This window comes from Balaenoptera physalus, assembly GCF_965194825.1.
Source record: "Balaenoptera physalus genome assembly, chromosome: 3".
NCBI lineage: Eukaryota > Metazoa > Chordata > Mammalia > Artiodactyla > Balaenopteridae > Balaenoptera > Balaenoptera physalus.
The window spans coordinates 132,219,673-132,291,761 of record NC_138890.1 but is presented as its reverse complement, the minus strand read 5'-3'; the positions used below and the strand labels follow the sequence as shown (position 1 = coordinate 132,291,761).

The 72,089-nt window shown below is 37.3% G+C and overlaps 1 long non-coding RNA gene across 1 annotated transcript; it reads right to left on the bottom strand.

Annotated features, from left to right (window-relative positions):
* Positions 1-32,796: 32,796 nt before the first annotated feature.
* Positions 32,797-52,909, bottom strand: LOC309658606. Its single transcript, XR_014262311.1, has 3 exons — positions 52,363-52,909; positions 51,566-52,085; positions 32,797-46,117 (listed from the first exon to the last, which is right to left on the bottom strand). It is a non-coding gene; the product is annotated as an uncharacterized lncRNA (long non-coding RNA).
* Positions 52,910-72,089: the final 19,180 nt, after the last annotated feature.

The following is a 72,089-nucleotide window of genomic DNA, read 5'->3' as shown; positions in this document are numbered from 1 at the left end:
AAAAGGTAGTGGTAACTTAAAAGTCCACAAGTTTTGTCATTTTACACAATTTTTAAATGCTCTGCCATAAAACTTTCAAGGCTTTGGAATACCAAATAAAATGTTTATTGAACTAGACAGACCCTGGCTTTTTTGAAATTTTTAAGGACAAATCTTTTTTAGCTTTTTTTCAAACTATTCTGTGGAACTGAGTGGCCCATAGCGTTGAAAACAAATGTAAATCACTTCTCTAACTGTGCACATGGCCCAATGAGCCTGATCTTAAATGGCTTCTGAAAAAATGAGAGATTGCAGAAACAATAGGTAATAAGCTAAGGAACAATGTAAATTAAAATCATTCAAAATATTTTTCCAAAATCAAGAAAATTATTAGGCAAGATGAACAAATTGGAAGAGAGTCAATTAACAATTCTTCTTTTGTTCTCGTTTCCTTGAACAATATCAGGATAATTTTTCAAATTACTAGTTTATATTACTTATTGTTAAATGGGGACAGTTCATTTGAGAAATGGAAGCAAAATCAACTTAATTATGTTGCTTTTTTTAGTGATAAGAGAATAAATTAGGTGGAATTGCTGAAAATACTTTGAGGCTCCAGATGCTGGTATTGGAACAGTTCATTTAGTTTTCCTGGGTCCAGGTTACGCAGTAAAGTAGAGGGAAACAGGGCTTGATCAAATGCTTTCTAGGACTGTTCCAAGTTTGTAAAGGAAAAGAACATATAATAAAAAGTAAAATAGATAGACATATATAATAAAAATGATTTGGAAAACAACTGGTTGAATTTTTTTCTGATTCTTGATCAGCTATTTATTTATATTTGATCCCAAATGTTTATTGCTAAAAAGAATTAATGTTTTGCCATTAGAAGTTAAGGTGGAAACTTATACCAGACCACTGAAATTAATTCTCATTCTTGGTATCAACTAACCAACTTGTCTACTAGTCTATATGATTACTCTTTCATTCCATTAAAATAATTATCATGGAAAAGTTTTAAATATCATAATCATCGTAGTATACTCTTGAAATGAAGCAGCAAATGACAAGGTTGTATTATCAAGATGTTTTTCCCCTTCAATGGCCCTTCCTGTTTTCTGTGGCCTGATAGCCCCTATCCTGCCCTCCTCTTCATCTTAAGAAAAACTTCCAGATGGCTTCAAGATGGAGGAAATGCCCAATGAGAACGCAGCCTTTATTTCATTGCATCGGTGGTAGAGCTGAGGATCATAAACAGGTGCTGCGTTATAGTATCTGAAAGGGCCCAAGTTTTAAAAACAGAAACCAACTCTAAAAACGACATTTATGAAAAAAATATTCGGTTGCTAAAGGATTTCTTGGGGCTGAAGAATTGGTTAGGAGCTACGCTTCAGAAACCGTGCCCAAAACATATTACAGAATTGCCCCAGTGGGGACTTCCCTGGAGGTGCTGTGGTTAAGACTCTGCACCCCCAGTGCAGGGGACACAGGTTCGATCCCTGGTCAGGGAACTAAGATCCCACATGTTGCATGGCCAAAATAAAATAAAATAAAAATAAAAAAAAGAATTGCCACAGTAGAGATTCCCAACTTTTCCCCCCAATTCCATTGCCCTCAATCATTGGATACGATTGCTGTATCACTTGCAATGTCATCTCTGGAACCTAGAGGTATCTGCCACCATGTACGCTAGAGCACATCCCGCAGAACTTCTGCTTCCTAGTGCCTCTAGCTTTCTTTTCAAAGATTGGCTCGGGTTTGTTTGTTTATGGGAACTGAAACTGTAATTAGTCAAATCCATTTCACCTGTCTTCACTAATCAAGGTTGTTTTAAGACTTGCATGTCCTCCAAGCGGCAGGGAGCCTAAACAAGACATTTGCCTGAGTTATTTTCCAGGAACTTGGAGTTAGCTATGTCTAATTTGAGCTGAACTGGTTAAGACTGGATAGGACCACCAATCCTCCAACTGGGCATGTGCACGTGTCCTCTCCGTGACCTTTTGAACTTGCCGGGGACCTGTAGATTAGCTACACCTGCCTAGAAGGATGATTATCACACCTTTCCCCAATCACCTTTCCCCACGCCCCCGATGCTCCCCACGCCTCAGACTGCCCTGCAGTTTTACTCCTTAGTCCATAAATACCCCAGCCCCTCGCCTCCAGGGAGGTGAATTTGAGATTTGTTCTCTCGTCTCCTCCTTTGGCTGCCTTGCGAATAAACCCTCTCTTTTTTCTTTATTGCAAACCTTGGCGTCTCAGCATTTTGGCTGCTACCTTTTGGCAAAATGAACCTGGCTGGGGAACAAGCTTTCTAAAAGGGCATCCTAACCAAATAAATTAAATTTTTTGTCACAGTTTTCAATAGATTTTACTTTATGTAATACTATATTCAAGCATGGGCAGCTCAACTGAAGTCATTTATGATTAAGTCCCACCCTCTACTATCTTCTGTTAGTTTAGCTTTGTTTTCTATCTATAAAAAGTTCAAAATCAGGGACCGCCACAAAACAGAGCTTGAGGCTAAGGAATTCATCTTACTAGCTAGTTTCACAGATCTTTACTAAATGCAGTGATCTCTCTAACTTATAAATTCTAATTTTCCTCCTCTGCTTTCCCTTCCTTGAAAAATACTTCAAGAAGAGGTGGAACCCATCTTGCTTTTTCCCAGTCACCTTTCTCCACGTCTCTGACGCCCCCCCAATGCCTCAAACCGCCCTGCGGCTTTACTCCTTATTCTATAAATACCCCCCAGCTCCTCTCCTCCGGGCAGGCGGTTTGCTCTCCCTCCCCCTTGCTTGGATGCCTTGGGAATGAATAAAACTTCTCTTTGCTGAAACCTCAGTGTCTCAGTGGTTTGGCTGCTGCCGTGGAGCAAAACAAACCTGGTTCAAAACAGAACCTGGATTACGTGCCTTCTCACCAGTTTCAAGAAGAAACGGATATTGTATTTTATGACTCCTATAGCGACGGGCAACGGCTCACAGAGATTTTAAACAGCAAGCAGGGATTCTGCTTTCTTATCATGAATGACTAGACGCTCCAAGGGGTTCTCCTGTTGCAACAACTAGGTTGTGGACACGATAGACTCTGCGATGATTGCTGTCTCGCAGTATATGAGAGAGGTCGCCAGGAAACTCCCCTCTGTCAGGAACAAACAACCTAATGTGAATGGAACCCAGAGCAGCTGAAGACTGTTCCTAGGTGTTAGGAAATAAGACTTTTGGAGGAAGTGAGCCTGAGGTGGAACATCTAGGAGCCAAAGACGGGGCTGGGGGTCGGGGGGCTTAAAGCTAATGATGATCCAGATTTTCCAATAATCACAATAAATATACCTAAAATGACCAGTTAGAGACACATACATAAATACAACATGTATAAACATAGCATATATATAAACATAAAACTATCAAATTAAAAGATTACCAGATAGGATGATTTTTAATCCAGTTGTATGTTTATAGAAAATATTACTAAAGGATAAGGAAACTAATGGGACAAAGTATAAAGAGTGAAAAGCTAAATCAGGCAAATAATAACCAAAAGTAAGCTGGAGTAGCTATACTATTCATAGACCAAATATCTTTTAAGAAAAAATAGAATCACTGGGATATAGAGGGTGACTGTAAAATGATGATAATAATAAAAGCTTAATTCACTAGGAAGATATAAACAAGTGTAAACAAAAATAGCTATAACAAAATAGCTTTAAAATGTAGGTAGTTGCTTTGTGAACACCTAGAGGGGTGGGATAGGGAGGGTGGGAGGGAGGGAGATGCAAGAGGGAAGAGATATGGGAACATATGTATGTGTGTAACTGATTCACTTTGTTATAAAGCAGAAACTAACACACCATTGTAAAGCAATTATACTCCAATAAAGATGTTAAAAAAAAATGTAGGTAGTAAAAACAATTAAAACCACATGAAATTTTGACCAATCAATTAACAAAATGAGCTCAAAACAGCTCCTCTCAATTATTATTCATAGCAAGCAGACAACAAAATCAATAAAAAGAATAGAACACATCTGACAAGCTTGTAACATGCTTGAACTAAGAGCTCTATACATGCCCTGCTCAAGGACATATGAACCTTCAAGTTGCAAACTTTCAAAGATGTGAATGGGTGTTCACATGTCCAATCACATAAGTTAGGTCATGTGTCTGGTGTACATTGTCACGTGCGTGCATCCTCTACGAGTGGTTGTGCTTTTGTGTACTTTACTGTACAGTACTGTATAGAGTACAGTAGTACAGTATCTTTATTTCAAGCCCAGGATGTCAGGAAGCAAGCATAAAAACAGAGGTGATGTAACTGGTACTAATGTACTTTTCAAGGTACTGTACTGTAAGATTAAAAATGTTTTCTTTATTTTTTGTGTTTTTTTAATGCATTATGTGTGTGAAAGGTATTATAAACCTAGTACAGTACAGTACTATGTAGCCGATTGTGTTTGTTGGGTACCTAAGCTAACTTTGTTGGGCTTGTGAACAAATTAGACTTACCAACGCGCTCCCGGAACAAAACTCGTTCGTATGTAGGGGACTTATGGTATTTTTTAAACTGATTGTGTATGAGCTCATAAAGCAAGTCTCAACTCATTTCAAAGAATAGGTATTACCCAGAACAGCTTCTCTAGTAAGTGTAATTAAGAAGCAATACCAAAAAGGTAAATGAAAAATATTGCCATATATTGAGAATTTAGAGAACACATTTCTATTTAATCCATGGGTCAAAGAAGAAATGTTAGTGGATATTAAAAAATAAAAACAAAAACAAAAAGCCTAGAACTGAAGGGCAACCAAAAATCTACTTTTTAAAACTGTGGGAAAGAGTAAAAGCAGTTTTGAGGTCTGTTTAGCTTTTAAGTGATTATATTACAAAAGAAAAAAAACTGAGAAGTCGTGAGTTTTTTCTAAAACTAAAGGTTATAAAAAAAGTAGCCTAATAAACTCAAAGACAGCAGGAAGATGGATATAATATAGATAAGGGCAAGTATCAATGAGATAGAATATAAAGGTACAATAGGAAGCATCAAAAGAACTAAGTTTGGTTTGAAATAAACCTTATCTGAGATTGATCAAAAAGGAGAGAGATATATAGGGGAAAAAAACATGAATAAATAATACACCAGATATTAAAGGGGATATGGTAAAAGATGAGGCCAAGATCAAAATACATAGCATCAAAAATTTCATGCCAATAAATTATAAAATTTAACCAATATCAAAAGAAATCTGAAAAAATAACTTGCCAAGAGAACCTCAGAAAAATATAAAAATCTGTATATTCATACCACTATTAAAAGCTTGAACCAGTAGTAAAACATATTTACATACAGAAGAAAGAGACCCCAAAATTTTACAAGTTCCACCAAACTTTTAAGGAAGAATCATTCCAAATTTGAGTACATTTTCTGGAGAATAAAAAGTGAGGGAGGAATCCCTGGCTGATTCTATTCTATACAAGGTCAATATAAACTTGATACAAAACGAGATAAGGATAAAATGAGACAAGAAAATTGTAATATCCAGTTTCTCATGAATATAGGTACAAAACTCCTAAACAAGATATTTACAAATAGAACTCAACAATATATAAAAAGATAATACATAATATCCAGATTAGGATTACTCTATGAAAAAAGGATGGTTTTTAGAAAATCTATAAACATTATGTAAACTATTATCAGATTAAAGGAAAATATGATCATCTAAATAGATGAGTAACAAAGGATTTTACAAAACTCAATACCCATTCTTAATTCAAAAAGTCAGTAAGCTAATTTCTTTAACCTGATAATATATATCTACAGAAAACTTAGAATAGATATCATTCTAAATAAGAAAATATCGGAAGCATTCCTTTTAAAATTGGGAACAAAAATGAGAATGCTCACTATTGTCATTTACATTCAACATTTTATAGGAAGTTATAACCAGTCCAATAAGACCAGAAAAATAAACATTATAATTCTCTGTGTATAAATCCAGAGATAAATTAATAGAATATTATTATAAATATTATGAATAATGAGATTGGTAAGGATGCAAGGCATAGAATTCCACTTTTCAAATCTTAAGTCAGTTGCATTTCACAAATAAACTAGAAAATGTAATTTAAAACACACAATTCAGAAAACAAAAATTATAAATATCTTAAAATTATAAAAATTATATCTAAAATATAACAAAAGATATGAAATATCTATATGCAGAAAATTATACATATTTTTTCCTGAATGATATCAAGAAGACCTGAGCAAATGAAACAATAGCTCCTGTTTGTAGATAAAAAGACTTACCTGCATAAAGATTTTAATGTTCTCCAAAGTGATGTAGAGAATAGATGCAATCTAGTTAAAAAAAAATCTCATTTATCTGGTGAAAATTGAAAAGCTGATTTATTTATATTGAAATGCAAAAGATTCAAATTAACTAAGACACTGTTAAAGAAGAAGAAGGGGGAAGAAGGACAAATTGCTATCCTGTTTAAACAAGACTTAATATGAAGCTATAATGATTAAGACTTTTTCTATACCTTCACCAGCCACAAACTGAACAATGGAATAGAACAGACCCACAGAACGACACATACATGTAACTTTGATATGAAAAAATGGCATAATAGATCAGTAGGGAAAGGAGAAACCATTAATAAATGAAGATGGAAGCTGGAACATTTTAGCTTTTTTTTTTTACGTTGATACATTTATATACTGTAATACGATTGCTGATGTAATAATATTTATCTCATTATGTAATTATAGTACAATATTATTGTCTCTATTTATTACACTGTGCATTAGATCTCTATGACTTATTTATTACTTGTTACAAGTTTGTACCCTTAAACTCCATCACTCTTTTCCTCACACCCCCATCCCCTGGTGACCACCATTGTGCTCTTTTCTACAGGTTTAACTTTTTTAGATTCCACAACATGTAAGTAACATCTTATAGTCTTTGTCTTTGTCTAACTTATCTTGCTTAGCATAATATGCTCAAGGTCCATACATGATGTCACAAAGGCGAGGATATCCTCCTTTCTGGTGGCTGAATAATATTCCATTTGTATATGTACCACATCTTTTTTTATCTATTCATTTGTTGATGGGCATTTGGATTGTTTCTGTGTCTTAGCTATTATGAATTATGCTGTGATAAACGTGGAGTAGATAACACCTTATCAAAATCCTGTTTTCATTTTGGGGGTATATATGCAGAAGTGGAATTGCTAAATCATATGGAAGAGTTATTTTTAATTTTTTGAGGAATCTCTGTATCATTTTCCATTGTGATTGGACCAATTTGCAGTCCCACCAACAATGTATAAGGGTTCCCTTTTCACCACATGCTTGCCAGCACCTACTGTTACTTATCTTTATTTTTCTGACAAATACATAGAAATAATTTCCTAGTGGATTATGAATTTAGATATCAAATGCAAACTTTAAAATTTTTAGGAGAAAGTTTTTGGCTGTGGAGTAGGGAATGATTTTTTTAAAACAAGACAAAAATAATAACTATAGAATGATTGGTATGTATGGTTTCATTGAAGTTAAAGACTCTTCATTGAAAAAGTGAAACTAGAGTTAAAATGCAAGTATAAACTGGAAGAGCTATTTTCATTATGCTTATCAAGGGATCAGTATCATGAATATCTTACACGTTTCAATAACAAAAATACTAACTACCCAATACAAGAATAGGCAAAAGACATGAGTAAGTAACAACTATGTAAGGCAACATACATATGTAAAGATATGGTTAACCTCATTATTAACTCATATCAAATACCACAATGACAGACTATTTCACATTCATTCAAATGACAAAAAGTATGAAGTGTGACTCTTTCAAATGTTGGATAGAATGTGAATAAGGGAATCTGATATATTGATACTTTCCCGGTGGGAGTGAAGAGTGGTACAACCACTTTGAAAAACAACTTAATATATCTTACAAAGTCAAAGCGTGGCATATTCTGTAACACGGTGTGTCCACTGCTAAGTACATTCCGAAAAGAAACTGTATGGAATGCACCCCAGCATGGGCATGGAAAAATGAAGTATGGGTTAGTCACGCAATGGAATGTCATGCAGCAATGACAATGACTGAATTCATGGCCTTTTGTACAACATAGTTAAACTTTAATAACATATTGTATAAGAAAAGCACATTCTAGGAGACACTATGATTTCATTTTTATAAAGTTCAAAATAAGTAAAACACAACAAAATATTTTAGGTATGTATATGTGTGCAATGTCTGAGAGTATGTGGCAAGACTGTACACATACACAAACATATAAGTGTACATGGACATATATGTGTGAGTACATACATACCTTTTTTAAGGCAATGTCAAATACAAAATTTAGGGCAATGGATACCTATAATGGGAAGACAGAGGATGAGATAGAGGAGGACGTAAGTAGAAGTATATTATTGGTAATATTTTCATTTCTGGTTTGAGTGGGGGATTTGTGGAAATTCATTAAATTACTAAATAATAAACAAATGAAATAAGTGAAGAAAAGAAAGCCACATCTGGACAGATGATGATAGTGCTTTATGAACTTTATGATTAACCTAATTCTGTTCACCTCCTTAAAACCAAAAAAGTCAAAGACACGGGCACACACACCAAAAACAAGTAGACAAAAGAATGAATATATAGTGGAAGATGTAAACAGAAGGCATTAATTTGGCTAGTGCTTTATGGTAATTAACTGAATCCAGAGAAGATTAACTGAGTAAAATCTATCCCACTGGAATTTCTGAGATATTTCATTCGATTTTGTTTTCTACAATTATTTTACATTGCGTTGTTAAAAAAAATGCATAACATTAGTATTGACAGGGGAAAGGTGCATTTATTAGGGAGGGTGATCTGACTAATAAACCATGTGTTCAAATTGTTTGACAGCATGCACGTTCATTTAGGTGGGAAGGCTAGGTGAGCTGTGAAACGGCCTATTTTAATAATAAGAATAATAAAATAGTTGAACTATCAAATAATTGCAAACTATTTACTTCATATATAATAATTCTACTCTTGCCTGCATTCTAAAATGTGTTTGTAAGAAACAAGGGGGTAGCATTCCAGAAAGGGGGCAAGAAATGGTACATAATACACAGCCTACCTTGTATTACTTGCCTGTTGCTACAAGTTCCATGTTAGCATGAGACACACGGAGTGTCTTGTGTGAGATTTGGAAGGTCATGGAAAGGAGCAGCTACCTTACTCTATCCTCAAGAAGTCCAAGAAGGGCACCCTAGTGTTGCTTCCTGCTGGCTTTTCTGGTTAGGGGACAACGACAGCTGGGCTTACAACTCCTTCGGCTCCTGCCAAGTTTCCTGCTTCAAGGTCAGGGAGGGTGATCTAATAAACCAGGTATGTTCAAATTATTTGACAGTATGCACATTCATTCATGCTCAGCTTTGTGAAGGTCAACCAGCTCTTCCTGCAGCACACCCCCATCATCTAAGTTGGAGGCTTGGAGGTGAAGAGTCTAACTCAGGTTCCAGTTCATCCTTGTGGGTTCAGGCTCAGCTTGACCTCACTTCCCCAACTTCATGTCCCTCTGCCCTTCTCTGCTGCCCACCCTCTGGCCTCTAGGCTTCAGCACCAGGCACAGCTTCACATAGACTGTGAAATAAGCTCCTTCAACTGACTTACGTCAAATCCTTATAATAAACCCCTTATTATATGCAACTCCTAGTTCTTCTCTAATCGAACCCTGAGTGGCACAGAGGACAATCAAGTAGACATGCTTTTCCCCATGTGTTCACTGATCTCAGGTTCTCTTTGGACACCACCTGGTATAGCAGGTTTGTAGTAAAGTTGATCCAGGATCAAATTGCAAGTCCCCTACTTTTACTTGACTTGTACCTTCTTTTCTCTGAGCATCAGTACCTCCATGTGTAAAATTCTGTTAATAATCCCTACTTTCTAAGGTTGATGAGAGAATCAACTTAAATCCTACATTTCAAGCCCAGTACCCAGCTCTTAGAGTGTTACTATCCTTTCTTTCCATCCAGAGCTTTGCAGTCCTTAGAAAACAGTTGACTGCCTGAATTCATGCAGCTGATGCTTCTTGGGGTCTTTTACATAATTAATTGACTATTTCATTCCTATGAGTGAGCTCTTCTACATATTCACATGACTAAAGGAAAGAGATTTATTAATTTTTAAATGCAATGGAATATGTTTTAAGTCTAGGTCTTCATAGACTCCAAACTTGCTCCCCATGCTGATTTCTGAATTCATGCAGAAGTTTAACAAGAGTTCCAACCCCATCCCTCACAGGAGTTATGAGTAAGCTAAATTCTAAGAATGCATAAGGCACACACACACGCAAAAGGAAAAGTGGCAAATCTGGTAAAACTCAAGATGCATTTTACACATTCCAGGGAAGCGACTTAAATGATCCTATGTGTGTTTGCGTTTGTTACTCTATTGAAAATCCTTTGGGGATGTATGATGCCTATATCCATAAATTCTCTCTGCTTCAATATTGAAGTTGCTGCTTGGTAAGTTAGGTGCTAAAAGGGACAAGAAAACTCTTTCCAAATATTAGGAGGCCATGCTATGTCCTCTTTGAAAAATCTAATATCCTGCCACTCAGACTTGAAGCCACCTGCCAAATACTGCTTTAAAACAGCACAATACAAGAAGCACAGATAATACAAAAAATGCCCTTCCTCTTTTTCTTTTTTCTGGTCAGTGAATACCTCTCCTGAGGTAAAATAAAAAGTTTTCACAGAATAATGTGAATCTTACTGAGAAGGTGAGTTCCTCTTAGAAATAGCTCGCTGACATGGAGGAATATTTGAACCTGTGGTTTTTGCACTGATTTTGGCTGACCCTCACATACAGATTAAATATTAGGGTAAAGTGTGGTGTGTAAGCAGAGCTCCCCTGGCTGAAGTAGCACCAGCTCTGGCTCCCTGGATTCTCCTCTCTTCTCAGGCCACCTCCACTCAGGAAAGGCTTCAGGACGGAGTTTTGCAGCAACTTCCAGAGGCTTCCAGAAGTACCATATGAAAAGCCCCCTTTAAGATGAAGGTGGCATGGCAAGACCTGGATTGGTATTTTGATTCTGCCTGCTACTTCCTGGAGAACCCTAGGCAAGTCACTTCAGATACCTGGACATTCCTTTCTCAGGGTTAATACCATTTGCCCTCTCAGGGTTATCTTGTTGGTCAAATTAGGAAATGCATGAGGAAGTACTTCTAAAGCTTAAAATGGAATGTAAGCTCTTTGCACCTGCTTTTGCTCAACTCCTCAAATGATAAGCAGTCTCCAAAGTTTTTTCTTCCACCCTTACCTCATTTCTTTTCCTGCACCATATTCTCTTTTCTGGTGATTTCAACAGCACTTCTGGCTTAAAATATCCCCTCGAGGCATATGATTCTCAGGTTGACATCTATAGCTCCAAATCCTTTTTCAAATTTCCCATCAGAACTTCCAACTGTTTCATAGGCAACAAATATTGCCAACCTCTCAGAATCAGCTGGTTTAAAACATCTTCACTATCTCCTCCTTCTCCTCACCTCTTTTCATCATTTCCCTTTTCTTTTTTGTCCATTGTTCCAAGCACAGAGACTAAAATACCCCAGAAATATTTTGGTCTCTTCCTCTCGGTAGACCCAAGGCACCACATGCAGCTTCATGTTTGGTTAATTCTTCTTTAAAACAGTCCACCCTTTCTCATCCCTACGGTTAATTTCATCCATACTGTTTCATTCAGGCACTCATTACCTCATGCCTGGATCACTGCAACAGTTCCCTAATTGATCTCCCCATCCACATTAGCCTCGATCAATAAATCCTACACGCCATTCCAAATAATTACAAAGTGCATAGATCATGTTGCTCCCTTGATCCAAAACAGTTAATAGCTCCCTGTTGCCTAAAGAATACAATATCAAGTTTCTTGGTGTTGCTCCTTTGCCTCTTTGAGGCACCAGTATGTGTATGCTAAAGGAAATAAGTAGTGATTGTCATACACCCCTTACTAATTTCTTTGTTAGAGCTGGCCGCATTTGTTACCACATTTGTTACTGCAAACTGTAGAGAACAGCAGTCAGATCTGTCCATAAGTTTGTCCTAGTTAATCTGAACTTTTCCACTACTTTTCCTCAAATATCTAATGTCCTCTTTGCCTATACTATTATTTCTCAAAAACATTTTTCCATCAACTGTCCATGGGGTTTGTTCTTGCTACTTCTTGTAGCTGCAATGCTCATACTCGTAAATTTCATGGGCAGATGTTCACCCTGTGTTTGGAATGGATTATGCCTCCACACCCACACCTGGAGCTGAAGTACACACTTGCATATGGATCAGCTAATGCAGCACAAGATCTCATTTATACTTGGAAGGGAATTGAACATACATAAAGATTATATCACTGTGATATGTTTTAAGTCATGTAAAATAGCCTAAGCATAACTACTGGCCTGAGGTATTTTAGAATTTACATGAAAAAGACAGCTCACTTTTAAATTCCTTACCAGAAAAAAGAATCTTTATTAGTATATAAAAGTAATTCTTTAAAGATGCTAAAGCAGTCCATTGACATAACATTATAAGCATAGTAATATATAGGAGATGACACAAGACTTATTTAGGAGATAACAGAGAAAATACTCCTCTGAATGAAGCCCCAATTAACATATGTCTGCAGAATGGCAATAAGCATATCTTTGCAGGTTCTTTCATGTTTCAGTGATGGTCAAGTTGTAAGAAATGGAAGTGTCATGGAAGATGGTAGGTGACGAGTTCTCCCCTTTGTGGATAGAAAGCTACAGCATCCATTAACCATTTTCTCCCCCGTTACCTCACCCACACGCCATCCACTGCACCTCCGAATTTTGTGTGTTCTTACATTTTGAAGGAAGCTGTTTCCAGGGGAACGGGTAAGGCAGGGTGCCCCAAGCTGTTGTAGTTGCTACCACTCACATGACTATGCTGGCTGAGACAAAGTTAGAAAGGGGAAATGCACCAGCATCTCCTTCTCTTCTGTGCCCAGGAGGATGCAAAGCCAGTGCTTTGAATAAAAGACAATGTCTGTTGTTTATCAATCTCAGGAGGAAACAGATGGCACACTCTAAAGGTTTATCCAAACGTATTAGTGAAAGGAACATATACAAAGATGTGAGTACGGTTAGGGAACTAGTAATACATGATGAATAACCCAGTAACTAGCACCAGCAGGAAGCCATGACCAGCCCTGGAGCTAAAGCAATTAGATGAGAAAACAGTTACCAAATGCTGTCAGAGATGGAAATGGGGGAGGCGGGTGTGGCTGCATGACAGGAGCTCTGGCTCCTAAAGGAGACACTGATTTCCTGCTGACACCTCCCTTTGGCCAAACCTAAAAGGCAGCAGAGGGCACAGGAGCCACGGGGATCCAATCCACTGTGGGCAGCCTCCAGAGCAGGACAGAGAAGAGTGAAGAATGGCTAGAGCTGGGTCTCAGGGAGGGGCCGAAGAGAGAAAAACTAGCACTCTCACCTTCTGTAAGGAACTTGAAAACTGTATTAAATGGTGGAAAATATTAAGAAGGAGCATATCTGTCACTGTAGCTAATAGTAAATCTTAACCATTGGGTCTTAACTGTAATAGATACTACAATATACTGACTTATAGCAAGGCCAGTAGATTTGGGTACCTTAGCGATTTCTGAGGATACAATGGTACATACAGAGTATCTGTTCAACCAGAATATCTGGTTAAATAACATACCAGGTCAATACATAGAGAGTGGTAGAATCGGAACAAAAGCCCAGGCACCGTGAGTTCAGTCTATGTGCTTAACCACTGGGCTCTACAGAACAGTGCAATCTTGTGCTTCATTAGATGTTAAGCGTAGGGACAAGATGGAAATCCCTGCGGAAGTTTTCCCCTCCACTACATTGTGGATGGGAAATAGTTCATTATTTTCCTAGTCCTGAGGATAAGTAACCACACTCATTCTGTAAACCTGAGAGCAACTGTTACTACCAATACTAGGAGTAAAGTTGATGAGACTTTAAAATCATAAACCAAATGATTGTTTAAAGCTACCTTTACATTATATTTACATATTCTAATATAATAATTTATTACTTAACCTGCATTAGCACATGTAATCCAGATGAAGAAATGAGAGTACTGTAATCCAGAATCACATGGCTAATGAGAGATCAAGCCAAAATCCAAACTGGCTGACGACCAGAATTACTTTCAGATGTCTTTAAAACAGGTCCTCCAAGTCCCGCTCTGGATCTACTGAAGTAGTGTCAAGATCAGGTTGGGAATGGGTAGTGGAGACATAACAACTGATATCTGTACTTCTAAAGGCTTCACGGCAAGACTGATGCATTAGCAGGGTCATAATTGCTAAAGAGGCAAACCAATCAAATGCTACAGCAGCAGATTCTAAGAAGCTTGACTGATTCTCTATCTCCAAGTGGGCCATCAGTGATAACCAGGAATCTTCCTGTCAGGTCAGAATTTTGATAGAAGCTATATTTGGAGTGATGTCATTTGACCTGTTATTGTCAGGTCGTGAGCGGCAGTTTAACAAAATGTTTTCTCTGAGACTTGATGCAAGAGTTTAAAGGCCTTCCTATTTGGACATTTTTGTGCGTTTTTACAGTTTGCATGGAAAATGGGAACTTAGTTAAAAGAAAAAATACTTCCTTGAAGCTCTGGAAATAGCAATTGAGTTCTGCTCATTCTACTTCTCCTTCTAACACTGGGGTTATCCCAGTCTTGCATCTCCAAGTGAAAGCAAACATAAATTCACAAACAAACACTTGAAGGGGGGACAAGAGTGCATTATGGGTTACCGCTCCCCACTCCACAAACAAAAAAAATCATTCGTTTCAAATTAAGACCTCACCGAAGCAAGGCAGGCACAGCCAAAATAATGAGAAAAGTATCAATATAATGAGCAGTAGGTCCTGATAAATTGGGAAATTCCTGCAATTGAGACAAGGTAAATGACACAGAAGCAGCCTCTATTCCTCAGTTTAATGATGTCTCAAGTTACTCTCTGAGGATTTGAAAAACTTCAGCACCTCAATTTTTGGACTCGAAGTTATGTTGAATTAATATTCCTCTTCTGTTCCTTATCGCTTTCAAACAACTTGCTGGACTACTTTGCTGGTGATATAATTGTGTTTAAGGGAAGGAATTTTTAAAAACAACAGTGCATCTTCTTTTGTACTAATCTTTAAACCTGCCAACATTTTCCATCTGACTCTTGTTAACATTTCTGTAGGATAGAATAAGGTCTGAAATCTGGTTACTCTTGAAAAATTAGTCATCACTAATATAGAGTGTACTTTTGTTGAATTGAAGAGTCAGTATACCATTGGCACTCAAGTTAAAAAAAAAAAAAAGAAAACCAACAATAATCCAATTTCCCTTCTAATATTTGGATGGCAGCCTTCTGGAAGATTAGTTGTATTAATTCAAACTTGTATTATGGTAGGATAGATAAAGCACTGTGGTGACTCAAATGGAATCTGACTGCAAGTAAAAAACATAACTTGAGCAAAGCAACTGCCCACACACAACAGATGTATAAGTGAGCATGCAGAACTTTATGGGAAGTTGAGTACATAAGCACATGGTCATTCAGGGTTTGTGCGACTCAAAAGGCTATACTGGTGCCTGGCTGTCTTTCTGACTGTGACCCTTCCATTTCCCCATATTCCTTTCTAAACAGAAGCTGAAGCAGGAATGATGGCCAGACGAGGCAGAGCTCCATCTTCTGATTGCCTGCAGCCTCCTCCCCGCTGTCCCTCTGAGGCTGGAGGACCATTTCCCCTCAAACATGGCCGACTCTGATTACGTCACTGAAGAAGCTCCATTGGCTCAGTCCAGATCTAGCGTCTGCGGAGGCAGCAGAGGGAGGCATTTATCTAAAAGAATTTGTGAATAATTTAGATGATACAGAGGGTCTATTACTGTATATAATAACGCATATAATGTGGAGGAAGCATGGCAGAGTGGAAAGAGAAGACCTATCAGAGTCAGCAAGTCTTAGGTTCAAATCCCTCTCTGATGCTTACTAGGAAGTCATCTTTCTACGCGGTCTCTCGGTTTTCTCATCTGTAAATTGTGATTCCTAATATCTACCTTAGAGATGTATTGGAAGAACAGGAAATGTTACTTATAAAGTTGAAGAAATGGCAGTTATTAATAACTAAGCAATGTTACAAGGCACTCTGGGCTCTCTCCCCCCGCCCCCCAACCCAGCTATATTTTTATTCCATTACCTCATGCAAACCTTGACTACAAGTAGCAGACTTTGTCCTTTAATGTCACTCTGGTGCGTTTCCCATCTGCACTTCAAAGAGGGTTAAACAGATGAAGGTGTATTTGTTGATAAAGCAAGACAACTTTCAGTATCCCAGAAAATACCACACTTGTTTAGGCAGCAAAGTACTATTTTATACCAAAAGAAAATAGCCTCATTCCATACTTCCTTAAATGTATTTCACAAGACTGTTTCTGAAATTTGCTCAATGTAAAGTTTACTTTGAAATAGCTTTTAAAGATTCCTGTCAGATATGGACAAACTAACTTAAATACAATTTTTTTTTCTTTGACAATTAAACAGTTGAGTCAGATCCCTCTGAGAAATGAATCCCAGTTCCTAAAACTCATATTTTTAGCTTATCTTTTTTTTTTTTTTTTTTTGCTTTTCTTACTTAATCAAGTGTAGCCATTTTCTTTTCCATTTTGCTTATTTGAAAATAACTAGTTTGAGTATTTGAACAAAACATATTTTGACTTAAAAATGAATATTTCCATGGATTTCTTAAATCGGCGCATGTGCTCCTCAAGGCACTTTACTTGTGTGTCCTCAAGAAGAGCTTTGGTATAAGAAGCCAAATATCCCAGGGGCTGGCAGCAAAGGAAGCGTGGATCCATTGTTGCAAACACCCACAGCGATAGCACCAAGCTACAGGCAAATTATAATTAGGCAAAGCATGTTCTCTTCTATATTTCTCTTTTAAAAACACTACGAAGATCAGCTTTAAAATACAGAGTCATCTTAAGACTCATTTGTCATATACTGTTTACTGAATCACCTGGAATATTTTTGGTTTGATGCCTCATTGCACAACCAATATGTTTTTCTCTGCCCACCAACTCGTGTTGCTGAGAGGAATGGTTATTTGTGAGAAATATATCTTGGAACCATGAGTCTTAAGGAAGTCAATCTATTCTCAACTGGAGACAACAAGACTTATCAAGACATCAAGACATGGGTGGCTGGGTTGTTCTACGGGCCACCTGGTATTTCAAAGTCAAATTAGGAGCCTTACATTTTTTTCCCACTGAGCTTCCATGTAGAAGGGAAGATAGGTAACAGCAGAACTCATTCTGAACTGGTGAAAATACTGCTCAAATACCGAGGGAGATAAAAATCACACAAAGCTTTGGGAGGAACATGTTAAGTTTTAGAAAAAAAATGAGGAAACAAGTGAATTTCACATTAAAGGACCATACAGCTACTTCTCAGTGAAAGGGGAAATTAGTACAAGCAGTTTGAAAGAAATAGACAATCAGACAATAGACTCCCTTCATCTATGTTAATTTTTAAAAGCTGAAAGGAAGGGAACGACCACAGTTAGCTAATAAAAAGAAAGCATCTGAGGAACGGCTATTAAAGAGGGGGAGTGGAGCTGGGATGAAAAATACCTTTTAGGACTACAAGGGTTATCCAAGTGGACAGGAGAGAATAAGGAAGAAATTTTATAATTATTCCGTATTTACATATATCAGGTACAGTTCTGTGTATCTCCCATTCATTATTCTAACTCAAAAAAAGGGTAAATAATATATAATTTCCAGATTTAATTGATGAGTAACTTGACATTCCGAGAAATCAAGAACTTTCCTAATGTCATACAAATGCTAAGTAGAAAGTCTGCATTTAAAACCAAGGCACCTGCCTACCTAATTTCAAAGCTCATTTTTCTCTCTGTACCAACATTGTCCAAATGCGAAGTATATTGTATGTAACTTTTGGACAACTTTCACAGAAAGAGGAAAGGAACTCTCAAATTATTAGGATTATTGGTAATTTCCAAGGATTTTCAGTAATTGGTGCTATTTCTTCCCACAACCATATGTCCCTACCCCCAGGTCTCTAACACTCCTAAGGTAACAGTGTAAAATATAGTTTGCCCCTAGGCATTCATGATGCAAGAATTCAAAATCAAAATTGAGAGTTGTAAAGTTTCACAAGAGGATAAAGATGAAAAAAGAATGAAATTTGTGAGACCCTGAATTTTTAAAATAAAAATTGTTTTAAAATTAGCAAATGCTTTAATAATAGAGTTCAGGCTCTCAAAGTCAGTAATATAATTTCTGTATATACAAATACAAGAATATCTATAAGCTGAGTATTCTACTAGGCACTTGCATGTATGCATTTGTGAATATATATTAGATAAATATTAGATATTGACCAAAATATCAAAAAAAGGGACAAAAATAACATAGGAAAATCTCTGGTCCAAGCATTAGTCTATGTTAACAAAGTGATGCCGAAAGCTCAGCTTCTCTGTACACTGGTGCCAAATCTAATCTCAGAGATGGTTTTGGGTGAAGTAGAAAAGAATAGCTTTATTGCTTTGCCAGGCAAAGGGGGACACAGCAGGCTCCTGCTTTGAAAAACTATATGTCCCAACCTGGGAGGATTTGATGAGGAGTTTTATAGCAACAGTTCAAGGGTGGGGTTGCTGACAGGATTAGGGTGTGTTCAGGGTCTCAGGTGGTCAGCCTCCTAACCTTGATGAGCTTCTCTGATCCTTTTAATCTTGCCTCAGGTGGTTTCTTGGCTGCACCTCCCTTGATTAGCAACTGTTTGAATCTACCCATTGGAACTCAGGGAAAGTCGTGGAGGCTGGAGACTTGTCTATAAGAAACGGCAGGGTGAGGGGGATGACAAAAAAAGCTTCCATGCCCAGGAACCCCACAGGGTCCTCCTAGGTTTCAATGGCAAAGTTAAGATTTGCTGGTTAAACACTATAATGACAATTTTAAAAATATACTTTCACATTAATCCACAAATGAGAACTATGAAACACACCTTGGCTGATCACAACCTGGCCACAAGGTTTAAAATGTGTTTTCCAAACACATTTCTTCTGTCAATTGCCTGGAATGTAGGAAGGATTTTTTTTTTTCCATTTAAAAATATCCAAAAAATAGAACTTGACTTTTGAGGCTAGCCTGTAAAACAGAAAGTAGAAATAAAGCACTTTGGGCATATATTGTTATCATTTATTTACAGGTGAAGAAATCTTTGTCCAAAAGATAAACTTTAAAACCAAAATTCCATGTCGTGGAAGCCAGTGGTTCTCAACTGGTGGCAATTTCTGGTTTTTAGATACATGTATCCCAATGTGGCTTTAATATGCATTCTAGATGACTAATGATGGATACTTTTTTATTAAATGTATTGTGCTATTCTTGTTGGTATTATAAATTGCAAATACCTGCCCCCACTCAGTAACTTGTGTTTTCACTCTCTTAATGGTGTATTTCAACAAATGATAAGTTCTTACCCCAATTTTCTGATATTTTCTTTCTTCTTGAGTGCTTTTAATTTCCTACTTAAGCCATTTTTGCGTAATGTAAAGCCATGAAGATATTCTATATTTTACTGTATAGAGGATTTCTTGTTTCACCTTTTACATTTAAATCTTCAACTAACCTAGAACTAATTTTTACATAGTGTGTCAGATAGGGGTCAAGAGTTACATTTTCCCACATAGTAATTCCACCTTTGCCACACATCAAGTCTCCATTTAGATACTGGTCTATTTTTAGATTATTTTAGATTATTTTATCCCACTGGTTTATTTATCTATCCTTGTGCCAGTCCCATATCATCACAATTACTGTAGCTTTATTATATGTCTTGACATCTGGTAGAATGAGTCATACGCCATTGTTCTTTTTCTTTAATACAGTCTTGGGCATTTTTTGGCCATTTGCTTTTCCATATAAATTTTAGAATCAACTTGCCAAATTCTACCCTCAAAGTCTACTGGATTTTCATTTGTGATTGCATGTATTCTATAGATCAATTTGGGAAAAAACTGACATATTAACAATATAAGTTCTTTCAATCCATAAACATGATAAGCCTTTAATTTATTTGGTTCTTTAGTTTCTCTTAAGATTTTATGGGATGTTGTATGTGTCTGTGTGTGTGTTGAGATCTTGCACAATTTTCATTAGATGTATTCCTAGGTATTGGATATTTTTGAACTTATAAATTGTTTATTTTAATTTTCTACTTATTGTTGCTAAAATATAGAAATTTAATTGATATTTGTATATTAACCTTGTATCCACCAAAATTATTTAATTCACTGTTCATAATTTTTAATAGATTTTCTATATCAGCTATCACAGAGTGACTAAAGACTTTTTATTTTTTCCTTCTTTTATTTCTTTTCCTAGCTTTACTACACTAGCTAGGACCACTAATACAATGCTGAATAGAAGTGATAATAATGAGTACCTTGTTTTGTCCCCTATCATAGGGTAAAAGATTTTAATAATTCAACATCAAGGATGGTGTTTGCTGCAAGATTTCTAGAGATACTTCTATTCCAAGTATGCTAAGAGTTTTGCTTTCTTTCATTTTTATCATGAACGGCTGTTGGATTTTATCAAATGCTTTTTTTTGACATCTAGTCATGGGTCAACATTCTATGAAACAGATGGCAAAATCTGCTGTAGACCATCAATAACAATATTAGCAACAACTAACATTTTTATGGCTTTTACAATTTGTCCAGAACTTTCATGTTATTTTGGTTAATCACTTAAAGCACTACATAAAAATGTCCAATTTTGTTTATTTATTTCTAACACAAAATTCATAAACTAGTGTCACGTTTGTTCTTCCCAGTGGCAATGCAGAACTTGTAAGAAACCATCAGTGCAGCAATCACTCTGATTGCATAATAACAAAGAAAGATCTATGACTAAATTCTCATACTCAATCAAAGCAAATACTGTCACCATTTAAGACCATTGTTTATTAATTAAAAAGAAAAATCTATAAAAAAACATAAATTTTATTGAAAAGTAATACTCAGAAATGTGTATGAGTATGAAAAACTAGGAAATTCTTGCACCAGATATATATTGGGTGCCTACCATGGGAAAGACACTCTGTCACATATTATGGGAAATGCAAATCTGGAAAATAGAGCACAGGGTGCTTAGAATATGGTGGATTCTCAATGGATATACACTGAATGAACCTCTACAGAAAACAAAAGTGCTTTTCAATGAACATTCTTTCTAGAAGGAAAAAAAGTAGATATAATGCAAAAAAGAAGTAAATAAATGCTGAGTAGAGTCAAAAAGTACCCAGTAGAAGAGAAAAAGGATATTAATAAGACCTAAAATAGCTAATATTTATGGAATGTTGGTCATCGTTCTAAGACTGCACTGTTTAATACCTTAGCCTTTATCCACATGTGGCTACTGAATCCCTGGAAAGTAGTCGATCTAAATTGAAATGTACCAGAAATGTAAAATGCCCACCAGGTTTCAAAGACTTAGTATGAGAGAAAGAATGTGAAATATTTCATTAAAAATTTTATAATGGGAGATGTCAGCGCAGCCATTTCGCACCAGGGACTCTGTGCTGAAGGGCTGGGTGTGAGGTCTCTGCACGAGGCACCCTGTGAGCAAGGGAAACTCGATTAAACACAAAGGCAGAGAAAAAAGGCCCTTTCTTTTCATGGATTCCCCTCTGACAGAACAGCTGAGAAATTCTGCAACCTTAGCCAACAACCTCGTGGCAGCCTAAATGAAAGGTTAAGTTTTTGATTAAGGGAACCCAAAAATGCTGAAACAATTGTGACGCAGCCAAAACGGCCACGTTCTACCTCTCTGAAATATGAAGCCATAACTTGGATTTAGAATATTTTCATGGTTGGCCAACTTACAAAAATGACAATTTAATACACTTTTAACTCACTGTTGACCAGAGACGTATAATACGTCTTTTGTTACCTGAACATTATTGAAAAGAGACATTTCAATATTCACTTGCATAACAAATCACCGGTAACAGGCATTAGTTTCTGAAAAACTCCCCCAGTCAATAATGTGTTAATATGAAAATATGAGGGAGACCTTCAAGATGGCAGAGGAGTAAGACGTGAAGATCACCTTCCTCCCCACATATACATCAAAAATACATCTACATGTGGAACAACTCCTACAGAACACCTACTAAATGCTGGCAGAAGACCTCAGACTTTCCAAAAGGCAAGAAACTCCCCACGTACCTGAGTAGGGCAAAAGAAAAAAGAAAAAACAGAGACAAAAGAATAGGGATGGGGCCTGCACCTCTGGGAGGGAGCTGTGAAAGAGGAAAGGTTTCCACACACTAGGAAGCCCCTTCACTGGCGGAGACAGGGGTGGGTGGGGGGGAAGCTTCAGAGCCACGGAGGAGAGTGCAGCAACAGGGGTGCAGAGGGCAAAGCAGAGAGATTCTCGCACAGAGGATCAGTGCCGACCAGCACTCACCAGCCTGAGAGGCTCGTCTGCTCACCCACCAGGCAGGGTGGGAGCTGGGAGCTGAGGCTAGGGCTTCGGAGGTCAGATCCCAGGGAGATGACTGGGGTTGGCTGCGTGAACACAGCCTGAAGGGGGCTAGTGCGCCACACCTAGCCAGGAGGGAGTCCGGGGAAAGGTCTGGACCTGCCTAAGAGTCAAGAGACCATTGTTTCGGGGTGAGTGAGGAGAGGGGATTCCTTCCCTGTCTGCACACAGAAGGCAGAACACCACCTAAATGAGCTCCAGAGACAGGTGCGAGCCGTGGCTATCAGCTCGGATCCCAGACACAGGCATGAAACGCTGATGCTGCTGCCGCTGCCACCAAGAATACTATGTGCAAGCACAGCTCACTATCCAGCCCCCCACACCACCCCCAGCAGCCTGTGCAGCCCGCCACTGCCAGGGTCCCGAAATCCAGGGAAAAGCTCCCCGGGAGAACATAAGGTGCGCCTCAGGCTGATGCAACATCACGCTGATCTTGGCCATCGCAGGCTCGCCCCGCCTTCCAATTATAATTACCGTACGCCGCCCTCCCCCCTGGCCTGAATGAGCAAGAGCTCCCTAATCAGCCGCTGCTTTAACCCTGTCCTGTCTGAGTGAAGAACAGATGCCTGAGGGCGACCTACATGCAGAGGCAGGTCCAAATCCAAAGCTGAACCCCAGGAGCTGTGCAAACAAAGAAGAGAAAGGGAAATCTCTCCCAGCAGCCTCAGGAGCAGAAGATTAAATCCCCACAATCAACTTGATTTACCCTACAACTGCGGAATACCTGAATAGACAACCAATCATCCCAAAACTGAGGCGGTGGACTTTGGGAGCAACTGTAGACTTGAGGTTTCTGTCTGTGACTGATTTGTTTTTGATTTTTATGTTTATCTTAGTATAGTTTTTAGTGCTTGTTATCATTGGTGGATTTTTTTCTTTTTTTTGGTTTGGTTGCTCTCTTCTTTTTAAATTATTATTATTTTTTTATTTTAATAAATTTTTAAATTTATTATTAAAAAATTTTTCTTTCTTTCTTTTTTTCTCCCTTTTCTTCTGAGCCATGTGGCTGACAGAGTCTTGGTGCTCCAGCCTGGTGTCAGGCCTGAGCCTCTGAGGTGGGAGAGCCAAGTTCAGGACCAGAGACCTCCTGGCCCCATGTAATATCAATTGACGAGAGCGCTCCCAGAGATCCCCGTCTCAACGCTAAGACCCACTCCACCCAACGGCCAGCAAGCTCCAGTGCTGGATACCTCATGCCAAACACCTAGCAAGACAGGAACACAACCCCACCCATTAGCAGAGAGGCTGCCTAAAATCATAATAAGTTCACAGACACCCCAAAACACATCACTGGAGGTGGCCTTGCCCATCAGAAAGACAAGATCCAGCTCCACCCACCAGAACACAGGAACCAATCCCCTCCACCAAGGAGCCTACAAAAACCACTGAACCAACCACACCCACTGGGGGCAGACACCAAAAACAATAGGAACTATGAACCTGCAGCCTGCGAAAAGGAGACCCCAAACACAGTAAGTTAAACAAAATGAGAAGACAGAGAAATATGCAGCAGATGAAGGAGCAGGGTAAAAACTCACCAGACCAAACAAATGAAGAGGAAATTGGCAGTTTACCTGAAAAAGAATTCAGACTAATGATAGTAAAGATGATCCAAAATCTTGGAAATAGAATAGAGAGAATACAAGAAACATTTAACAAGGACCTAGAAGAACTAAAGAGCAAATGAACAATGATGAACAACACAATAAATGAAATTAAAAATTCTCTAGAAGGAATCAATAGCAGAATAACTGAGGCAGAAGAATGGATAAGTGACCTGGAAGATAAAATAGTGGAAATAACTAATGCAGAGCAGAATAAAGAAAAAAGAATGAAAAGAATTGAGGACATTCTCAGAGACCTGTGGGACAATATTAAATGCACCAACATTTGGATTATAGGGGTCCCAGAAGAAGAAGAGAGATAGAAAGGCTCTGAGAAAATATTTGAAGAGATTACAGTTGAAAACTTCCCTACCATGGAAAAGAAAATAGTCAATCAAGTCCAGGAAGCACAGAGAGTCCCATACAGGATAAGTCCAAGGAGAACATACCAAGACACATATTAATCAAACTATCAAAATTAAATACAAAGAAAAAATATTAAAAGCAGGAAGGGAAAAACAACAAATAACATACAAGGGAATCCCAATAAGGTTAACAGCTGATCTTTCAGCAGAAACTCTGCAAGCAAGAAGGGAGTGGCAAGACATACTTAAAGTGATGAATGGGAAGAACCTATAACAAAGATTACTCTACACAGCAAGGATCTCATTCAGGTTCGATGGAGAAATTAAAACCTTTAAAGACAAGCAAAAGTTAAGAGAATTCAGCACCACAAAACCAGCTTTACAACAAATGCTAAAGGAACTTTTCGAGGCAGAAACACAAAAGAAGGAAAAGACCTACAAAAACAAATACAAAACAATTAAGAAAAAGGTAATAGGAATATACATATTGATAATTACCTTAAATGTAAATGGATTAAATGCTCCAACCAAAAGACATAGATTTGCTGAATGGATACAAAAACAAGACCTGGATATATGCTGTCTACAAGAGACCCACTTCAGACCTAGAGACACATACAGACTGAAAGTGAAGGGATGGAAAAAGATATTCCATGCAAATGGAAATCAAAAGAAAGCTGGAGTAGCAATTCTCATATCAGACAAAATAGACTTTAAAAATAAAGGCTATTACAAGAGACAAAGAAAAACACTACATAATGATCAAGGGATCAATCCAAGAAGAAGATATAACCATTGTAAATATTTATGCACCCAACATAGGAGCGCCTCAATACATAAGGCAAATGCTAACGGCCATAAAAGTGGAATTTGACAGTAACACTAATCACAGTAGGGGATTTAGCACCCCACTTTCACCAATGGACAGATCATCCAAAATGAACATAAATAAAGAAACACAAGCTTTAAATGACACATTAAACAAGAGGGACTTGATTGATATTTATAGGACACTCCATCCAAAAACAACAGAATACTCTTTCTTCTCAAGTGCTCAAGGAAAATTCTCCAGGAGAGATCATACCTTGGGTCACAAATCAAGCCTTGGTAAATTTAAAAAAATTGAAGTCGTATCAAATATCTTTTCTGACCACAACACTATGAGACTAGATATCAATTACAGGAAAAAAAAACTGTAAAAAATACAAACACATGGAGGCTAAACAATACACTACTAAATAACCAAGAGATCACTGAAGAAATCAAAGAGGAAATCAAAGATTACCTAGAAACAAATGACAAGGAAAACACAAAGACCCAAAACCTATGGGATGTAGCAAAAGCAGTTCTAAGAGGGAAGTTTATAGCAATACAATCCTACCTCAAGAAAAAAGGAAAAGTCTCAAATAAATATATTTATATATATATATATATATACACACACAATGGAATATTATTCAGCCATAAAAAGAAACAAAATTAAGTTATTTGTAGTGAGGTGGATGGACCTAGAGTCTGTGACAGAGAGTGAAGTAAGTCAGAAAAAAAAAGACAAATACCGTATGCTAACACATATATATGGAAACTAAAAAAAAAAAAAAAAAAAAAAAAAGCGTTCTAAAGAACCTAGGGGCAGGACAGGAATAAAGATGCAGACGTAGAGAATGGACTTGAGGACACAGGGAGGGGGAAGGGTAAGCTGGGATGAAGTGAGAGAGTGGCATTGTCATATATACACTACCAAATGTAAAATAGATAGCTAGTGGGAAGCAACCGCATAGCACAGGGAGATCAGCTCAGTGCTTTGTGACCACCTAGAGGAGTGGGATAGGGAGGGTGGGAGGGAGACGCAAGAGGGAGGAGATATGGGGATATATGTATATGTATAGCTGATTCACTTTGTTATACAGCAGAAACTAACACAACATTGCAAAGCAATTATACTCCAATAAAGATGTTAAAAAAAATTTATAATGATTAAGTGTCAAATTGATAATGTTTTTCGTATACTGGATTAAGGAAAATGTTATTGAAATTATTTTCAGTTGTTCCTTCATACTTTTTAAACTGAACTACAAGAAACTTTGAAATTATATATGCAGCTCACATTTGTGACTAGCATTATATTTGTATTGGACAGCTCTGTGAATCTAAAAGCTTTAGCAACATGCTATCTCATTTAATCTTCCAAACAATCCTAAAAAGTCAGTACTGTATTTGATACAAAGCATATTTTAGATAAACTGTCTAGAATTACCTCAGTGAGTAAAGGGGTGGCTCTATAGCCAATATTCTGAGTAAATGAAGGAATGCTACCTGATGGATGTTGACGATGTCTCAGTTACCAGGTAGTCTCAGTTAATTATATTACCTTAGCCAGAACTGTGCATGAATATGAAGGTGTCAATTCTAAACTCAGTAATTTTTGCAAATTACAATGATGAAGATTTCTAAGGGAAAGAGTAAAGGAATGTTATTGGGAGTTATTTGAGAAACTGAGCTTGTATCTTCTGAGGTATATCTATTGCCATATTCCATAGTAACGCCTTTTGAAGACTGCATAACCACCTGTTTCCATTTCCCCAAAAGTTCATCCAGTAAGACCACATAACTGAAAGTGGCTCAAATCTCTTTCATTCTGAGTGAGAACAAATGAGGTGCTTCTCAGTCTTTGGCCTTCTGGAAGCCACCAAACTTAAGCAAATTTGGATTTCCCTTGAAGAGGAAGTCTTAGTGTAAGTTTCATCATACATCTATCTGCAGGTGATATGAAAATATCAGCACCAGAGGCCTGTGACAGCAACTAGTACAACTTTGTGAAACCAGTCACACTTTGGGCCTGTGATATTTTAATCGCATGACACACACACTTAGGAAATGTCACGAGGAAGCTCTGAGCCCCCAGAGGACCTACTTCAATTGAATACTGTAAATCAAAATCTAGAGAATAAGCTTAAACATGGGTAATACAAAGTCTTGGCTCCTATCCATTCCCTGAGCATGGAAAGAGAGAAATGATGTTTTGCCTGGATTAACGCAATCTCACTTATGGAGAATCATTCACATAAAATGTTTCCATTCCTACTTCACTGCTGGAAGTCGGCACAGGGCTGATTTATCTGAGTGGTAGCAGAGTCTAAGCTGTAGGTCAAGGATCTAAACAATCCTCAGAATACAAGGGAGAAAAGATTCTCTGCAGCACCTAGGGAGGCCTCTGTGAATTGGGCAAGCCATTCACAAAGAGAGGCAAAAAGAGAAACAAAATGAGAATTTCTCCTTGTAATGGGATTAAAAGATTTATATGGCTGTGTAATTTGAAGCAATGTTAGGACTGACCTGCACAAATGTGATTTGTAATCGATCTCTGAGGTTCTACATCTCAGAGTCTAAAATACCTTTCAAGTGACCTCTTCAAGGGTCCATATGAAAAAAAAAACAAAAAAAAACTTTACATAAAATTCTCATTTAAGGCAAATGCTTTACATAAAATTTTCAATTCATAAATTTCAGTAAATCAAAAATTAAAAGAAAACAAATTGCCTATCACTCTTTACATTTCCATACAAGTTCACCTTAGGTTTCCTTTGAATGATAAGCTTTCTCAGAACATTTAAATTTTGATTGAATTCTACAGGTATTTGGAATGTAAATAATAGCCAAAATAAGGTGCACCTGGTGGGAAGGATAAGTATATAACAATAGTCTACTTCACGAATTTGTGATCAATGACAATAACCAAAACTTATTGCAGAATATTCTTGCGCAAAAATGACTAAAGCAGTCTAGTTGAGATTTTGACTTTGACCCAACACTTTAACATCTGGGACTGTATCCTTTAGCTATTAAGCATATGTGAAATACCATATGTTTAAGGATATTTACTGCAGCGTTGTATGTAATAGCAAAAGTTGGGGAAAATATTCTAAATGTTCGTCAAAAGGTGCCTGGTAAAATAAATCACTATATAGCTATAAAATGGGATATTACACAGTCGTTTTTAAAAAGAGAAAGCTTGATATGTACTAAAATGGGATTATATTCCTCATAAATATTATTTTTAAAAGCAATTGGCAATACAGTGTTTAAAGTATACTACATTTTGCCTGAAAAATTTCTTGTACTTTTATGAGTGTAACTCATCCATGGAAGGATTCCCATACTAACAGTGTTTCCTCTCCAGGTGAATTGCACAGTGGCTGGACTGGGCACTGGGTACTTACTTTTTCTCCAAATTATCTGCACCTTTTGAATTTTATAAGATGCACTTGCATTACCTGTTCAAAGATATAAATAAAAATTTAGATAAATAGATAAATTTAAATAAATTTAAATAAATAAATAAAAAGATCTGAGGGGAGGGTTAAGGATTTGTGCTTTAAGGAGAGAGTTGGTGGAAGAAAGAAACAAAGGAAATACCTCTTTAAAAATTAACTGTCAAATTAAGTCTTTTGTAAGCAACATAAGATTCTGGACTCTTACTTTGACCAGTTCAGTTACTGATAAAATGTGCTGAGCATGGGAGTACTTAAGAAACACTAGTTGGTAATAAATATGTTTAATTGAAGGTACAGGAAAAAAAGATATGTGACCTGTTGAACAAACTCTCTCCATTGTCCATATTGCATCACATATTCTGGGCAGAGCCGTCCACAAGGAAATCCCTCTAATGGAACAAACACTGCTCTGGGAACACAAGCAGGAAATGGGAGTGATAAATCAGAAAGGCAAAAGGAACATAATAGATGCTGGAAACAGCTAGAGGAAAGCAGGAGGATATCAAAGTGTTCAAAGAAGAACCAGAAAAACAAGGCTGTTAGATGACATCAGTGAAAAGACAATAAAACTTGGGACATACCAACAAAAGAAGTTCTAAGATGCTTTGACAGATCATCAGTACTACGAATAGGGTACCAAACTATCCATATTTATTGCTGGAAGATCTGCTATTATGGCACACATTGTGATCAAGGGTAGATGCTTCCTTCCATATACATTTTGGATTTTAATCTCTCAGCTGGAAAGTATTTGCTGAGCACCTGCTTTGCAAGGTACTATGGGTGATTCAAAGATTCAGAAGATAAAGACCTGCCATCTGGAAGCTTACAGTCTACTTTCAAATGGAAGACCATTTGGTGAAATCCTAAATTCAAAATTATTTTCTAATTATTGAGCCATTTTCTCTTGAACACTTCTTTTAAGGTCTTCAGCTATAAACAAAGATTACTGAAAGGTGCTTTCAGTTTCTTTCAACTATTTATTCCTCTGAGACATAAGCAGTAAATTATTAACAATCTAAAGTTTTCATACAGAGTCAATCTACTTTCCTAAGATGTCTTAGAGTTTACAGTCAGTAATATTTCAGAGGATCTGCGATCTTGAAAAAGTTAGGTTGAGAAAAAGTTTCTATTCCAAGCTATCCAAAACCTAGTATCTGTTGAGTCAAAAATAGATTTCCTTAAGCCTAATTAAAATTCTTCTTGCTGCAAATCTGACTTACTTCTTTGGCTTCCGTGTAATTTATCTCATCCTTTCATCAACAGTATTCTTAACACAAATGGAATCAAACCCTTGATCTAAACAAAACAAAGAGCATCAATTCCCCAAACATCTACCTACCATATGCATAACTTGAGTAGATTTACAAGATAAAATACAGGACACCGAGGTAAATCTGTATTCCAGAGAAAACAACAATTAATCTTTCTTAGTATATGTTTGTACCAAATATTGCATCGGACATAAATATACTAAAAAACTATTTATTGTTTCTCTGACATTCAAATGTAACTGAGTACTCCCATAATTTTATTTGCTAAATCTGACAACCTTAAACTTGAGTAACTACTTAAAAGAAAAGTTAATTATAAAATGAAACTGAAACCTGTGAGTATTACATAATGTTTAACACGTTTGAGATTTAAAAATTTCAAATGACAAGCTGCTATTTAGCAGTCTACCATGTCAAAGATAAAGATTACCTTTTCTAGAATGTATAGAGCCTTTTCACTTATTTAGCTATCTAGAGTCGAGAGACAGAGTACCCTCTGGATGGAAAATTGGTGTAAGTCATTGACTATTAAGAGAATTTCAAAACAATTTACTGCTTTATTTTCCTTTATGTGTGTGCAGGGTGGTGTTTTCCTAGTCATATAATGCACTGATATCAGGGAGTTCCATGTGTGACTGATGGCTTAACTTAGAAGGAAACTCTTACCAGATACTTAGTGACTCACTTTGACACCGCCCCAAGAAGCAGTCCCAATATATTCGAATGTGTACTCTTTCAGACTACCAAAGGATTTTTTTCTAGAGTTATGTGAGATGAACAGTGGAAAAAAATATTTTTAAGTGTGGAAATGTGATAGATGAAATATGAATATACTTTAAGAAATATGCAGAGAAAGTAGAATATGGAAAGTGGTAGATAAAATCCATTAAAAGACACATGTAAAAGGAAGACAAGTGTGAGGGAAGACAGATACAAGCAGTGAAAAAATAACTATAAAAACTTTTAAGGGATTTAAGTCTGATTAGATGCTAGAAGCAAGTATGTCGCATAATAAAATATAGAACAACAAACGTGTTGAATACTCTTTGTTCAATGGGTTAGAGCAGGTATATAAAGACAGTAGAAGATTTGCCACTGTTCATTCAATCATCCATTCATTCATTAATCCAATAGATATTTATTGAGAATATATTATGTACCACACACTTCTTCAGGTTCATGGGATACAGCTATGAATGAGATCTATTAAATTCCTGACATAGAGAACTTACAATCTGTTTGGAAATTGAGGAAGTAAAAACTTAAAAAGAAATCATGGTTTTCCAGTCCAGAATGTAAGGAGCTTAGAAGTCATCACTCCATTTTAACAAGTAAAAATCTGAACAAACTAAAAAATCAACAACTCTTTTTAGGTCCATCAGAGACATAAGGTCACAAGATAAACTGCTGCTCGCAGAATTGGGAAGACAGGTGAATACAAAGAATCACAACTTGCTGGAGCAGAAACCCATGAGCAGAAACCTCCATTGGAAACTAGTGTCAGGGCAGGAAAACCTACCCTGTAATTGACAAATAGCTGGAGGTTCAGTGTAGACAATTCTTAGAGTTAAAAACTCCGGGAGGACTCAGTCACCTTACCAACAGAGGAGCAAAGATAAAAATTACATACAACTTCTCCTCAGAAACCATGTAAGCAAGAAGAGGGTAGAATGAAATATTTAAAGTACTGAGAGAAAAAAACCCCACCAACCTAGAATTCTGCACCCTGTGAAATTATCATTCAAAAGTGAAAGAGAAATAAAGATTTTCTCAGATAAACAAAAATTTGAATTAATTTATTGCTAGTGTAGACCTGTCTTGCAAGAAATGTTTAAAGAAGTTCTTCAGAGAGAAGGAAAATGATATAGGTCAGAAACCCAGAACTACATAAAGGAAGAGTGTCAAAGAAAGAATAAATGAAGGTGACATAAAACTCCTATTTTTCTTATTCTTAATTGATCTAACAGATAAATGTTTGTTCAAAATAATAGCATTACCTGTAAAGTGGTATAGTGTTATTTGAAAGTAGACTTGGAATAGTTGTAAATATATATTGCAAACTCTAGGGTTCTAAAAAAAGTTAAAAAGAAGTATAACTAATACACTAAGAAAAGAAAATAGAATCATATAAAATGCTCACTTAAAACCACCAAAGACAGAAGAAGAGTAGAAGACAAAAATAGGGAAAATAAAGGACAACAAATAGAAAACAGTAACAAAAGGATATTCATCCAACTATATCAATAATCACTTCAAACATTAATGGTCTTTATATACTGATTAAAAGACAGAGATTGTCAGAGTCGATCAAAAATCAAGACACACCTGTATGTGATCTACAAGAAACCCACTTTAGATATAAAGATAAACATAGGTTAAAAATAAATGCATGGAGATAGATATATCATGCTAACAATAATCAAAAGAAAACAGGAGTAACTATACTAATTTCAGACAGAGCAGACTTCAGAGCAAAGAAAGTTATCAGGGATAAAGAGGGATATTACATAATGATAAAGGGTTCAATTCTCCAAGAAGGCATAACAATTTTTATTGTGTCTGTAACTAAAAACAGAGTATCAAAACATGTGAGGCAAAAACTGATAGAACTACAAGAAGAAATAGATGAATCCACTATTATGGTTGGAAATTTCAACACCCTTCTGTCAAAAATGGACAGATTGAGCTGACAGAAAATTAGTAAGGACATTGTTGAACTCAACAACACCATCCATAACTAGGTACAATAGACATCCATTCATACAACAACAGAATACACATTCTTGTCAAGCTCACTTGCAACATTCACCAAGAAAGACCACATTCTGTGCCATAAAATACACCTTAACAAATTTAAAAGAATAGAAAACATACAATGTCTGCTCTCAGACAACAGTGGAATTAAACTAGATCAATAACAGAAAGATAGCTGGGAAATTCCCAAATATTGGAGATTAAAAAACACACTTTAAAATAACAGATCAAAGAAGAATTCTCAAGAGAAATTTTTAAATATTTTGAACTAAATGAAAATAAAATATTATTTATCAAAATTTGTGTGATGCAGTGAAACACTGTATAGAGGGACACTGATAATATTAAATGTATATAATAGAATAACATGTATGCATATATTAGAAAAGAAAAAAAGAAAAGCTGTTTCTTTGAAAAGACCAGTAATTTCACCAGCAATTTTGATAAGATTATAGCCAAACTAACAAAGAAAAAAAAAGCAAACACAAATTACTAGTATCAGAAATGAAAGAGGGAATATCACTACAGATCCCATGGACGTTAAAAGGATAAAAAGGAATTTTGTGAACAATTCTGTGCACAGATTTTATATCCTAGATAAGATTGGACAATTCCTTAAAAGTCAGTCTGCCAAAACTCATGCAAGAAGAAATAGACAATTTGATAGGCCTGTATCTATTAAAGAAATTGAACTGACAATATCCTTCAAAAACCACAAAGTACCAGGCCCAGATTGGTTCACTGGTGAATTCTATCAACATTTAAGGAAGAAATTATACCAGTCCTCTACTATGTCTTCCAGAAGACAGAAGTAAAGGGAATATATCATAACTCATTCTATGAGGCCAACATTACCACATATCAAAACCAGACAATGACATCACAAGAAAGGAAAATAACAGACCAATATGTTTCATGAACATAGATGCAAAAGTCCTCAATAATATATACTAGCAAATCAAATCCAACAATGTATAAAAAAGAATTACACACTTAACAGAAGGAAGTTGAAAACTATATATTTTTGACTTACCTTTTATCTCAAAGATTTATGTGTATCAACTGGACAATCAACAGAAACTGTGTCAATAAAATTAATTGAATCTTATGTTTGTTCTTAGGTCTGTTTCAATGCCCCAAAGTCAGTGACACATTTACAATCGTTAAAAAAAAAAAAAAGACCTGACTTTTTGTTTATTTTCCAATATCAAAATCTCTAGGCAGTGCATTTTTTTAGTATATTCATTCCTTATAATTACAACTTTAATATTAAAAAATGTCCCTATACCTAGACGTTTTAGTTATCATATGTATTGATGGAGAAAATACAAATTGACAAAAATCTTTTATAGATCAGTAACTCTTTTAAATGAAAATTCTTAAAATTCAAAACAAATTTACATGCATCCAAAACTTTTTTTCACTACTTTGCCTTCATCAGTTCTTTCTTAAAATCTAGTCACTATGTTAAGTGTTCACAAGTGTTATCTAATTTATCTAATTAATTTCACAACATTTCTATGAATTGGCATCTTTATTGTTATTCCAAATTTAGTAAAAGTAGAAACTGAGGCCCAGAGAGGCTAAGTAATTTGCCCGAGGTCATAATGCTGGCCTCCCTATTCTAAGCCCATACACTTAATAGTGTGCTCACTGCATTTATGGACTTATGGACTTTTAAAATAACCTATGAGCCCAAACCAAATGGGGTACACATTTTGAAAACCATTGTTTTACGTCTGTGCTATCCAATATGGTAGCCAGTTGCCATATGTGGCTCTCTAAATTTAAATAAAATTAAATAAAATTTAAAATTTATTTCATTTGCATACCTCAGGTGCTCAGTAGTTCTAGGTGGCTAGTGGCTCCTGTAACGCACTGGGCAGATAGAGAACATTTCCATCATTACAGAGAGTCTGTTGGACAGTGTAGCTCTAAGTGATAGAGAACACCCATGTGTCTGGGTGACATATGGTAAGTAAGATTCTTTTCCTGGAATCTCTTACTAACAAAGAGTTTTAAAAATGATTGCTTTCCAATAGCTGATGACAGAATCAAAGGATCATTTTAGTTCATAAAGTCTAGAGATATTTAATGATGATCAAGACAAGGTTTAAAGGATAGTAATTGACTATGTTTCATAAGATTTATTCACATTTGGAGGCATTGAATTTTTGGAAGATGTAGAAGGTATTCATAGAATTTTCCCTTTGCTTCACAATTTGGAGTCACTACCAACCACTGATCCAAGAGGAGCCAGGAAAGATCTAATAAAAATATGTCATTTCAACAGAAGGAAACTAGACCAAAATGATGACATTTTTTACCTGTTTCTGTTTCTTTTTCCTGGTATAGTTTCAAGCTTCAAGAACAATGGTTCATTTTTGTATATGTCCTAAGTCACTGACTATAAAGGCAGGTCAAGGAGTAGATACAAGCTCTTGTGATTTTTTTTTTTTAAGTCTGTTTTGGCTAAGGGCAATAAGAAGTAGATTGGGTTGGGTGATGACATTTGAAAACCATTGAATAACATACAAAATGAGCAATATTAACAGGGAAGTTTTTCTTAATCCAGGAATCTGTTTAGAAATAGAAAATAGTTTCCCTTAAAACCTCCCTTATCTGATGAAATTGGAAAGTTTCACTTGTGGAAAGGGCCACATATGGAGGAAATGCAGGCAGCCTCTAGGAGCTGAGAGTGAACTCCAGATAGATGACAGTCAGCAAGAAAACAGGACCTGAGCTCTGTTGAATTTTGCCGTCAGTCATGTGAGCTTGGAAGAAGACCCCAAGCTCCAGACAGCACAAAGCCCAGGACGTCTTGATTGCACAGGACTTAGTTAAGCTGTGCCCATACTCCTGACTCACGGGAACGATGAGATAATACATGTATGTTAAGCTTCTAAGAAAAAGGAAAGTAGTATCTGCTCATCAAAACAAAAGTGAAAATAGTACGGAAAAAGAAAGGTGCAAAATTCCTCACCCCTAATCTCATTCTTCTACGTGGCCACTCCTAAATTTGTGTGTGTGTGTTTGTGTGTGTCTTAGACAAAGGTTCATGAATTCTTCTTTATTAAGGTGTGCGGTCCATGGGACAGGAATGAGGACAAAGCTGGGAAAGAGGGATTTCTCACAGGAGGGCATTATCTCCTTGGGGGCAGCTAAGTGCTGTTGATTGCTAATCTCTCAGGATCATCCTCTAAAAAGCCTTATAAACTGCATCTCAGGACATCCATCCAGCAGGACCTAGAACAAGAGATGGGTGAGGCTGAGAGGACCTGGATTCTTACAGGAGACATGTCTGATGAGGAATCCTTCTAGACACTATTTATAGATGTTCAAACATGTATATTGTTTTTATTAAAAAGCTGAATTGACACTATGCATACTGTCTGGCTTACTTTTTTCACTTATTAATTATTTATATGAATATTTTTCCGCATACATATCTATTTCATTCTTCTACAGGCTACAGAGAAAAGAGAGAAATTTTAGATTAGAGGATAAATTTTAGAGGTTAGTTTGTATTTTACTTTTTCTTTTCTTTTTTTCTTAGCTTTTTTGACAAGTAATGACACATTTTATTATATCCCCTAGGATATCATTTCACTTAAGCCTAGGGAAACTTGGTGTCATGTCACTTAACTTTTAATATTTATTCAAGTTTTGCATTTAATTATTCAAAATATGATCAGCTGTGTTAGCATATGTTTCTGCTTTACCAGTATCTAATTTGGTGTATTCCTGGGGAAAGAAAATTTAGTTCTTTCAAGTCAGAGGAGGATGGCTATGGTCACCCTGGTGAAGTTAAAATAAGATAACTTTAAAGCTCTATTACAAAATTAATACCCAAGATTCTATCAATCTTGTCTTCTCAACTCTGTGCCAATTTCTCTCATTAGCCATATTCCACCCTGCTCTGACTATTGATTAGAAAGAAGGAGGGAAAGAAGGAAGGGAGGGAAGTAGAAAGACAGTTAGTTCCTTGACCATTATTAGATTAATTAATTTAGTTGTACAATAGCTAGACTTCCCTGTGAATTTAGGTACTCATCTGAATGAGACAGTCAACCAATTCTGTGTTCTCAACTAGAGGGTCAGTCTAATTCACTGGATTTGACAGCTACTTAGCAAAAACTTCCCTGTGTACTTGCTCCAAACAAAGCTGACTCCAAGGAAAACTGAACCTGTTTCAAGTCTTAGGAAGAGCTGTAAAATAGTCCAGTGGTCACTTCACACAGTTGTCTTAATAAAGTAAAGTTGGAAGTGAAGCAAAGGGAAAAGAGGTTTTCCAGACAGATAACATGATTGCCAAGAGATCACACCCTCCTCTGGCCTCTCCCTAAGGACACTGATCCTACCAGGAAGAAGTAAACTGGGAGGCAAGACAGCTTTCATTCTGTGAACATTCCTAAGCAGAAAAACAAATGATGAATCTCTTAATATCATTTTCCCTCTATCCTCACCAGTGATTAGAAAAAACTTCTCTTCTCAACAAAAATGTTAAAATTCATCTCTCAGATGAGCACCGCATTATGTCCTTCATGAAACGTTTTCAGCACATCAGTCATTTCTGCCAGCGTGGTCACTGTTGCATGTCAAGTGTTAGGAAGTTTAAGGAAAAGTTAAGAGAAAGATCTAAGACAAAAAAGATGGGTGAGGCAGTGAAAGGAGCTGAACGTACTTGACTAGAAACCAATCTCCTTCAGAAAATATGTAAGGGTGAGGGAGGGGTTATCTATACTATGTCTTCTTTGTTCTTTTATATAAGTTCATTCCATTTCACAGATAAACTTCTAGAAACAAAATGTGCCTTATGATTTTATGGAACATGTTCATATCTGGATGTTGGATTGGGCTGTGGCTGATTTCTTAAGACAATAGGTCTAAGTGAAGAGCTTTATATTCAGTATCATGGATGTCAGCAATATGCAGTGTGTAAAAGATAAAAACCAAATGTTTGCCTTTATTACTCTGAATTATAGAAAGGGGATCAATTAAATCAGAGTAGCTTAACTGAGAACTGAATTGTGATAAAACTGTCAAAAAGACAACTATTTTATTATTCAAGAATATTTTAAAATGTATTTGATGTCTTTAGTCTAGGCATGATAAAGGGTGTCTCAGAATTTTGGTTGTAAGATATTAAGATCAAGAGCAGAAAAAAAAAATGTACCTTTTTTCCTGACTCTAAAAAATTCTATCTCTCAGAAATGAACAAAACTACACTCTAATAAAAGAGGTATGAAAATAGAATTATTAAGTTCTTCAATTATAGAAGGAAACATTCCATTTGCCTCATTATTTAAGTTTCTTCTGTGTTCTACCGGTGAATATATACATATAAATGCACTAGTACAAATATACGTCTGTAACTTGGACAAGATACTTAACTTTTCTCTGCCTCAATTTCCTCATCAGTAAAATGGGATAAAAATAGTGGCCATTCATAAATTAATGGGGGAATTTAACTTATTTAATATCATACACATTTAGGAGAATGCCTGGGATATAGTAATAACTCAATAACTATTAGTTACATCCACCATCACCTTCATAATCACCATCACCATCACATAAGAGCACATAGCAATGTGCCCGGTATGAAGTAGGCACACGTTAATTTGTTAAAAACCCCATCTGGGTTTTTATTTTAATGAGATATACTTTCCTTTTTCTTTGTTCAGGAATCAATGATATATTTGGGGAAGCAATAGACATGTTATTTTTTCTTTCCATGATCCTTGTTCCTGGCTCTCTTGGTCATCTATTCTCAGTAGAATGCAAACCAAGACAACAGTTCGAAACCAATCTGAGTTAACTAGAAAACCACATCACCCAAATCAATAGAGATTGATGAAATAATCTTTCTTAACCTCTCCTACTTCCTAATGTAGAGTTTTTATTGATTTCTCATTTTCTTAACTTATATGTTGACTTAGGTTTCTGGATTTTCTTTCTTCCTTAAATTAAGTATGTTACAAATTCCACTTGAAGAAGATAGAGGCAGTCTTGAAAAAGGGAAAGACAGCAGGCTGTGGAGTCTTAAAAACACACTTGCCCCACATTCAGATTCAACACAACAAACATCTCAGGACATACCATGCTCCCATTGCTGAGCTTGGCAATTTAATTTAAATTATGTCCTTTAAATTATAGAACATCCTGCATATTTAACAGGGAAATCAAGTGACTTGTCCAGGATCACCCACCTGGTAATTAGCAAAGTTTAGGAACTTTATTTGCTGTGGTCAATTTCTGACTTTCTTCTACTCCATAATAGAAACAAAAATACCTGCCCTTTGAGGCCTTGGGGTTGTTGTGAGACTATTATTATTATTAATTGATAATATTAATCAACATAATAAAAAAGAAATGTTATAGACCACAAGGTACTATAAACAAATAAAGTAATAATATAATAGAGAACTACAAAGACCTGTAAAACATTTTTCTTTGTTGAAAATTTGTTGTAAAAATTATTGGAAATAAACCAGACAGTGACTGAGCTTTGGGAATAATTTTTAATATGGATATTGTTATTAAATCAATATATTTTTCACTACAGAGTATTGGAATACAAATGATTGTAGAAAGAATTTTATTCCCTAAAATCATTCAGCTAATATATTTTCCTTGCATCATATTCTACAGAATCTTTCAGATGGTATGTTTTCCATGCCTGTAAAAAAAAATCAACTTTTGTTTTTATAATTTTACCACAACTGTACTGGAAGAGATTATAAGGAGAGGGAAAAATAATTCATGGTAATAGCTCTCTACGAAAGGTGAACCCATTTATCTCCCAAGTCATAATGAGCTAGTTCGAGAAAGGCCGGTGAACTTGCTTCTGGCAAGTGGAAATATTAATAAGCCCATTTTGAGAAGAGCTTTTGAACTTCTGGCAAGTGGACACATCAGCCCCAACAAATCATCGGGGAAAGCTCAGGTCAAAAGTGCAGCAGCAAAAAAGTATTTCCATTCATGTTTCAGAAAGACCAACCTATCTGCATGAGCTATCATGTTTATGCATATTTTAGCCAAATTTCAAGGAAGCTTCATATCCAGGAATGGATAAAGACGATTCCAGCATTGCTCAGGGCAATATTTTTTAAACTGCAGCTGGCAACCCGTTAGTGGTCACGAAAGCAATTTATGGGTCTCAACCAGAAAGCAATTTATGGTGTCATTTAAAATAATGACACCAAATAGAAAAAATAGAAAATATCAGAAGGCACTCAGTAGTAAAGATAAATATTGTTTGTGAAACTGTTGCTCCAGGTGTGTGCTTTTGCTTGATCCCAATGTAGGAGGTATTTCTTTCTGCGAGCTGTAGTCAAAAAGGCAGAAAACATTGGTCTGGGGCTGTGAGTTCTGACTAGATTCCAGTGAGGATGAAGAGAGAAAGGGCTTTGAGTCTGAAGTCGGAGCCAGAGAAACTTTGCAGAATTTAAGTACATCTAGCTCCTTGTTCTCCAAATCAGGATAACATACTAGGGAAAAGATGGTGAGATGGATCAGTTGTCCTGTGTCACTTGCGTTAGGTAGATGAATTCGAGTAGCTATAAGATCATTTCTTCATTTCCTGACTTTAGCGCTAAAGTAGAGTTTTCTCCTTTAACAAGCCAATGGGGGCTTGAAGTTCACAGTGAGACAGGCATGTATCTACCTGCCACTTTATCTTTCACCTTCAGAACCTACTGCAAGAGATTCAGTATTTTGATAGACAGAGAGGCTTGCATTGTCTTGCAGATTATATATTAAGCTTTCGGGAAAATTCCATGAAAGTTATCAACACTTGCCTTTGCCCTAATTACTTCTCATGAAATGAGAATTGCTTGACATTAATGTTAGTCATGTCAAACACTTGCACTTAAGGTGGAAGAAAGATTGAAATATAGGCTTAAAGAAACCAATTTAAGATAACTCCACAGCCAACTCATGGTGCACATTAGTTTACTTTTAAACTTCTCTAAAGGAAATGGATATTGGCTGGCTGATGACAGCTACCACTTACTGGATTTTATAAAAGACTATAGAATATGCATGGGTTAATTTGTATACAGCTGGCACATGGCAATTTTTATTTTTTTAATTTAAATTTTATTGGCATATAGTTGATTTACAATGTTGTGTTAGTTTTAGGTGTACAGCAAAGTGATTCATTTATACATACACATATAATCATTCTTTTTCTAGATTCTTTTCTCATATAGGCTATCCCAGAATATTGAGTAGAGTTCCCTGTGCTATACAGTAGGTCCTTGTTGGTTATCTATCTTATATACAGTAGTGTGTTTATGTTCATCCCAAGCTCCTGATTTATATCCCCCCGCCTCCCCGCCACAACATTTCCCCTTTGGTAACCATCAGTTTGTTTTCAATATCTGTAAGTCTGTTTCTGTTTTGCAAACAAGTTCATTTGTTTCATCTTTTTTTAAAAATCAGATTCCACATATGAGTGATAGCATATGATATTTGTCTTTCTGTGTCTGACTTACTTCACTTAGTATGATAATCCCTAGGCCTATCCACATTGCTGCAAGTGACATTATTTCATTCTTTTTAATGGCTGAGTAGTATGCCATTGTGTATATGTACCGCATCTTCTTTATCCATTCCTCTGTCGATGGACATTTAGGTTGCTTCCATGTCTTGGTTGTGGTAAATAGTGGCACACGGCAATTTAAATTTTTGCCCAAACATGATTCAAATGCCTCAAAAGATATTACTGTTCTAGAGCAGTGCTGTCCAAAAGAACTTTCTGTGATAATGGAAAAGCTTTATATTTGTATTGTCCAAATGATAGCCACTAGCCACACACAGCTTGCTGGGTATTTGAAATGTGGCCAGTGTGACAAAGAAAATTAATTTTTAATTTTATTTAATTTTGATTAATTTAAATAAAAATTTAAATAGCTACATATGGCTAGTGACTAAGATATTGGATAGCCCAGTTCTGGAACTTTTAATTTCCATGCGAATTCAAACCAAATAAAGAGCCCACTTTTCTATTAATGTCCTAAAAATTAAATCACACAAATATAATAGGATGACTTTTTAATCCTATCTTGTTATGTACTCTTTTCAAGTCTTCTCCCTTAATCTCATCTCTTAATCATGTCTTACACATAATAGGTACTCAATAAATGCTAGCTGTTACGCTATTATTACTCATATACTACCTACCTTTGACCCCAAATTAATCCTTAAAGACTTAAGTTTATTAGAATATTTTGAGGATCTGTTGTGATGAATTCAAATACGTAGGCATTATTTTGGGCAATGTTTTTCAGACTGCAGATTGAAATTCATTAGTGGTTCTTGAAAGCAATTTACATGAATTCTATTTTTGTCAGAAGAATTATAATTAAAACCTGTTTAACTAAATATTTCTGAAGTAACTTATGGTAGGTACCATAAGTGGATAAATTGTTTTTAATTTACTTGGGCAACTCCCTTTACCTCTCTTGCCCAAGTGCATTTATTTATTAAATGGGGATTGGACTAAACCTACCAGTATCACAGGAGTAGTGCCCACAGGATCCTGATGACTACTTAAGGAATGAAGCACACTGAGTAGAAGACAAAAAGGCACAGAGGAAACTGTCAAACTGGAGAATTTATGTCTCATCTAGAAAAAAAAAAAATGAACTCAACTCCAGCCAATACAATTCATTCTTATGCAAATTCAGACCCTGTGTTCCTAAATGCTTTAATTTTCCAACATAAACCAAAAATTTAGATTCTATGAGTGTTGAAACCAAATCCATTAGAAAATAATGTGGGTCAAGTGAATTTTAAGGTATGTAAATCACATTTCAATAAAGCTCTTAAACAAAATAATGTGTGGGCCTGAGGGTCATCAGTTTGCAACTTCTGGACTATTTGATTTTTAAGATTCTTTCTAGTGTTGCTACTCTGGCCTTTCTAATTCTTTTTCATACATATTTCTTGAAATTTTTAGTAGATGGTATCTGGGGAAGAAGTATGCCTTCAGAAGTGACTTCTCTGAGCACAGAAACTTATCTAGCAATGAGCACATGCTTTCAGGCCTAGGCTACAAGACTTTAGGTAAACTAGTTGACAAAGAAATAAGAAAAGTAAGCCCAGCAAAGGAAAAAGACTGAAGTAAGAAGCCCATAACATTTTTTAAAATAAAAGAGTGAAGTGAGAAAAAAAATCCAGATGAACAAGTGGCATAGAGAAGAGGCAAAGATGAAATACTCTGATTACTCTGTAGCCCTTTAGTGTTTTTTAAGGATATTTGCATATTCCGAAAACCTTCTTTTGAAAATACCGAAATGCATGTTAATTTACATTTGTCTGGAAATAGATCGTATTCTACATATTCTAAATCATGAATAGTGGGTAATTACAAACAGAGTTTTAATAATCAATTTCTAAGAAGGTGAGGATAAAAATCAGCTAAAACGGGGTTTTCAACCCAATCCTGAAACACCCATTATTTTAGACTTCCTTCGAGTGCCCCAAACTTATGTGTGGCAATTACATCTGGAGGACAATAAAACAGCACCTTTGAGCTCTAATCAAAGGCAGAAACGGGAGCACAGAATCAAAGCCAAAATTGGGAGTGGAAGGAGACTCTGCCTGCCATCTATGTTCATGCTAGATGTACATTTTTCAGTCCCTTTCATACCAGTTCTAGCCCAATTGATTTACTGAAAAGTATGTAATTCACAAAACAAATGAAAATGAAGTCATCATTTTAAAGAAAATGATCAGAAAATACTATTAAGTAGAGTTGTGGAGAATTCAAGTCATAACCAACACCTGTATGACTAATCTTTATGGAATATTGACTTGTTCATCTGATTGAAACTTAAGTTCAATTCTGATATTATTTTCAGATGTCTCCCCAGCTCGGCTTCATCTTTATGAGCATAAATGGACTATTTGATCTTTGGAAAATTCTAGAAATAAAGTTGTCATTATTTCCCACAGTCTGTAAAAAGTTAAAAGACAGAGAAAAAAAAAGAAAGAAAAGCTATCTTGTTCAAAGACAGAAAACCTTCTTCAGTGTCAGAATCAAAAAATCTTAAAGCTAAATATGCTAAGATTAAATCTTTTAGAAACAGAGCAAAAAAGATGGCTCAAATTTTCTATTTAGCTCTTCAATTTTATTCAATTCAGTTATGTATTTAATTTTCAACTAGATGCCCTGCAAGCTTGTAAGTGTTACTGAACACAATATGGACAAAAACATGACCCTTACCTTCTCGAGTATACTTTTATCTCACTGGGAGTTCAGACTTACACACAAACAAAGAAACACACCAAGTAGGATGGGGATGGACAACGGGAGCTTTAGAAGGCCAAGCAACCCACCTGGGCTTGACCTGGAAAAAGACATAGAGCTCATCTTGCAGACCTCAGGTGGTCCAATTCCTTAGAAGGATGAGGAAGCAGAGAGGCTGCAGGTAGAACTTTGCATAAAGCTGTGAGCCCAGAACCGTAACTCAGGTTCTGGATCTCTGTCCTGTACTCCATATAAGTCCTATGCTGAACCTGTACAAATCATATTCTACTTAATGTTTATCTTGGCCCCAGTTTATATTTGAGAGGCACAAACTATCGTACCCATCTGGTTCACAGGATTTAGTGATTTGAAAGAGTAAACGTCGGGAACAATTACCACATTTTTTTCAAAGAAAGAAAAAGGTTTAAAAAGCATAAATTCCTCTACTTCTTATAAATAGCTATTGTGTGCTCTCTATTTGCCAGACACACGGCACTGGGTGTTAGAGATGGAGCCAGGGACTCAGCTAAGACCCTGCCCCTACACTCAGAAAGCTGACCTTTAGAGGGAAGAAATACCATGTGTCATTGAAATGCACAAAAACAGGAGTTCGAAGATAGAACTTTAATGTAAATATCACTGAAAAAGAAAGCATGGCTTCTAACTAAAGAGTATGGCAGTGCCTTAAAGGAAGGCATGTTCTGCATATAAATCACTGATACGAGCCTATTTTGTTTTTGAATTTTCTTCCTTGTAACCTGAGGGCTTGCAGCCATTTCCCTGCCTTTGGCTGAAGTTTCCAGCATGGCAGAAGGGAGAATTCTCTTCCGTATATCACTACAACAAACGTGACACAGCCTCCTCTCCTCGTGGATATCATCCTAAGAATAGGTCCCGTAAAGCAATGCTTTTCAAAGTTTAATGGGCATATGTAGTTGGGAATCTCTTTAAAATGCAGATTCTGATTCAGGAGGTCTGGGGTGCGGCCTGAGAGTCTGCATTCCTCACAAGCGCTCAGGTGACGATGTGCTGCTGTCTGCAGGCCATACGCTGAAGGAGGAAGGCCATAGAAGCAATCAGTGGTTACTCTGCAAGAACAGAGAAAATTGTGATTATTCCTCAAACAATGAATAAATGTTTCACTAAAACCAAATTATACTCTATGGCTCTGCATGAACAACTTTTGTTTCAATTACGATCATGGTCCTCAGGTCAACAGCAATGACAAGACATCATTGATTTCAAGACACATCAGTGATATTAAAATGTACCTATTAGAACTGAGGAAATACAGTATTTAATAAATCAATCATTGAATTGTCATAAGTGCCAGGACGTGCTGGGGGCAAGTTATCAGACAATTACAGCACAGGTTAGGAAGACCACATCAGACCTGTACGGGGTCTATGAAGGCTCACAGATGGGACAACTAACCTGGTCTTAGGGGTGGGAAGTTGACAATAGAGGGTGGAGAAAATGGCTTTGCTGCAGGAAAAAACACAACAAGCATTATTCACATCTGCTTCCAAGACTGAAGTTGTTAGCTTTTGAGTCATATATGAACCTAACCCTGAGGAATGTTTTTCTCCTCTCTGTCTTTACTGGTTGGCCTAAGTCAAAATCTGGAAGGACATTTTTCAGCAGGTATCCTTATTTTTCCATGAAAGCAGTGCTCACATAATTCAGAACGCTACAAGCAGGTCTAGACATAACAAATCACCATGGTCCAGGAAACTAGGACTTAATTGCTTAAAAATTATATACAGGTTTAAAACTTTTGTCCCTGGGACAAAAGTTTGGCTTGACAAAACATGCAATTAGTGATCAGAGTTACTGATGTTCTACTTACATGCTAATGAACAATTGCTTTGTGGCCTCCAGAAATACCTTGCACTTACGAGTCCAACTTTTTCAAAGAAGCTGAATTTCTACTTTCCATTTGAGAGCTACCTGTGAGTGATAGATTACGAAACTTAAAAAACTGAAGTAGAATTGCAGTAAGAATGCAGCATTGGCTTTGAACCTATGAATTTAAGAGAACATATTCACATAAATAAAGGCAACCTACTTTGAAAACAAATTTTCCTTTTTTGGTCTATAAGTATATAAATGTGCATGTGTATGTATATATTTATACATATATATGTCTATCACCTTTAGTAACTTTGTTTTTAAGACTGTCATAGCATTTTAAACATCACTTTTAGTTATCTTACACACTTTGTAGTGAAAATCATCCATCACAGTTCATTGAAATTTATTTTAATACACCTTACCTTTCCAACAAAAGATAGTTTGCAGAATAATTTCCACCTCTTAAAATACTGACACATTAAAATTACAGCACATGTATTGGCAGCCAAACAAGTTTTTAAAAAGTAAACCAGTAGAGACCAAAAAAAGAAAAAAGATTACTTGCCATTTTTTAAAGTAAGAAGAATGTCCAGGGATTTCCCTGGTGGCGCAGTGGATAAGACTCCACACTCCCAATGCAGGGGGGCTGGGTTCGATCCCTGGTCAAGGAACTAGATCCCACATGCATGCCACAACTAAGAGTTCGCATGCCACAACTAAGGAGCTTGTGAGCTGCAACTAAGGAGCCCTGGAGCCGCAACTAAGGAGCCCACTTGTCTCTACTAAGACCTGGTGCAACCAAATAAATAAATAAAAATAAATATTAAAAAAAAGAAGAATGTCCAAATTTGACTTATTGTGTGCTTTAAAAAGATGAGAGGAATGCCTAAAATGTTGTGATCCTTACAGGTTGTCTATGTGTGCTCATTAATAGCAAATGCCATAACCATGTATATTTCTTTAATAAAAGACAGGGGTAATTAGTGCTGTAGTTACCACTGTTACCTTCTGGTAAGAGGCGTAGCTACCTGCTTTACTTCTCCAGGTAAGGATTACTCATTTCCTCTGACATTTTCAAATGTTCTTCTGAACTTCAGGTGACATAATCTGTTGCTACAGTAACATCTCCAAATGTGTTAAAAGACTATGATTCAAGGGAATTCAGTAGCAACTTCGTTTTGCTATGACCTGGAGCTACTATTCTCCAAGTCTGCCAATGCTCCAGTTTTGAAAGCATCTATGTGAGGTTGCCAACCAGCAATCCTTTAAAATACATTAAATAATCATTCATCTCCCTTAATGGCCCAGTTACAGATCTTTGCTTCCTACTGAGGTTGGAAAGTACTCTAGCTGTAGAAATTGTGAATTATTTTGGAGGGCACAGTTCTTCAACTAAGTGCCCTGTCTTTTCCCAACAAGTTAAATGAGGTGATAAGTAGAAAAGAAGCCTAGAAAATAGTGAATAAAAGGATAGAAAAGCCAAATTGGCTTTTTTATTTGACAGAATCTCTCTTCTTTGTGGTGTTAAATTTCACAAAAATGTCAAATTTGAATTTTGAAAGTACTCAGTATGAGTTTTCCTTCAAATGCACTGCTGAATTCCTATCAGAAAGACATAGTTTTGGAGTTTTGTAATTTTCAGCAAAAAGCCATATAAGGACTGCATGTTAGCCTGAGGGTTTTTTCCTATTATTTTACCGAATTTTCTTTCTATTCTTTTATATCAGTAAATGAATTTGAGGCAGTGATAGGTCTGACTTCAAAGCATAATGATTTCAGAATCAAAATGACACCTCCATGAGATTAAGGACGATGAAATTGTCAGGATCAAGTTTGAAAATAATTGAAATAGGAATAAGTGTATTTTTTTCCATTGGTATTCAGGATTTTTCTTGGAATAGACTTATATTTTGACTCAGTAAACTTTATCCTTGAATAAAATTTGAAATCAACACCTTGGGCTATCCCTGCATGCAGCTAACAGACACATCCATCATATTTCATTGTTAACAGCTTCATAGCCCATTCAGGTGTCAGGCATTATGCTTGATTAGGTATACAAAGTTCAAATGCAGTCTTCCTCCAAGAGCTTACAGTCTACTGGGGAAACAAATATGTAATCAATGTCAATATGGCATCATAGCAATAATTGGCAGGATGCCAAAGGGCCTCAAATAAGCAGCAACAAACCCAGAATGGTCATGGCAAGCAAGGGGTCCAGGGAGATGGATCACCGAGAGGATGGAAGGAAAATAAGGTGAAGAAGGGCATCTCAGCATGGAAGGACAAGCATGTGCAAGGCCACAGGGTAGACAGACTAGATTCCTTTAAGAAACCAACTCTAGATTCTGGTCTGAGTGGTTCATAGTAACTGGGAAGGCTGGGAAAAGAGCAACATGCTAAAACATGAACTTGGAGAGGGAAGCAGGTTCAAGATCATGAAGCATTTTGGGTGCCATATTAGGGACCTGTTCATCAAGAAACTGAACTTTGGCTTCTTTAGCACAAGTTAACAGTCCTAACAGAAATTATCTGATAAAACATATATCTTGTCTGGATTCGACATTCTTGAAGCCTACAAAAACATATACATACGCGATTATACCTGTATTCCTATGCACACTAAGAACATAAAATCCCAAACTTCATGGCCCGGATGAGTCAAATGCCTTCCCACTCCCACCCAAAATAAAAATGACTGCACTTCAGTGGTCAGCCAGTAGTAATGTCAGGAGAAGACACAAGTGGATGCACAGGGAAGAGATACGGTGGTAATTAGAGGACAGATAAACCATTGCCACTTACTCAGCTGTAAAGCCCCAAATTAAAACCTTCAAATTCTGCAGTAGCTCAAAGACAGATTCTCTGAGGATATAATGCACAACATGTGACTATAGTTAACAATGCTGCACCGTATATTTGCAAGGGGTAAAGAGAGTACATCTTAACAATTCTCATTACAAGAAAAAAAATTGTGTAACTATGTGTGGTGATAGACGTTAACGAGACTTATTGTGGTGATCATTTCACAACATAGCCAAATATCGAATCATTATGTTGTACGCCTGAAACTAATGTAATATGAAATGTCGATTATATCTCAATAAGATAAATAATTGTAAGTTAATTAATTAAATAAAAATAAGAGATTCCCAGAGGCTGGGGAGATCTCTAGGTTGAAGGATGATGGGGAAAAAAAGGAAATAAGAAATGGACAAAAGGAAATTCCCTGAGATCCAGGATAAACTGGGAAAAAAGAAAAGAGCAATAATTAAAAAAATAACAAAGGCCAAACTTTTGGTGATAAATACTTATGAACTGGGTGGGACAGATAGAAGAAACTTGCAGAAAAATTTAAACCACGTGGCAAAGGTGTTTGGTCTACAGTTTGAGTATCTTGGACAGTTTTTCCCCCTCCTTCTCTTTACCATTTTCCTCTTTTGCTTTGAAGTAAATGAACATCGTATTTCAATTACTTCCTGGTTTGGTTTTTAACTCCGTGTGATTTTTTTTTTTGTTTAATTACAAGCACTATAAACTTCTCCTTTAGGCAATGTTTCTGTTAAATGTAGAAATTTTAGTGGAAACTTCTGTTTCTACCTCAGTTTACCTTCTACCCTCACTACCACCTTGGGCCCACGTCATCTTTGCCAAGACTAGTACCTAGGAGGACTATATAGTGCAATGGTTAACAGAATGGTTTCCGAAAGCAGACTACATCAGTGTGATTCCCAAGGCTGCTGCTGCACCCTGCATTTTCTGGAGAAAAATATTTAACTGCCCCATGGTATTTTCCAATGTATATTTTAAAAAGATGATAATACTGGCCTTATAAGACTGACCCAAATACCCAGTGAGTGACCTATCACTGAGGAAAAGATGGCAGGAGCTGCAGCATATGCATGGCACCTGTGACGGGCAGGTCACGAGCATCACAGCAGCATTAGCACTGACACATTCGTGGGCTACTGTGCCAGACCTGGATTACCTACCTCCATATTGCTTAATGTGGGAGAGGGAAAAAACTGTCTTATTGACGCTACTTTACTTAAATTTTCTGTTACATGCAGCTAAAATTAAATCATAACCAATAAAATAGTGTATCCAAAGTCAAAGTCCATCTCAAATCCCAAATCTTTTAAAATGTCCTCTCTGCAACTCTTTTTTTCAGTTGGGTCAGGACCTATCTTTCCTTCCTTTGAATTCTTATATTATTCATTTTATACTTACCTCTAATTTGCAAGTTAAACATCGTTTATCCGTTGTTAGATTCATAATTCATTTCTGTGACAGGATTATAAACTATGTGAGGGCAGGGACCACGTCCCATTTGCCTACAGGGTCACAGTATGTTGTGCTAGAGATATTTGTTGACTGCCTGATATAAAGCATGTATTTTGTTTTTAGATTCTGTAGTTTTTTTTTTAATTTTTCTTTTATATTGGAGTATAGTTGATTAACAATGATGTGTTAGTTACAGGTGTACAGCAAAGTGATTCAGTTATACCCATACAAGCATCCATTCTTTTTCAAATTCAAAGCATGTATTTTTTAAACATAAGACATTACTTTTTCTAATAAAAGGTTTCATGGCCTGAAAAATAGATTGGCAAATTAAATTAAGTAATTATTGTAAAGGACAGACATCAAGAGTTTTTAGGCTGAGTTAGTAGGCTGTTTTTGTTGTTTTGTATTTTTTAAAAGACCACATACATAGGCATTTCGTCATTTGCTTGCTAAGAATAAATAATGGCTAAATAGGCCTTTTGTTTCCCAAAGCAGAGCATGGTATATTATTTTACTCCATAGTGACATCAAATAAGTTTGACATAAAATGAACTTGTTACCTGTTATTTGGACATGTTATTTGGATACAGGTAGATTGAATGGATCTTTCCTATTTGATTGGTGGACGCCTATGTCCTTCAACCATAAGAATTTTTATCAAAGCTAGTTTTGAAAACATATTTGAGGGATATGCATGGGCATTTTTTCTCTTGTTTTTTATTTTTATGAAGTCAGCCCCACAGAACTCTGTTGGCATGGAATCTAGAACTTCATCCAATAGGATAATAGATTGCTTAATTATTCCAGAGAGCCTGATGCCATATTTCTCGATGCCATAACAATGTACCCCTTTGTAAACAAGAATGAATTATTTTCCTCCAAGTAGCCATGGTAGATAGACATAGAATAATAAAGCTGTAAGGAATTTCAAGAAATCACCAGATTCATTCACCTGTACTCTGCAAGATGGTGTTTTAAAGCCCTTGGACACTGGCGAGTCTGTAACTTACTATCCAGGCATTGCCTGAACCTTGGCATCTCTAATTTCTAATTCCAAACATTTACTTATGGAAGGGCATTCCTGCTTTCCATGTTTGATGCATTTTTCATCCTAATATCTCTCCAGTACCTTTGTGCATATGGATTGTGATAGGGTAGGCTAGGCTATAATAAATAGATCCACAAGTGTACATAGACTCAAACACGATGAAAGTTTGTTTCTCACTTATTTAATAGACCAAATCAGGTGCTTCTTACCATGTGGTAACTCCATTCCACGTGGTGATTCAGATACCAAAGCTGCTTTCGTACTGTGGCTCCATCATCTTCACCTTGTGGCTCCAAGGGATTCTTTAGGGGAGGGGACAGGGAAGGAAAGTAATGTAGGGAGGTCAGAGATTATTATCAAAATCATTCAAAAGGAGAAAATATCGGGAAGAGAGTGCATGTGGGAGACATTAATAGACCATGCCTGGAAATGACCACCTCCCTTGCTCTCACTCACATGGCCACTTCTATGGGAAAGGGAGCCAGAGATATATAGTTAGTTGTCTCCAGGATAAAAACCAAAATGGATTTTGGTGAAAACTAACAGTTTCTGTTACATGGATTCTCTTTTCCCACAGCACTAAAATATCCATTCGTTAATTCAGTGTGTTTATGGATTCCCTATCCTCTATTGCTTACAGTCTAGTTGGGGAGAGACATACTAATTAAGCAGTCTCACAAGTGCACAGAGGAAAGGGACAGAGTGCTGTGAGAGTACATCACAGGATACCTGACCTAGAGTGAGGGATCAGGTGAAGCATCTCTGAGCAACGGACGCTTAAGCTGTCATCTGAAGAATGAATGCACTTTGAGTATCATATCCTGTTATTTGTCCTGAAACAGCTTTTTCTTTCTTTCTTCAATAGAATTACCAAAGAAAGGGATGATTAATTATCAAAGGAGGGATGATTAATGAAATGAAGTGGCATGTATTTCTATCTCCCATTACACGGATCCCCACTATACGGCTTTATAACAGGTAACCAGTGTGTATACATAACTGGTACCCTGCCTCATGTTTCAACCAACTGCCATTACCAGCAATCCAACAGGTGACTTCAAACTCTTTTGAGTTTAAGAGTTGGGGGTCAGGTTACCTCAAGTGATGACCGTTACTGGCAAAATTCAGAAGAAAGTAAGGGAGCATCGGAAGATCTTATAAGCAGAATAGCCAAGCTTTATAGAAAATGGGAAGATCATTTAGAACACAATAGAATCTCTCATCTGCCTACCCTGTGACTCTTGCCTCCAGTTTGGTTTCTATCTCTGTTTCTACTCAAGCTACCCTCTGCCAGCTCTCTCTCCCCTTTTCTCTGTTCCATGCTTCTTTCTTACCTGTGACTTCTTCTCCCACATGGTTTCTGATTGCCACTTTCTTTGTGTCTCTTGGCTTTTGGGTTATTTCAGTGCCCATGTCTTCTTATCCTTCTGCTACCATGGTCTTTTTGAATGTTTTATATTTATTGTCCCCATAAAGGAAAGTGTAAGAGACATTAGTCATTGTTCCCTAGCCAGCCCATAGGTGCTATCCTAGGCTTGGGAGCAGATCTCAAGTAGAATCAGTTGTGTGTGACCAGGTGCAAAGCAGGTCTGTGGCTCCTGACACTAATATGAGGACTTATTTTTATTCATGGCAGCAATGGACCAGATTTTTTCTCCTGCCTGAAATAATTTTCTTAAATAGGCACAGCACGTGAAATAATAATGTTCAGACATTGAATATCAGTTGGTAAAGGACAGTGAACCCTTATGGAGGGGAAACAAATCAGGGGAGCCCTACAGTTGACCCAGTTAATCATCTGGAGAGAGTTACCAGGGCACAGCTGAGTAAGCAGACCCCAGGCAGAGCTCAATGGACTTTCTTCATTGGGGACGTGGAGCTGGGAGTCTGGAGAATCCAGACTGAAGAGCTGATCATTCTGAGCTTGATGCTTATTTACAGAGGGAACGAGATGATTATCAACAGGAATCTAAGAGACATTGCAAACCAAGCAAAATCAAAAGAAAGTTTAAAAAAAGAGAGAGTTTCATTCCACATCTTTTCTCCTCTCTCCTCACCCTCACCTCTCCCTCCCATGAGCCCCACTTCCACAAGTCTTTACCTGTATTTTATAACTATTCCCAGGTTTCTCTTCTCTAGCAGTGCCCTTGCTCTAAAATAAGTATTTCCCAATTAAAACTCTACTTTCTGCATATCTTAGTTAAGTGGTATGTCAATCGCTCTCCATCCCATTTTCCTATTTTTTTCAAGTACATATAATTATGAAAAATATTTTATGTATTTAATTATGTATATTTTTTAATTGCCCATTAAGTTAAGAACCCTTTCTATCCTGTTCAGCTCTGTTCCTCCGGGGCCTGACACATGTGAACGCAAAAAAAAAAAGTAATAAAATTGTGAATGGAAGGAAGGAAGAAGTTCACTATGGCATAGCAAGTAACTGGCAGTTTAAACCCCCTGGGTGTGTTTCAGCTTTGAAATAATGAGTTAACTTTTAAAAATCTGGACCTGTTAGAATTTGTAGGGAAGATAAAGGTCTGTCCCCATGAGCTCGTGTGCTCACAACCATATAGAGAAGTGCCAGTTATCAGAAATGGTCAATTTCTGAAAGAAATTCTCTCTTCCCAATAGTTCTTATTTTTCCAATACTTAAAATCTCCTCTGGCTAAGGAAATTTGTCTCCTAAGAAAATGAGCATTAGTTGTATTTGTCTTACTGCTCAAACAGTTGTAACAAAGAGAATGACCGATTCAGGTGGCAGGGGTCCATGAAACACTGGAGATCTCGAGGCCTTTACCAAAGATGGAGCAAGAAGTCGGGCAGGAAGGAAGGGAAGGCTGGGGATTTCTAGTTTCAGGAATAAGAGTTAAAGGCTAAAACTCTAAGTTTCTTCAGTTCGTTCAGATGGCAAGCAGACTTAGAGCTTTATAAGACATGCAAGGTCTTTGATAAAATTCAGGATGTTTTTCATTTCCCTGCATCTGTGTCCAGTTTGTTCTCTATAAGAATTTTCAATAAAAGTCTTACAATGGAAAGAATATGTTTGCTTGTCTTGATGGTGCAAGGGGAATTGGGGGTGTCTGTCCCATTCTGCAGAAGTGCTGGGTGTGGAGAAAGGGACAGAGATAAAAATTGCAAGTGCCCGAAGGTTGGAAGTACCAGTCAAGAAATAAGAAAGATCAGGGAGATACATTCTTGAGAGAGGACCTGGACTGAACTTCAGGAAGGCCTGAGAGGGACTTCTTGATTTGTTTTTAGTGATTCTCGCCCCCTCCTCCAACCCAACACAGGGTCTGGGAGAAGGGTGCATCCAGTTTGATCTCTAGCCCCTAGATTGCTTGTGTAAGTGCAGATTCCTGAGCCTTATACAAGACTAAATATCTCATACTCTCTGAGGGGAACGCCTATGAATCTGAACTTTGAATATGTGAACCAGTGATCCTGATGCACACTAGAAAACAAAAGGAATTGAACAATTATCCACAAAACTACATTACTGGCACCCTTAGCTTCTGTGTTATTGATAGCAGGGACAATTTCAGGGAGGTAAATAGAAGCTTAGAACCTAATTTTAAGTGGTGTGAATCCCCCTACTCTACTGGGTCATTGCAGTGGACAAGTGAGAGGATTTTCTCTGCAGGTTCATCCAGAAATTATTCTAGAACTGAACTCCTACCCTGGATAAATCTCACAAAAGAGACTCTAGAAAATGAAGTGAGGAATGGGCCTCCCATCTGGCCCTATCGACTACAGGAAAGAGTGAACAAGAAGCCACATTTCTGGGGGTAAAATGTGAAAACTGCAGCAGGCTCTTTGATGCTATGTAATCCTGTGTGTGTTCATTTGCATCTGGCTTCATACCTGGCCCCTGAGCATTTGCACAGGCTCCAAGAGCAAACATTACTTTCTGCCAGCTAGAGTTCATGGGGCCTAGGACAGCTTGTTGTGCTTTTATTTTTTCTTTTCTAATTAAAGAACTGGAGAGACTACAGGTGAGATTTATTTCCTTTATAACTCACCTAATATATTCCAAGTGCCACTCTCCAGAGGTGGCAGGAACCAGCTTGTCAGTTCCCAGATTTCTCTGTGAGAGTCTCTTTGTTTTTAACTAGCAGAGTGGAGACCTGGGACAGAGGAAGAATCTAGTAACTGCTAAGAGACCAACTAATCTGTTGCTACATGCGTCACCCTTACAGTTTTTTTATACTTCCACAACATTCTTAAAGAAGCTTTTCAAGTTATAATTACTGTACTGTGCTTGCATGCCTGGATTTTAAACAAATTTTTTAAAAGACTTCTTTTTTTTTTTTTGACGAGCCATGATATATTATTTACAGATTTTCTAAAACATGCAGCAATTTTGTTGAGGCCAGTGATGTGAAATTATGTCTTCTTTCAGAGAGAGAGAGAGAGAGAGAGAGAGAGAGAGACCGACCCTATCAAACATTGGCAAGGATATGGAACAAGTTATTTTTTTTTTAAGTTGCATCTCAGTTGTATCTTTAGCTTCAGAGAAAAACAGTGAAATCTTTGTGGAATGTTACCATCTCATTTAGCAAAAGCAGGTAAACCAAAGAAAACAAAACTAACCTAGGATCTCTCTGTGTTTATTACCTTAAGAACTAAAGAAGAATTGGGTATATCATCCAATTAACCCTGGTGTAAGTCTCACAGGTCATAGACTGTGCTTGCTGGAAAAAACTTTAGTGATTATAGACACTGTTCTTATCTGCAGATCACTCATGACTAAAGTGATCATTGAGAACGAAAAAAACTTAAATTTCTTCCCCAGGATCTCACCATCATTTAGTGGCCAAGCTAGGACCAGAGCCCAGATTCTCTGAAGATTTATCCTGTACTCTATTTCCTCAAAATTAAAATGTAAATACAAAGCCCTCCTCCTGGGAGGCTGCACAGTACCAAACAAGGAGGGAGCGCTTTGGAATCTGCTGCACCTGAGCGTGGATCCTGAGTTCATTTGCAAGACCTTGGGAAAGTTACTTGAACTGTCTAAGCCCCAGTCTCCTAAGTTGAAAACGAGGATAACACTTTGTGCACATAGTGGTTTGTTCAACGAATATTTGAGCAGCTACTTGGAGCCCATCACTGTTTTAAGGCACTGGGAATGCAGCAATGAACAAAATGAGAACTCTTGCCATCACGGAGTTTATATTCAAGTGGGCACATAGGGATAATAAACGAATAAACAGGTAAAGTATATAGTATGTCAGGTAGTTGCAAGTACTACAGAGAAAAATGGAGAATGGGAACTAGTATTACCATCTAGAGGAGGTAGAGGCAGATGGGTTTGTGTTTAAATAAGGTAATCTAGGAAAGCATTACTGATAAATGGATAGTTGAAGAGATTTGTGAAGAAAGTGAAGGATAAGAACGTTCCAGAAAAATAGCAAGCCAAACCCCCTTGAGGGAAAACATACTCAGTGTGTAGGAGTACAGCACAGAGGTGGTGTGGCTGGAGTGAAGTAAACCAGAATCAAAGCAGGAGGGTGAGATGGGGCCCAGGCAGAGGCCCAGAGGTGATCCAATAAGATCTGTAGCCACTGTAAACATTTACCTTCTATTTGAAATAAAATGGGAAGCTACGGCAATGCTTTGAGCAGAGGAGGGATATAATGACTTACGTTTTAAAAGGATCATTCTGGCTGCCATGTTGGAATAACGTATAAAGGCAGCAAGGGTGGAAGTTAGAAGACCAGTTAAGATGATTTTGCAATAACCCAGGAGAGAGACAATCATTAAAGACGTCAGATTTTGGATATAATTTGAAGAAATACTCAATGAGTTTTGCTGAGAGATCAGATATAGACTCTGAGAGAAAGAAAGTAATCAAACATGAATCCAAATTGTTTGCTCACATTATTAGAAGGATAGAAAAAAAACTTGAGAGGCATGGGTATAGAGGGAAGATGGATTTTAGACGCTAATTTTGAGATGCCGATTGACCATCCAGATGAGATAGTGAGCAGCAGGTACGTGGAGGTGGAGTTCAGGGTAGAGGGTCTACATCGGAGAGTCATCAGCTGATAGATGGTATTGAAGGCCATGAGACTAGATGAACCCTTTCTGGGAGCGAGTGTAACTAGGCTGAGTCAGTGCCAGTAGGAGGGAGTGGTCAGCTGTGTCCAGCATTGCCGAGAGCTCAAATGAGATGAGGTCTAGGAAATAACCACCGATTTTAGCTCAATGAAGGCAATAGTTACTTTTGAGTGGTGGAATGATGGAAACAAAGGGCTACATGGTGTGTGCTCAAAAGATAATGGTAGGGCTTCCCTGGTGGCGCAGTGGTTGAGAATCTGCCTGCCAATGCAGGGGACACGGGTTCGAGCCCTGGTCTGGGAAAATCCCACATGCCGCAGAGCAACTGGGCCTGTGAGCCACAATTACTGAGCCTGCGCGTCTGGAGCCTGTGCTCCACAACAAGAGAGGCCACGATAGTGAGAGGCCCGCGCACCCCGATGAAGAGTGGCCCCTGCTTGCCGCAACTAGAGAAAGCCCTGGCACAGAAACGAAGACCCAACACAGGCATAAATTAATTAATTAATTAATTTTTTTTAAAGTGCACTTTAAAAAAAAAAAAAGATAATGGTAAACTTTGGGGGGAAAACTAATAAATTAATAGCAAAATGAGCAAAAATGAACATAAAAGAGCTCACAGAAAAAGAAATCCATGTGGCAAACAAAACAAAAACAGAGAAAAATGTGTTCAACCTCACTCATAATAAGAGAAATACAAAATAAACTTTCCAAGTTAATTTTTGAATTTAAAGCTCTACCAATAGAAATTCAACCAGGACATTTTGGAACTCTAGAAAATAAAGACTTTTCACACGAGCACTTACTGTATTTTGGTGAGGATAATGGCCTTTGAACAACTCAGGTGAATTCTGGATCCCCACTTGCTCATTACTGTGCCTCTCTGTGGCTTCAGCTTCCCCATCTGTAAACAGGTTTTTTATTTGTACCATCCATTAGAGTTGAAGACCTTAGAATAATGCTTGGCTCATAGCAACAATAATAGGTAACATTGACTGGGTGATTATTATGCATGAGGCTTTGCTCTTATCACTTTACATTTATTTATTTTTCTTCATAGCGACCCTTCAAGGAAGACAAAGAACAAAGAGATTAAGGAATTTGCCTAAGTTTGCAGGGCTAATCAGTATACATAAAGACTGAACACTTAGCCACGACACTAGGCTGTATCAAATAATAATATGAGAAAGAAAAATAAAAAGAAGAAACTCATCTTAATAGTATAAGATAACAAACATTAAAACAATATAGTATGTTGACTGTATGATCTGTATGACAATATAGAATATCCAGAAATATACTTAGTCATACATAGTGATTATATATTAATTTTACATTAGATGAAGCCAAACTCCTCAAAACAATAGGAAAGGCTTATCTGATTGAGACACATCCACATATTAACATAGTTCCCTGACAAAAGGACAAATAGACATAAACACTTAAATGTTTTATAAAAATCAGTGAGTTATTTATCTAGATTCATTTCATTCAGCAAAATAAAACTATGTGAACTCATTTCTTTTATAAATTAGCAATGATCTAGATATCCTAGGTTAAAGAGGCTGAATTTGATTTACCCAAGTGTTGGCCTATCTTTTAGAATGCTTAGTATATAGACTTAACAAAATCAGTCTGCTAGGGCTACCTTAATAAAGTACCACAAACTGGGTGACTTAGATAACTGAAATTTATTGTCTCATGGTTTAGAGGCCAGATGCTCAAGGTCAAGGTGTCATCAGGGTAGTCCCTCTCTGAGAGCTGTGAGGGAAGAACTGCTCCTGGCCTCTCTCCTTGGCTTGTAGACGGCAGTCTTCTCTCTCTTGTCTCTTTACCTCGTTTTCTCGCTATGCATGCCTGTGTTCAAATTTCCTCTTCTTATGAGGACACCGGTCATATTGGACTAGGGTCCTTCCTAATGACCTCATTTTAACTTAATTACCTCTGTAAAAATCTTATCTCCATATAAAGTCACATTCTGAGGTACTGAGGGTTAGAACTCAGCATATCTTTTTTTTTTTTTTTTTTAGAGGGACGTAATTCAACACATTCCACTTAATATTTGAGTATAAACCACAGTAGTAGCCACAGACCCTTAAAAAAGTTGTCCTGTTGGCCTCGTTGATGTTTTCTTAAACAGGTCCTTGTCAATTAACCATGTACCTCTAATCCTTTTCGAGAATTAGTCAAGGTATATATACAACCTCAGCACAACATTCTTCTGGAGGACATCAGAGTCCCTCACTCATTTTGCATGAAGACAAAACACATTCCTTGAGCCTGGTCCAATATTTCTGCAGTCGTATAAGAACAACCTTAGTGTTTCAAAAATTCCATAACATGAGACAATCCAGCAATCAAATATACAACACACTGCTTCACAACAACATGGAAATCACAATGGGGAAATAAGCACTTTACACGCAGGGCAGAAGGAAATGGGTTAGGGAAACAAAGATTGGGTATGGGCAAGAATCAGTGGAAATCTGAAGGGGAGGTGAAATCTCTCTCCCACAAGATGTTTGGTGTCACAGTGTGAGAGCCAACTTTGCCACACCCCTACCCTTAAACAAAACTCCTCACACTACTTGGTGGATTACCAACTGGGACTTGCAAAGCCTCCCTGTGGGCACAAATACTCCTCTCTTTATCATCCCCTATAGAAATGGGGGGTCATCAGCTCCCTCTCCTTTCTTTTTTCCAGCAAGCACTCACATCATTCACATTGTTATCTCCAAAATATATCTTGAAACCATCCATTCCTCTGCCTCTTCACTGTTGTCATGTTTACCCAAACCACCATTATCTCTTGCCTAGGCACTACATGTACTCCTGTGTCTGGCTTCACCATAACCCCAGGCTAATATGTTCCCCACAGAGCATTCTCTCAATCGTTGGAAATACTCCAATGAGCTTTTAAATAAAAGCCGTTGTACTTACCAGACCTGCACCCCCTGGCCCCGTCTTCCTTCATTTCCTTCCACTCTCTCTCTTACCTACTATATCCAGCCTTTGAATATACTTTCTGGCCTCAGGATCTTCACACATTCTTTTCCCTCTTTCTGGAAACTTAGCTGATATTCAGCCAGCATGCTCTCATACACTTGCTCTGGTTGTGAAATAGTAAAATACCTCTCCACCCCCTTGGGAAGCAGTACTACCCCATGTCCCTACACACCCTCACATACATCCATCTTGCCCCTTTCCTAGAATCCCCTGGACCTCCACACTCCCAGTAGCTAAAGGAGTAATGCCTGGCCCTATGTGAGACCTGTAAGACCCTGCATTGGTCAGCATGCAACCAGAGAAATAAAGCCAGTAGGAGACATAAATTAAAGGATTTATAGCAAGGAACTGATTCATGCAATTGTGGAGGCTGGCGAGATAAGTCACGAATCTGTAGGGCAGGAAGGGCAGACTGGAGGTGTCAGGAATGAGTTGAAGCTGCAGTCCACAGCACAATTTTTCTTCTGGGAAGCTTCAGTTCTGCTCTTAAGGCCTTTTGACAGATTAATTCAAGCTCACAGAGAATATATAGGATATCTCCTTTGCTCAAATCAAATATACAACACACTGCTGTATATTTGTGAATATACATTTTAATATAATTTTATGTAGAGAAAATAAACACAAACACTTTCATGTTGATTACTCAGGGACATAGATAATAAGGATTTGTGAATGGTGTGTGTTAGCTTTGTGTGTGAACCTCAGTAATGTTTAACAGGTACAGTAGGAAGGTATCACTGTTGTCATTTTTAATAATGAATAACTATTAAAAAGTATTTAAATATGGAAGTCCTTCCTGAAATGTGGGAGGGCATGAGTATCCAGAGAAACAGGTATTTTTATACTTCCTAGAATTTTGCAAAGCTTTAGTATTCTAATTTGTGTCTCACGTCCCAGAAGCTACAAAAATTTCACATAACTGACATTCTACCAAATACATGCAATGCTAGGGATAGTCATGAAAGCAACAGATTCATTTCAGAAGTAAAGTGAAACAGAGTAGATTACAGTGTTGAATATAAAAATGGTTTAAAAACAAGCTTATCTTAAATAAAGAGAATAAATCCTTTAATTATTACTAAGAAAAAGTATCCCACATTCCATTAAATAAAAAGGAAGGAAGAAAAGGAGGGAGGGATGGAGGGAGGAGAGACAGAGAAAGGCAGAAAGTATATGAAAGAAAGAGAGAGAGGAAGGAAGGAAGGAAGGAGGGAAGACAGGGAGATAGAGAGAAAAAGAGAAAGAAAGAAAAAGGGAAAAACAACTAATAGGTTGCTTGACTGCCATGTCTACTGCTGGTGATTGTAGGAGGTCTTAAGGCATTGGGGTGAAACGTGGAAGAGAAGCAGATGTGGTGGTAGCTGCTAAATGTTTCAGAGCATACTCGCAAGGTAGAGTGTAGAGGAGGGATATTAGTCTGAAAGGAATTTGAGGACTTGCCTATTCCCCTTTCCTCATCAAAGGATGATACATTTCATTGGTACTAGGGCTCTAGAACTACTTTAGCCCTGCAGTTGGGTTTGTCCTACTTCCACATCTATTACAGTTATGGCTACAGCCCAGGGGTATTGTGCATGTGTATGTAGTACACCATCAGCTGTGGTGGAAAATTATACCCAGCCATAGACAGGCCCAGGCACCCTGTGAGTTCATGGAGTGTCTGTGGACGTCTCACTCATGACATGCCTCATCACTCCCAATGTATGAGCAGCTACCAGTTGGAACAAGGTGCATAAAACAGAATCCCTCCCCAGCACTGAAGCAAGGAATGGAATATAGCCTGCATCAAGAAGCAAAATTTAAAGTGTTCCAGGAATGGAGAGGAGAGAAGGGATAACAAGTGAATCCCAAAGAGAAGGGACAGCTGCCTTGACTAATCAAAACAGTCTGAGAAGTAGAAGAGGATATAAAATATGAATGCTTTAAGTTGGGGGAATGATCTTAAGGAAGCCAAACATTTCAGAAGGAAAGACACATGATTAAAATCAGAAAGGATTATGAGGTCATCCCTGCACTTGAGATTGTTTGAAGAAGCACATTTTAAGAGTAAGCGAGGGAGGAGACAGTTCATCCAAACGTAAGATGTCAAGAATTTGGATTCACTTTCATGTCTTGGTAAAGGAGGGATGGCCATGTTAGGCTAAGGGCTTTTCCGGAAAACAGGCTGGCAAAATATCATGCCCCGTGGGATTTTTAGATTTTCTCTCCAAATCTCATGTATTTTTTTGGGGCCAAATCCAACCTTTTGTTTTCAAACAATGCTCTATTCTAAAGTTCTTCTGAGGAGAATCCTGCCTCCTGGATGGGCTTGAAATCACACACAGCGGGCCCCCAAAAGTCTTCCCTGGAGTCACACAGAGTGAGACTCTAGCCCATCAATTTTCTGGGCTTCTTTCTGACAACCTGTATGGGGAAGCCAGAGGCTGAGTAACTCAGTCAGCCCAATCTGCGGGAAGGCTGGTTTCCAGCTGAGTTGGCAACCAGACTGTGTGACCCTTTCTTCTTCCTCCCAAGTTCGCTCAAGTGAAGCCTTCCGAGAAAGCCTCGAAGAGAGTCGCCATTTTGACTCAGGCAATTTTTTTAATGTTTTCTCATCATGTGAGTATCTTTCATCTGTCCCCTTCAGCTTTCTGTTTGGATTGTTCATTCTTATGATGATAAAATACAATTGTTTAACTTGTCTAGTTAGGACCCAATGAAGAGAGGGACCTAATAAAAAAAAAAAAATGATGGAATAAAAATAATGACCACATGGTCCTGTGTTAACTAAGATTTACGTATCTAAATTCTAACATATTGGAGTATAAAAATTCATCCCAGGGGACACTTTGAAGCAAGAGGAAAATGTAGGAAAACAAATAGGAAGCAGAGATGCAAGATAAAATCAATAGGTATGACTCCACTTTGTCCTTCTCCACCTGAAGAAGAACCATTTTCCACCTGAAGTTCTTATTAATGTTTCTTAATAAAAGCTTTTTGTATTAATGTTCTTAACTGTACTAAACAGGAAGGCAAAGAACTATGAAGTGCTACTTTAAATAAATTTCTTTAAAGTAAATATTAAATGCATGTCATATAAAAATATTTAAAACATCTAATAATGTTTAAAATAATGATTATAAATAGTTTTAGCACAATTAGAAGAATGAAGAGAATTCACTTCATTATTTTCCTCTGGCAATGTAGGTGATCTGTCCAAGGTTTCTTAGCTAGTTAGTAGCGTAGATCTGAAACTAACAATCTCCCAATTTGCAAACTAATATTCTTCTTACTCAGCAGTGTGGTTTCAGGAACAGTACTGACCTTTTTCTTAACTCAGTTTCCTGAACTGTGAAATGGGCAATATACTGGTATTTAACTTACAGGGCTGTTGTGAGGAATAAATAAATTTATATATTTAAATTGCATAGAAGAGCACTCTATGCAGTCTACGCTTACACATAGTAAGCATTCTGTAAACATTAACTATTATTACTTCCACCTTGCCTTTCAATTAATTTTCTACTTAAAACACCCTTTCAAGTTATTGTTTTTGAGTGTTTAGTTGCTGGAAATATAGAATTAGGCAGTAGTGAATCTTGGTTGGGAATGGGAAATTTTTTCTTATTTCTTTTTTTTCGTATCCCTCCCCCCGAAATGATTTTGCAGACCATCTTCCTTCTTCAAGCCCATGTTACTTCTTGGATAATCAATAGTGATAAAGTAGACAAACTATTTGGAAGAAGGAATATGATTTCTATGTCCTGTCCCAAATTAGACACCGAGTCCAGGGTGTGCCATTCACTGCAATCATAATTATCATGACAAATTGATCAGGAATAAATCGAGCTGACAAACTGAACTAGAGAAAAATACATACCCATTACTCATGCATCACTTCAAGTGCCACCACCCCAGTGAAGTCTTCTCCAATCCCACCCATCAGAATTCATTGCTCCCTGATCAAGGATCCAGTACATCTAGTACAACTTTGCTTATACTTCATTTTTGGCACCAACCATATCAAGCCCGTGCATCATTCTTCCGCTGCACTAGATTGCAAGCTCCTTGAAAGCAGGATCTATGTCTAATTCATCTTTCTGTTTCCAGAATCTAGACTACCTCACAGCAGTGATAGGTGCACAGTGAATATCTATTGAATCAAATACACAGAACTCACTCAGAAATAAGTGAGAGGATAAGGTTTTAAAAATACTACTATTTATTGAGCATGGATCATGCATCTAAAACTCTAAGTTCGTAATGACTATGTAAAATGTCATCATTATTTTCATTTATAGGTGAGAAAAACTTAGGCTCAAAGAGGTTAAGGGATTCACTCTGAGTGGTAGAAACAGAATGTAAACCCCACTTCTATCTGGCATTGCTCCTTGGTAAGAAGAAAATAAGAATCAAACACTTCTTATTTTTATTAGTTGATCTCATATAATTCCTTCTGAAACAGGTTCTGACTTCAGGAATGCATTCTCTTTAGGACAATCATTCTGTAATATTTTATCACACTGTAACCCTGAGTGTCTTACATGAATAACACCAACATCAAGAAGATTGCCAGTACCGTCACCCTCTGAGTAATAATGACAGCCCCACCATATCAGCCCTTTGAAGACTTCTTGTGTACAGACATGATTCTATGGATTGGTCTGGCTTTGTTTTGTTGCTGTCAATTACTTGCTCCTTCACCTGTTGGTGTACCTTATATAGGCTATCACAACAATGCCCATACCGGTAAAACTTGTCTGTGCATACTCATGTATGCTCATGGGACTGGATTCCAACTACTTCACTTAGGAACTGCAAGATGAACCAACTCTTTTCCAGCTGGAAACCCAACCAATGTTATGCATTGGTATTCAATACAAGCCTATTAAATTCCACTGTGACCTTTCAAAGGCTATAATTTGAAAAGCATACTGAGTTCTTTAAATATGCTGCTTCCCCTGTTTTTTTCAATCATGCCATTTTTAGTAATTCTTTTTTTTAAATTTCTTAGCCATTCTATAACCTTCTGTTTGACTATCCTTTGCAAATTCTCTGCAATATCTGACTTATGTCACTCTCTCACACTAAAAAGAGTAGTGCCCATTTTAATTATGTATGTGTTGGGAGCTAGAAAAATCAAGTTTAACTGCATATTAATGTACAAATCAAACTGGAGAGTATAGTAATGGAATAAGTGTTTTAAAAATGATTCTGTGCCCTAATTTGATGGTACCAACTAACACATCCAACTACAACTTTCTTTTCTTCTCTAAATGCTGTGGCTACCCATGGAAAAACAAATGAATGTTGAAAAATGTGGAAAGTTAAAAAGAAGTTTTTAACACAAATAAAGCCTAAAGCATTTCCTACTCTGAGTTTAGAATCAGTGTGAAATTAAGATAATCATGCCAAGAGAGCAATAGAAGCTACCCTGGGGGAAATGTAAGATGATAGCCTTTCAAAGCAACGGAGGAAATAGAAGGCATTCAATATGAAACCCAGCACACTCACCTTTAGACTAAAGGCAGTCTCCATGTGGATGAGTGTGGAGCAACTGGATAAGTGTCTTAGCATCCAGACACTCCCCCAGGTCACCCCACCCCCCAGAGAAGCCTGCTCCAGGCTTCCAGTTATTACCACTCGCAGCAGAAAAGCAGTGACCTGCATTCTCACTCTTCTTTCTCAGTGGGCTGGTTCAGCTCCATTTCCTGGAGATAGTGTTCCTCAAAGGCACTTCTGGCCCACACTATGAGCTTTTCTACGTTAGGAGCAGGACGTGTTGATTTGTAGCACAATGATGTGGCCCGTCGAATGACTACCAGAGAATCCAGTGGATGCTTCCCTGGGGACCAGCTTTCCCAGAGACTGTTTCCTAGACCTTCTAATCCCAGTGGAGTAAGAGCTGCATATGGATGAGATCTTCCAAGGGAAAAGTATCAAAGGCATTTCCTCTTCCTTGTCTTCCTGTTCTTATAAGTGTATGTCATGTCTAGGTTTAATCTGGGGAAAGGAACAAAGCAAGGAAGGGAGGAAACAGAAAAAGTACGGACAGGAAGACCTAGACTACCAAAGCACCCTCCTGCAGAGAGCAGCCATAATGCAATGGTCTGCGAACTCATAAAATACATCTGGCCCTCGTCGCTCTTCACCTGCTATAAATCTCTAAAAATAAACTAGAAAGTTCTTCTTTCCTCAAGTTTCTATAGACTTCGATATCACGGTTTACTAAATCCTGGAAGTGTGAGGACCGTGAACAGCACAGCCTGGCACAGTAGGCAGAGCCAAAGGAAAGCAAGTCAGGTCTTGGATTCTAATTACCATTTCCTCCTCAGTTTTTAACTGGTATATCACTCCACAGGGGTAGTTATCTTCATCTGTAAAAATGGAAGTGGCAAATGCATTCCACAGGCACAGAGAGGCAATGCAGTTTGTTGCAGGATAAACAAGAATCACGTGAAGAAGACATTTAACTGGATGCATAACCAGTCAATGAGAGACAGCTCTGGTGAGTCCTGTGCAGATGTTTTGGTGACTTTTCCAACTACGAGACCTTTCAGTGTCTAAAAGTTTTAAAGGATGATAAACTAGCCTGTTCGAAGCTAGGATGTGTGTGTGCATGTTTTTATGACTCCACTTAATTCCGAGTGCTTCATAAGCTGTTGTTCAGACAGAGGACTTAAACCTGACCCTCCACCTCCTCTGTCCCTCATGGGGCCGCTGTTTGCACTGTCTCTGTCCAGCCCATCAGTCTAGATTGAGCCTTCTCTCTGTCTACTGCATCCTAGTCTCACAGTATGAGGGTTTTACTTCAGTTCATTTTTATAATCCATTTTTATTCCATTTTTAGTTACAAAGATATTGTTGCATTCATTTAATCCTATTAAGACATGCCCACTCTTCAACTTGACCTGCACTCCCAACCTCCTCCCAGTGCCACCCAGTCTCTGAATCTGCCTGCTGTCTCAAGGTTGGCTCTTGTTGAGACAGGGAATGAAATTAGGAGGCAGGTTAGGATACCACAACTGTCATGGGGCATCTTTATCCTAAGGTGTCTGTTCTTGGCACATTTGAACCTGATATATTTCAGTACATTCTTGATATATAGGAGCATATAGGTTCCAGAATGATAGATGTCATATGATTACTTAAAGAGATAATTGATTTTTAAATAGGTGGCCACTTTTTTCTTTTTTTTTTGGCAGTGCTGTGTTGGCTCCTCTTAAAACACCCAGGTAGTACAAGGTGAGCATGACCAGTGGCAGAAAACTCTACACTAGTAGGCTGTATGGCATGAGAAAGACTCATTAGAAATAGAAATGTGGGGGAGTACCTTCTTGTCCTCACTGTCTCTGAGCTGTCCTGCCCAGCAGGTGCCACCTCCTACTCAATTCCAAACGAGAAGCTCACGATAGTTCTCCAGCAGCAACTCTGTTGTCATAATCACCAAGCAAGGTTTGAAGCCAAGCAGCCCAAATGCCATTCTAAGTTTGTAAAACACGCAGGGATACATCAGGTGTGGGGTAAGCCTGCAGAACCCAACACACAGGCTCTGCACAGGGAAGGACGGGAGGAAGCCCTAGGCAGAACTCATAAAAATGGACCATGCAGAGTCCCTTATAGATAATGAGAACCAAATTGATATAATCAGTTGAGAGAAGGAAGGGTGATGATCCTGAGCTGATTTATCCATCCTCTCAATTAATCAGGTCACAAGGCCTCACCACATTCGTCATAATATCCCTAGATCCATGTGTCATTACTGTTTGCCGTTCATATGTTATTCGTTGTTTTTGTTGCTGCTGACACACCATTTTAAAGCTGATTTGACTACCTTATAAAGTCAGACACTGCTAACCATTGCCATAGTCCAGCTTCTTAAAAACAAATATGTGCAACCCCTTGAAATTATTCCATGTTCTAAAAAGCAGGGTGAAAACAACCAAAGTATGAGTGAAAGTTTATTTGTTACCTTGTTTACTCTGTCACTATGAAAATTCTTGCCATTTGGCCATTTCAGTGGCTTTTATTCCCTGTACAAAACTAACCAGCCAAATACATGACCATAGTTTCTCGATTTATGGACATATTTTGTCAACATGTTAATATTTTTGAAATCAGGTATTCCTTGAATAATTAAAAGAAAAGCAACTTGTCAGCTCCTAGAAGCATAAGTTATGCTTTGTGGTAACTGCCTGAACGTGTGCAAACTTAACTGTGTATAAATGTACCTGCCCATGTATTGTCACCTCTATTGAGATATTTACAACCGTAGTGCCACCTGTGATTGAATTTCAATCAAAATTGTCATTCACCCGTTGCCATTTGAAATACCTTAAAAATTACTATGATCCAGCAGAGAAATGAGAAGTTATTAAATGCAGAAGGTTGTCATCTGCCAGGCAGTTTGGAAGCAGGCAGTGGAAACCACCAATCAGTCAAAATAGAGCACAAAATCTCCAAATCTTGGCAAGGCTGACATGACGTGACCCACTCAAATATTAGTTAGGATTGGCGCCAGGGGATTGATCAATGCCAACAGCTTCCAACTAACATTAAAGAGAAACTGTCAAATTCCAAACTAAGTCAGTGAAACAGCTCCAACCAACCAATCAACCAACAAACCAACCAATGAGTTTAACAAATTAGGAAAAACAGGTAAAAACATATGTATCTTCAAGTACTCATAGTAAAGTCCTAATGGTGCTAAGAATTTCAAGATCATTATCACAGGGTATAATAAGTGTAGAGTAAGTTTTATAGGTGTTTTAAAATCAGTGATACATCTTAAAGTCCTGTAAAAAGAAATAGAAGAAAGAAATGAGAGAATTCACTCATAACACCATGGTTGATGGTGGTGAAAATGACAAGATTATAATCTCACTTTTACTTTGGCATTGAAGATGAGTTGGTGATGTGTTCTTTGAGCCATGAATGAGAATATATTTCTTCTGCCCCATCTTTCAACTTTCAACCTTCTCTGTTGAGCTAACTGAACTCATATGCTAGCAGAGACCCTTCTTATACTTCCAGTGATGTCCCATGGTTTGAGAGGTCAGCCAACATCCTACAGGTTCCACTTCTTTGTGGCCTTCACTCTTTCTTAGACCAAGCAACTAGGACAATTCATAGGCATAGATTTCATTTAAAAAATACACAGTGCCTTTGTTGAAGAGAAGATGCAGTTCTCTGTCACAGCCCTCATTTAAAATACATGTCTGGAGTCCAGTCCCTTGTCTCCCAGCCCATTTGCTCATATGTAAGGTGCCCTACAGTTTCAATTTGCCTGGGGCCATCTCAGTGTGTGTCTGTTGTCCAAATAGTCCTTCTACTTGACCATTTTCCCAGACAAAAGCTTCCCTAATATCATAATAAATTATATGATCACTCTACTCAGTCATGATATGCTAAGTAGACTAAAGAATTAAAAAATCAATTTCAAAAAGATGCATGTCAATTCACTCAAATTCCTTATATGCAGAGCTGACCACCTGCCCCGAGAAAAATCTTAGGTACAAATCCTGCATATCAACACTACTTTCAAAGCAAAGGACATAAATATAAAGCAGTTTAATAGCTCCAAATCCTGGTCAAACTATTGAGGATGGAGTGTGTACTTTGTTGGATGCTACATGGAATTCAGTTTAGTAGACAAGGTAGATTACCATGAGTCACTATCCAGATGTTCCTTCTTCCTAATGCTAAAAGGCTACAACCTTAGCCTGACTGGGTGAGTATAAGACCAAGAATGCACAGCCAACCAGAAGACTGAAGGTGGTGTAATCCAGACTCACTCATTCCTTTAGATGACACATGCATTGTTGAAAAAAGGCAACAATAGAGTGCAAATCTGTCATATTCCCACCTAAGGACACTAAATGAACAGTAATGCAAGGCCCAAATACCTCCACCAGGTATTGAAAAGAGGACATGCCTTCTTCTGCTGGGAAATATTAAAATAAAATGCTCTCCTATTAACAGTAATATCAGCAAGGTATCTTGTACAATGATTCATTTTGAAATAGAAACTCCTGTCTAGGATAGTTGGAATGAAGAAAAACTAATCTAGGTTTCTCTGTTGGAAAGGGAGGAAAAGAAAAGCAAAGTCCTCACATTGTTCCAGAAATTTCATTCATTTTAGTGATGCCATCACTGGACTGGGCCATCATTTTTCTCAATACAAAATTAAAATTTGAAGCTGTATTTCCGTTTGTCGTTACTAAGGTAATTTCCTTTGTATGCACTGCACTTTTCTATTACTAGAGATTTATTATAATATTATTTAGACTGTATGATTGTTTATTCTAGAATTTTTCTTCCATTTTTACCCCATCACCAGCTATAATAACTACAACTTGGAAATTTTATGCTAACAGCAAATTTTAGACAAGCCAATTTTGTTTGGGTAGCTGATGTTTGAAGAAGACAAATAGATTCAGTGCTCCCTTCCCTTCCCTCTAGAGAAAAATCTGAGTTTCAAATGGGGCCTATCCTCCCCACCTCCTACATCCCCTTTGATCAGCTCATAATCCTTCAGACTGGCTTTTACAAAATGCCCACATCAAGACATGGCTCTTTGTAAGTAGGACTGGAAAGAAGCAAGATGGGAAATTCTGCTTTAACACAACTCAGAATCTTGAGCCTCTCCCTCCCCCACCCAACCTCAAGTAACCCCACCCTACACATCCACCCTGGCTTGGCATTTTCAATGTCTATGGGATTTTCCATTCCCTCTGTGGCTAATGCAGAACTATTAGGTAACCACTAGTGCCCTCATGGCCTGAAGGGGCTTAAGAATTAAATCCAGGAAGGGGCAGTAGAAAGAAAGTTCTCTCTCCTGTGTACTGAGAAGCCATTTCATAGAAGAATAGAATTAAATGCACTTAAAGGGCTTTTTAAAATCCAGGATTCTAGTTAGCAAGGTTGCTGTACATTTTCCTTTCTCCTCTTTCATCCTCAAATAAGCCTGCAAGATGGGGAAGCCTGCATAATCTCTCAAGATCATTTCAATTTGAAGATGCATTGACTCTCAAATTTTCTACACAGTGAGTTTTCTTTCTGTTGAATATCTGATTACACTAGATAGTTTTGATAATGTTCTAATTTCTATATAAATCTGCAAGAATTTTTAAAAAGATAGTTGCATACTTGCAGATTAAAACCAGCATAGGCAGAACTAAACATATTCCTCATGTCTGATTTGTACAATAGTCCAAATCCATCCTGAATATCTTCCCTGCACATGATAACAAAGAACTTAGTAGGTTTTGAGCTGTGGTTATACAGTGACAGGTTTTAACCTGTATTGTTGCTACATAGAAGAGCAAAGGCCATTTTCCCAGGGGAGATGAGACAAGAACAGAGAAATACAAAAAAAGACAACAAATAATAAATGTTGGAGAGGATGTGGGAAAAAGCGAAACCTAGTACACTGTTGGTAGGAATGTAAATTGGTGCCTCCACTACAGAAAACAGCATGGAGGTTTCTCAAAAAACTAAAAATAGAATTACCATACAACCCAGCAATTCCACTCCTGGGTATATATCTAAAGAAAACAAAAACACTAATTCAAAAAGGTGCAGCCCAATGTTCATGGCAACATTATTTACAATAGCCAAGATATAGAAGCAACTTGAGTTCTCATCAACAAATGAATAGATAATGAAGATGTGGTATATATATACAATGGA